Raw genomic sequence first — 72089 nt, 5'->3', positions numbered from 1 at the left:
TACATGGTAAGGTGACAAGGTATTTGCAGGTGACGTGTGCAGATTCCTACAGTACAAAACATGCTTACTGTAAGGGGGGTGGTTTAACCAGCAGTGGTCAAAACACTCCTACCTGTCACAGCTTCTGATAATATCAAATATAAAGCATCATAGCTGAGGTCCACAGTCTACATTTCACTACCCCATGTGCATCACTCAGGGTGCTTTTCTATAATATTACCAGGTGTGTTAGTGGGGCATATTAGCTGCTAATGAACTCTGGTGGACAAACTAATGTGCCATAGACCTAATTAAAACTGCCTAACACTGGTTGTACAGCTGCCCCTACACCATTATTGGTCACCAGTTGGACAGCACTTATCTAGATGATCAGTACTTCCCAGGAATGCTTGCCTATTCCACTGGAACGAATGGGCCACCTGCCATGCTGTACTGCGCTAAAACGTGAGCAAGTGAAGGCATAAGTAGACCTCACTCTGAACTCCTACCTGCCGGGACCATTAGTTACCCAAGGAGGTTAAAACAAACATCATAAAACTAATAACACTAGGGGGTACTAGCCCCTTCTTCACTATGGCAAGCATTCCCCCCCAACAACCCTCAAGCTGTGACTTAGCCCTTTGGGTCTGGGTAGCACATAATGCGCAGAGAACAGCACCTGCAGTTGAATTTTTTCCACTAATCGCTACCCACAGATGATGATGGTATGATTCCTGGCCAGGATAGTTCCTATCCATTGTGGTATTAAATATAACTTTTAACATATGAATATCTGAATATGTCTGATTTGCTTATAATGCTGTTTTTTTTTACAGAATCACTTGCTCTTGATATTTAAAAAGAATAGATAAATCCCTTTTGTAGAAAAAATCTTTTGAGTTACCTTTTACTTTTGAAGATTCTTGAGCAATATTTTGGATATATTCCTAATTATAATTTGTGTGATCTTTATACTTGAAATAAATACATTTTTATATGTCTGCTTTTTTCTCCTTTGAAATCAATTTGAGTTTTGTATATGGTTCTCACTAACTTTTAATCTTTTTTCTTATCTCTGGGTTACTAGCAGCACTTAAGAAAAGATAATATACTACTTTCTGTGCTTAGTGATGTCACCAGTTATAATCGAGGCTTAGTGATGTAATTTCTGTCGCATGACTCACTGAAACTTGTGTATTAAAATAAATAATGTACTCCCTGTTGTAAAATTTGAGGCGATTATAAGTCACCTAGGAGTACTATGACCTGTATAAAAGCACTCAGCCTTAAGCCTCCTCATGCGTTTATATTCCTTGTGACTTATACTATCAAGAGGGGGTTATTTTACATTATTTACTATATTATACTATGTTAAAAAATAATGATTGTAACTGTAAGGGTCTCCTCATTTCAACTATAATCAAATGGAATAACATTTAAAATGACATACTGCCCACCAGAAACAAGTGGTCATTGCAAGGGGCTCCAATTCATCTTAATTCCAGATTGCTTAATTGAAAAAAAATGTCTAAGAAGTTAAAAGGCCTAAACAGATTGTATTTGTAGGGGATTAAATTATCAGGAAAGTGGAGAGGGTAATCTGTAATCTGGATCGCTACGACCAAACAGCTTGTTGTCATCTTGCAAGGGTTCATCATGTGTTTGAACAGGTAGACAAATTATTGGGTGGGCCTGGGCATGACCCAGCTGTCTTAGTGCATAATGGTACTAATGACAAAATAAATTGTATATGGAGGACCTTAAAGGGATTCTGTCGTACATTTTTATGGCTTACTTTTTATTTCTAAACTACACTGTTCACATTGCAACAAAATTTTATTCTTGAACCAACAAATGTATTTTTTTTTCGAATTTGTAATATTGGTATGGAGGCAGCCATCTCAGTACATCGTGTCTGATTCTGAGCTTTGAAAAGGAGCCAGCACTTCAGGATTGAACTGCTTTGAGACAGCTGTTGTTTCTTCCCTTCCCATTGAAGTATACAGTGACAAATCCTTCAGCAGAGGTGTCAGATAGCTGCTATCTGGTGAGCTGCCCATTGTTCTGTGTAAGTGAGTGAGTAAGTTGAACACTAAATTTTAGATATGCAACTTTGCTAGTATAAAGGGCATCTCTGCAACATATTAACTGGGAAAGGCTTTTCACAGGGTTAAATATAGAACAAAAATTGGATGTCTTTAAAATGCTGCTTAATAAATACTGTATACATGTCAATATATTCCCCTTGTAAGCAAGGACTATTGCAAAACAAAACCTTTGTAGTTTGATTGAAGTGTTGGTGTTGATGTGGGTAAAAAAAGATGTGCTTTTAAGATATTCAAGTTAGCTGGGATAGCCAAAACATCTATCAAGCTAAATGAAAAAGGGTACTGCGTCAAGGAGTAAAAAGAATCCAAAATTATTTTAAATTTGTAAATAACAAAAAAATTCAGCAGGAAGGGATGTGACCCTTAATATTAGAGGAGGGTCAGTTGATTTATGAGAACAGAGAAAAAGCAGAGGTTCTGAACTGTTATTTTTTGTCTGTCTACACAAATAAGGAACCAGCTAAGGAAGGTTTAGTGCCAATTCTAGTAATTGAACTAATGATGCATGGTTCACACACAAGGAAATTAAAAAGAGAATAGAACATGAAAGATAAGCAAAGGTCCAGTACCGGATTTCATTCATCCCAAGGTACTAGACAAGATTAGCCCTGTGATTGCCAAACCACTTTACTTAATTTTTCAAGATCCATTGATGTCTGGCATAGTGCTAAGAGACTAGTGAATTTCTAATGTGGTGCCACTATTCAAAAAGGCATCCCATTCTCAGTCTCAAAACAATAAGTCAGTTAGTCTGTCGTCAATGATAGGAAAGCTTTTTGAAGGGTTAATAAGGCATAAGATACTTGACTTGCAAATAATAATACTATGAGAAAGATTTATCAAGAGTTTTTAGGGTCAAAACTGTCAAATTATACTAGGGAGTTATTCAAATTTGATTAGAGTTTTTCAAAAAGTTTGAATTAGATTTGCAAGATTTATCATACTCTGGCCCTTTAAGAACTCAAATGGGACTATTTTCCACCTTAAAGCTGCCAAATTGCTGTTTAAGTCAATGGGAGATGTCCAGGGATCAATTTGGAGTTGTTTGCAACCATCTTGACATTCTCAAATCAAGTTTTTAAAATTTGAATCAAATTCAATTTAAATTTGTTCACAGTTTGCGGGTTCTTCTTATTTACCTGAGTTTAAAACATTCGATTTTTATAATAAATTTCAAGTGGTTGAATTTTGACTTCATGGGAGTTTATTGGAATTTATGGGAGTTCTAAAAAACTCACATGAATTCGAAATTCAACCTTTGATAAATGTGCCTCTATGAGTTTATGCCAGAATGGTTTTATGCTTAACAGATTTACCAGACTAATTTAATTTATTTTTATAAGAAGGTGAGCAGAGACTTGGACTCTGGGATGGCAGTGGATATAACCTACTTTGCTAAAAGCATTTGATACACTACCACAGGTTACTGGTTAAATTAAGGAGTGTTGGCCTGCAACATAGTATTTGTACTTGGATAAAGAACTGATTAAAAGATAAAGTACAGCAAGTGGTGGTATATGGAACATTTTCTAGTTGGACCAGTGTTGTAAGTGGAGTACCATAGGGGTCTATATTTGGTTCTTTGCTTTTCATCTTGTTTATTAATATCATGCAAAGGGGCATTGAATGTACATCCCACTCACTCATGCATAATGCCGCTCACTCATGCATAATCCCACTCACTCATGCATAATCCCACTCACTCCTGCATAATCCCGCTCACTCATGCATAATCCCACTCACTCATGTATAATCTGTCATAATACTGCTCACTCATGCATAATCCAGCTCACTCGTGCATAATCCTGCTCACTCATATGCATAATACCACTCATACATGTAATCCCACTCACTCATACATAATCCCAATCACTCACATGCATAATCCCACTCATATGCATAATCCCACTCATACATGTATGAGTGAGTGGGATTACATGTATGAGTGAGTGGGATTCCAGGTATTAGTGGGATTATGCATATGAGTGAGTGGGATTATGAGTATAAGTGGGATTATGCATATGAGTGAGTGGGATTACATGTACAGATGAGTGGGATTACAAGTATGAGTGGGATTATGCATATACATGATCAGGATTATGCATGAGTGAGTGGGATTACATGTAGGAGTGAGTAGGATTACACATACTTGCTAATAAAGTTACATTACCAAAAAAAACTTCTGAGCAAGGTCATCAGGCGTAGTTGGATATGCAAATATAAATGAGGATGTAGCCGAAATGGCCTCCTGGTTGAGGCACATCTTGAATTCAGGAATGACAATTCCTATCCAGAGCAGTAAATGAAGGGGGGATTTCACTGCATACAGTCAGGATTCTTATAAAAACGGTACACATTTTGTAATTAAAGTATATTGGAGATAAGTTTCTTTTTCATTAAAGAAAGTAAAAATGGGATTTTATTTTTTTGCCTTTCCTTGTCCTTTAATTGAGAAGGCTCTAGGGTTTTTTGTAGATAACAAATTGTCTAAGGCAATGTCATTCTGTGTCTATTAAAGCAAATGAAGTATTATCTTGCATAAAAAAGGCTAAAGACTCAAGGGATGAAAACATAATTTTGTCTCTTTACAGGTCCCTGGTAAGGCCTCACTTGGAGTATACAGTGCATTTTTGGACTCCAGTCCTTAAGGGGAAATAAATGATCTAGAGAGAGTGCAGAAACGTGCAACTAAACTGGTTAGAGGGTGGAAGATTTAAATTAGACTCTCAAGGTTGGGGTTGTTTTCGCTGGAAAAAAGGCACTTGTGAGAGGACATTTTAGACAAATCGCAGGGGAACTTTTTCCTAAATTGAGGATCACCGTACCAGAGGCCATCCCTTAAGACAAGAGGAAAAGAACTTTCATTTGAAGTAGAGTAGGTTGTTCTTTACAGTGAGGATACTGAGGTTGTGGAATGCAGATGATGTTGTGATGGATGATTCTGTTAATGCTTTTAAAATCATTGCTATATCATAAATCACCAAAAATCCCAAAAAGGGTTCTAAAATCCTAATGTTTCAATTGTACCATAACATAAGTTTGTAAACCCTTGCGTGTAGGGCCCTCTAATCTTATTGTGACCTGTAAATACTTGTTTGTTATTCACCATTCATTCCTGTTTGTTATGACTAAGGTTAAGCAATGCATAACTTGTCGTCGCTATATAAATAAATGATGATGATGATGAAGAGGGACTTGGAGGTCTTCTTGGACAAGCAAAATATCCAAGGCTATAGTGATACTAAAATCTACAATTAGTATAGATATTGGTATATATATATAGTTTATGTGAGTGTATGGAGGGGTTGGTGTGATTGTGTGTATGTATGGATGCTGGGTTTCATTTGGAGGGACTTGATGGACTTTGTTCTTTTTTCAATCTAATTTAACCATGTAACTATGTAAATATATAACGGAAAGTTCTCCTGATTTTATGGCCAACAGTCTACTGGTAACAAGTAAATCTTTGTTGTATGGTATTTGATTTAAAGAAACTTAAAAGTAGTTGTCATTGTTAAAAATATATGACTGCTGAAGCAATATATATATGCAAAGAACACATTTTTTCAAAACGACTGACTACAATTATGGCAGACTCTGTGCCATACACTGTATATGTCATCAAAGTAAGTAAAATTCACAAGCGTGGTAGGAGGCAAACTGAGAATATACAGTTTAGAAAATCTGAGGTCTTTATAGTCAAACCACACAGAACAAAGCATGTCAAAGAAAGTAAATAAAATAAACTTTAAATGAAAGTCTAAGGCAGAGAATATAAAAATGGTCAATTTGTTCTATGAAAAGAAACATTTATCCTCAATGAAATTTATTTACTGCACATATATTTAGGCACTCAAGGGTGGCCTTGTTTAACAGCTGTAAATTTAAGAGTGTCATGAAACTTAGGTTTTAATATACAGAATCATTCATATGTTTTACAGAAGGGTGGTCACTGCAAAGTAAGTGTTACAGACTAAAATGGCACCTCAGTGATTAATGATGTTCCTATGTTCAAATAATAGTAAATGAGACTAATACAAATTGTGTACACTACATATTAAATCCTTTCTGGAAACTATAAAGTTCCTTTTTGTGTATTTTCTGCTCATTCTATGACAACTTGGAATTTTCATTGAAGTTGACATTTTTAAAAAAAAATACATTTTCAATACAAAAGCTAATATTCGAAACCTGTTTCGACAGTTGAATAGTTTTGGGGTCAGGCATTGATGAGTTTGTTGCTATGTTGTGCCGAAATTGTTCTATAAAAATGATGATTAAAGTCAAGACTAATCCCCCCCCATAAGAAAAGCCCTTACCTACTACCCTAGATAGTCCCCCCACCCTATTTCCCCACATAGTTCATCATTTTGCTGCTGATTAATTGAAAGAAATGCAAATAAATGTAGAACAATGCAAATCTCTATTATCTCTATTCACATCTTTCATCTCTCTACCTGCAGTACTTTTCTGTATGTGGTTAATCAAAATATTGATAATTGTTTGGAAAATATGTTTTGTGGATGTCAGAGGAATTGTATATTTTAATTTTCCTTAGAGTGAATACTGTTGTATTTAACTCAATGTTATCTGCAACAAGATCTGCCTCCCAAGGAGGCTCCCTTTTATGGTTAATTTCTTACAGGTTGTCTATATTGACCACACATCTAGGTGCCAAAGTGAGTGGTTGCGTAATATTTGTTGGGGAACCCCAGGCATCATGTGAGCTATATGTGTTTATGACATAGTTGCACATACTGTAGGACTTATGAATAAGACCACAACCCAGACTAAACTGCAAGAAGGGGTTTATTTACATGAATAGATTTTATATACATAAAGAACTTTCTTATCAGATCTTAGGTCATATGTAAATCTGAATCATGTTTTGTGTACTTTAAATAAACATACCTTTCAGTTTAATCTGTAGTTTGGTCTCACGATATATAAACCATTTGCCATAAGAAGGCGACACAAGAAAAGAGATGTTTCATTTAAATATTTTATCTCTGCAGTGAAACTGAAAACTATCTGAATTAGGTGACTTCAAACACCCAGTGAATTTAAAAAATCTGTAAAATAAAAAAAATCTAAATTTCACATAATATTCGTCTAAACTGATATGCCAATCATTTCTGTCTAGTAATGAGAAGTTTTTACTGTATTGTGCATTCTTATCTTCTTTCAATATAACTTTAAAATCATACACATTATGCCAGATTTTGATCTACAAATTTATATTAAAAGTTATCAAGATATCATTGCATGTAAACTCATATTTATAGAATGCTCATTTCTTCAGTTACTAGCTTGATAAAGATCTTACATTAATCTTACAGTAATTAGCTCTTTAAAGATTCACATTTTGAGATTTTTAATTCTCAGTTTTTAGTCCTTTCACAGTTCTTTTCAGCCATAAAACTGTAATGTTTCCCATCTGGCAGATCTACATTTTTCTCCTTGAAAGGCCACATAACATGGATTATATGAAAGGGCAGTTTAAAAAGATTAGAGTTAAATAAAAAGTAAAATTTTAGCAATTTAATGGGTCCACACCCTTCTTTTACCTGATTTATTTCATGTTACTCATTATATATGTAAGAATCATGCATAATTAGGATTGGCAACTGGCCGGTAAAAATTATGCTTGATGCCAATGTTATTAATAGGGAAAAACAATATAGGAAAACCCGTACTATTTTCCCGAAAAGGTGACAACCCTATATGGAGTATTGCTAAGGAAGTCATGGAAATGTAAGCAGAGACTCCTCCTGCTGCACCATCCATTATACATTTAGACCAGTGACACAAGGGAGCCAAGATTTAGTTACAAAAGGCAAAAGGTTAGAATAGCCCTACCTTCAAACCTGTCTCATATCCAATGAGGATGCTAAAAAAGCATGTCCTGCATGCAGGCATCTTCCATGTTAAACAATGCTGCTCTGCACTTAGAGTGGCCTTTTCTCCAATCTGCAATTATCTCCATTTGCATCTGGTAGCAGATCGGGCTCTCTCCGATAATCCCTGTATTATTCACTGTTTCTTTTGATACATAGTGTTCAGAGCTCATGTACAAAGTATGCTTCTCTGCCTTGAGTTAATTTTGCCTTTGGGTCAGTTCTGTTTGTATTAGTTAGCACTCTTGACTATATTTAAAGGCTTCAATAGAGGTGTGATTCTGATCTAATAGTTTTGCCAAAAAACGAGTGATCTGTTTTGGAAAACAACATTATAGGTTCAAGACATTCTTGAAACCAAAAACCCAGGCTCGAATCCCAGCACAGCCTTACAGTACCATGCCTACTTCTTTCACTAAAGGACCATTAATATGACTTTCACTGAAAAGGGTGCCTGTCAACCACAGTTGGCCCTATTACGCATACATGCTTGCAGGATTGCTGGAGATTATGAAGGTAATTTATGAGCAGTAGGACAGTGCAGTGCCAAGCCGGTTGAGCGCCGTAGGCAACCCGGCCAGCTTCATCCCCCCCTTCTCAAGTGCGTGCACATGCACGGAGGTGCGTGAGCCCACCATAGTTGCTGCCGGCGAGTCCAAGCACAGGTGCGCGTGCATATGTGCCGAATATGGACCCTTAAAACTTAAAGCCTCAACAATACGAGCATAAAATGGCAGCAAAAAGGAAAGTTGTGCTCACCAATCAACAACAATTTTAAACCATTAGGTGTGAGTACAATGAGGGTGTGACCACAAAATGCATACAGATAAACATAACAAATTCTCTGCACTCACCGGTTATCAATATATGTAGGACATTTTGTGCATTAAGCTACTAAAAAAAAACCCTTTTAGATAAAACATGGATTGTTCGTGCATATATTGCAATATATTCAATTTAGTCGACTATGTCAAAGTGACATAGCCAGTCTTACACTCATTTTAACCTGATTCATTAGGAATTGTACTATTTTAGTAGGCAATTTCTACTGGGATTTTGGTTCAGTGCTTTTAGACTATTGATGTAAAGGTAAATAGCCAATCTTGATTGCTTTGGACTTGCCTCCCAAGGTTCTAAAAATTGCAGATGGCAAAACACACTATATCGCCCCATGTGCCATTGCTCTAGCAGGGAAACAATAACTGTTGTGAGAGTCTCATTAAATGCAGTTATATAATGGCCTGAATCTTGTAGGATGAATCTGAAGGAACCTACTTTATAGAAAAAGACTGCAACTTTACAACTAGCCCCTAGGGGTCATTGTAACTTTACAACCCTGAGTAAGTGTTGACACAAAATGAAATGGACAGCTGTTAAAGGTGTTTTGAACTAGGCATATGGATATTGTTCCTTTAAAGTAGAAAATCATTAAACAACAACTTCGACTGACACAATGCCTGTTAGTGCAGACATAGAAGTGAACTGAGTGGATTGGTTGTTTATTGGCCTCCATAGAAAGACACAGCTCCTCATGACCATAGTTTCAAATCTGCTAAAACAGATGGAGTGTGTAAGAAATATTTTCATAAGTGGTCCTCTGTCTGGAGTTGTACTGTGTATGGGTTACTGAAGTGTGCAGTGTTACTAGGGGCACAAATATTTGAATTAAAAAGGAACTATAATGCTTTAACTATAATACTGTTTTAAATTACATTAAAATGTCTTACCAGGTTAATTACTAGAAATGACAATGAAGCATGCATGCAAAAAAATGAGCCCAGAACACGTACAAGCTAAGTGGCATCACACTTTCACATTTTCCTAAAATAGTAGTGAGTTTTGGTCTGCTGAAAATATAATAACTCTTGCTCCAAATGCATGCTAATAAAAGTATAATTGCGTAATAACGCTAATTAGCCTAATAATCTAATTGCCACTTGCATGTGTTTATCCATTTGTAATATTTTTGCCCAACAAATACTTTCAAGCATTACTTTCATGTAAGGCTCAATTAAATAAACTAGTAATCATGTTCATTATAGTATGGGTACCTGGTGTGGCAAAGTTTAGCCAACATGTAATTAAGCTGATTAGTTTAAATGTGCATAGAAAGTATGCTTGTAAAGCAGAGTAGGAGATTGATTTTACCACCATGGAAGCAAAAATCTGCTCCCAATTTGCGGGAGGCAGTCTATAAGCAAATAAAATTATCAAAGGCAGGGTTGGTAAGATGTGAGGAAGATACAAGGCTTTACATTTTCCTTTGCATGTGTTATGCTTTCATATATTTATTTTTGTAGGAATAGGTGTAAAAAAAAAAAAATCACACTTTAATCTGGCCAAGGTGGAACTGCCAATAAACAAAGTAAAATGTTACAGAAAGAGATCAATTTTAAAGCAAGTTCATAGTATGAAAAATGTATTTCTGTACAATATATGAACATTTTTCCTATTCATCATTGTTTGGTAACACATCATTCTATCTCTGAGTGCCCTGCAAGTATGGCAAATACATGGGTTTACCCATGTTTAACTATGAATGAATACCTGTGAATAGCTCTAATATTTCAGCATATTAGACAGAACTGTACAGTTAAGGATATGAGTGTAGGTTGCAGGTTACAACCTACTATTACAGACACTGATCAAATTTGGTATCAATTAGTGATGAGAGAATCTGTCCCATTTTGCTGTACTGAATAATTTGTGAAACCACAGGAAAATTCATAAAACACATTTAAGTTAATGGATGTAGGTGGAAAGGACAGCCCTGTATCTATAAACACTGGGGCTGCCTGACAAGGGATCAGAATGACCAGTGGCCACACTCAACTGATCTTGGTTAGAGATGGGTAGAATAACATGTAACTTTGTTTAAGTGAGAAGGAATGAGTTAAAGGAGAATGAAACCCCCTCGGCGCAAAACCCCTCTCCCGTGTTGTCCCCCCCTCCTCCCCCCTGGCCTAACTGTCCCCCTGGGCAAATGCCCCTAACTTGTTACTCACCCCCAGGGCTGGATTTATATAGTGGGCGCCCCTAGGCCCACTGCCGTTTGTCGCCCACCCCGTCCCCTTTTTTCGTGCAAATTTTCATCATCTGGACCAATGTGGGTGTGGCTGGGCAGCATGCCGCCCCCCTAAAATTCTGCCGCCCTAGGCCCGGGCCTAGGTGGCCTTTCCACAAATCCGGGCCTGCTCACCCCTCTGCACAGGTCCTGTCCACGGAGTTCACAGTCGCCATCTTCTCCCACGCATATCTTCTTCCTGCTTTGACCGGTGTCTTCTGGCGCATGTGCAGTAGGAACAGTTACCGGTACGGATCTACTGCGCATGCGCCAAATGTTACGAAGTGAAATCAGAAAACTTTGTGACATTCGGCGCATGCGCAGTAGATCCGTACCAGTAACTGTTCCTACTGCGCATGCGCCAGAAGACGCTGGTCAAAGCAGGAAGAAGACACGCGTGGGAGAAGATGGCAACTGTGAACTCTGTGGACAGGACCTGCGCAGAGGGGTGAGTAACAAGTTAGGGGCATTTTCCCAGGGGGACAGGTAGGCCAGGGGGAAGGAGGGAGGGGGGGCAACAAGGGAGAGGGGGGAGGGGTTTTGCGCCCAGGGGGTTTCCTTCTCCTTTAAGGCAGATTGCCGGGCCCAGGGCGGAGAAAGAGAGGGACGTGATGTGAGGGGAAGAAGCTGTTCACTTTCTTATCGTCTGAGCAGGTAGAAACATCCCACCCATCCTCATCATTTTGCATATTTTGCAAATTATCAGGAGTTGTTTTCCTTATGTTTACATTTTATCTATAAATAACGGAATATGGATGTTTTCCTGAATGCGCTGTTATATTGTGGTTTCTGTATCTTTATACAGTATAAACGTATAAAGTCTGCATTGTATTCATTTATGTTAAATGAATGTCAGTTGCTTGATCCAGGGAATATTTCTGATTGGGGTCAGGAAGGAATTTTTTACCTCTTGAAGTACAATTGGCATTGGCTTCAAGCTGGGTTTATTGCTTTTCTCTGGATCAAAACAGTGCACATATGACATTATATTTTAAGTTTTATTTGTCATAGCAGTGGTAGGACCTTGCCAGAGTACTGCACGGGTAAGTTTAGAAAAGGGAAAAAGGAGGTTCTCTCTTGTGACTGCACAGTGGGTTGATTGATACAGATGCTACTACTTGTGCTAGGTGACAACCTGCTTGGATTTCCTATCATCTACACACTACAGATGCAGGTCCGGCAGCAGGGCTGTTGAACTTCTCTCATGTTGGTGGCACAACATAGTAGAAATCTCTTCTGGCTTTAGAATATTGCCTCCAGTTAGGCTGGCAAGGTCCTATTTATTTGATAAAATGTGAATAAATTCTGTGGCCATTTTATCCTATCTCTGTCTCCTGATTTCATTAAGGTATATAATAATGGGGTTCAGTTGGATAGCTCAAGGCGAAGGGTCGAATCGAGGAGTCCCCTTGTCATGCATATTAATGCTTTACATCTGCATTAGACACTTGCCTGCACCACAGTGCATACTATTACATAGGAAATGCAGGCCTGATTTTCTTTCTGCACTGCCCTGCACTGGAAATCATGATAGATCCAGCACAGGGAAATGCAGTTAATAAAGCTCATCTGTCATAGGGCTTCTGTTGTTTGCCAGACAGAAAATAGAAATAGTCACTAGTGGTGAGCTAAACTTGAATGTTTGCTCTGCTGAAAAATGTACAGCAAAAATCATGAAATTGTATTGGAGCTAACAGGAAGTCATCTGAGGTTTTTCTGTGATTTTTTTCCCTACATTATTTGAATTAAACCACAAAATCCTCAAGCGTGCTCGTCCCCATTAGTCACTGATACCAGGGAATGGATTAATTAGTGCAAGCATAAAAAGTGATAGTAACTTTTTCAGTAGCAAAATACAACATATTTTACCATGCTGCATTGCTTACTGCACTGTATTTTATATTCTAAGTAGAAGTTATTCTGACTAAAGTCTAAAGTCTGACTAAAGTTCCCTTTTATTGTAAGTAGCGTAGGTTTCACTGCAAAAAAAATAAAAAACGCTCATAGACGTTAGCTAGTAACACAAAATACACATTGTGACATGCCACTGGCCTGCACATGCACTTTTAAGGGGGAATTAGCATTTGGTAGGCAGGTAGCATAGGATTTTTGAGCTAAGAGACAGGGACAACAAGGCTTCAGACAAAAAACACAGGTTTATTAAGCACTGGGCATTCCCAACGAAAAGGCAACAGAAAAAATGTTCAGGTTACAGTGCAACAACTTCACTGTAGAACATGCAGGGAACAGTTCAGCAAATACATTCAGGGTTTTCCCCCCTCTGGTCGCTCACCATCAAGGGAAACTCTCACCCTCTTGCACTTTGAAGTATTTGGGCTTCACACTCCGCCCTGCTGGCTTACCCTCCTGGGACTCAGACTCACTAGCCTCTGCCAGTCCTTTCCTCTTTCTTTCCCCACAAGGGATTTAGGCTACAAGCTCTGGAACTCTCTTGCTGGCAGCAAAGCTCCTTCTTCCCAGCTCTGTCTCTCACAGCCCCTCACTTCACTAGAGAGCCCTGAGCTGTACTCACACAGCCCTTTTTCATTTCCAGGTAGATCCTCTCTCAGCTGCCACTTAATTACCTGGCTAAGAGGGAATATTAACCCTACCTGAGCCAAATATTCCTTTGCAGCACATACAATGCAGTTTAAATGCACTCTTTTATGTGTCTTTTGCTCTAAGACAGTGGTGTTTCCCAAACACCCTGTCACAACATTTACTGGAATTAACACAAATCAAGAAGTGTAAACGGGAAGACTTGTGTCTTTTTTTTTTCAACCTCAATAAATATGTTCAGTTGGTGCAATTTGTTATAATTGGCAGTTGGGCTACTGCATATCTATTGTACATCTGCTACTGATTCCTCTCATAGTTCACTTATTGATGCCAGATTTCTCACCCATTTGATTAAACAATTAATCCCGCAGACCTGCTACATCTCAAACATTACTATTTGCTGTGAGCACAAGCAACAAACACAAACGTCATTTACAAAAAAAATAATACTGATGAAAGGCAACTTCCAGTTCCTATTGATAAACCAGTTTAGACATACCTGATTTATGTCATTTTCAAAATTTAGATGTGGGCCTAAGTGCAACTGTGTTTGGCTCTGGTGCTGCCCTAGGCAAATATTTACAGAGGCAATTTTTGCTATTTTTGATTAAAAAGAAACATGAACATGTTATATTTAACATTGTTTTTATTCCAGTGCTGCGCAAACTTGTTCAAATAATTGCAATATGCATCAAATCAACAATTCAGAGGGTTGTTAGAGCTCAGTGCTCACCACACACAGCAGAGTGCTGTTCAATAGTGCAAAGCTTGGGACACTTTTGCTTAATTGACATCTACTTTGATATATGTGAGAATGTGTGCAAATATTGTTAAAGTGCTACACTTAGAGGCACATTTATGAAATTTCAAATTTCCAATGTGAGTTTTTTTTAAACTCCTTTAAATTTGAATATAATCGAGATTCGATTGGGTGTTTGTTTGATAAAAAAAATTAATATCTAAAAACAGCACACATTTTACAGACTCGAAAACTTAAATTGACTTCGACTGAACTTGAACTGAACCTGAAATTTCAGGAAGGCTACTAACATGACCAAATTGGTCACTGGACCTCTCCCATTGACTTGTACATGAAATCAGCAGGTTTAAGGTGGCAAATAGTCGAATTTCAGTTCTTAAAGGCTCAGAGTATGATAAATCTCAAATTCCAATTTGAATTCTAATTAAAACTAGAATCGTGTTTGGATTATTTACAATTAGAATTTGAGAGTTTTGACTATAATTTTTTTTTTTTGAAAATTCGAATTTTCAATTCGACCCTTAATAAATCTGACCCTTAATCTGTAAAAATGATTCAGTCTGAATTTTAGTAACCTGCCCAGTTTATAGTTTTGGTACCTCTATTTAACCACATTTCTGCCCACTTTATTTTATCCATTTAAGCTGTTTCTATGTTTATACTGTATGTCACACAAGTAACCAGCATTTGATGTAGACATTCCTTTAAACAGAAAATATTTAGTTTCTGTCATTTCTACAAAGAATATATAACAAACCCCTGTATCTAATTGTAGGGGAGCTATGTACACTAGTCTTTCCTCTGTGTTGTTCTGTGCAAGTAGGGGGAGGAGTCCTCAACCCTGTGAGCTGACAGGAAGGAAGTGCTGCACGGGAGGTGTGGGGAGAGAAAAGCAACAGAGTGAAAGCAATGTGCTGCAAGGTCCCAGGTATCTCTGTGTGTTAAAAGTCAGTTGGGAACCCCAATGGCAGAAAAGTACACACCGTTTAGGGTGGGAAATTAAGAGGGTCCTTGTTAGGGTTCTGAAGAGCACGATGTGATGTTCTCAGCTCACGGAAAGCCAAAAGAACGCTGAAGAAACTGCCATATAAGTGGGAATCCCTAGAAGCTCAGAGTGAAATATTATGTAAAGTTGTTCCTGACTGGCAGGCTGTATCTATCACGGTTATTTAAAGATACAATGTCCTGCAAATAAACCCATTAACATTTCCTCTGTGTGTATGTGTGTGATTGCGGATCAGGGAAGTTCCCAGGGAGGCGTAATACAGCTCAGTCTGTCCTGAGTCTGGATGGAGGCACACCAAATAATACTGTACCTGCCCCCTGTAGCGCCAAAAGGCAGAAAATCTGTGCCAGATATCCTGCGGTAGCAGAATAGGGCTACATAGTTACATAGTTAGTTAAATTGGGTTGAAAAAAGACAAAGTCCATCAAGTTCAACCCCTCCAAATGAAAACCCAGCATCCATACACACACCCCTCCCTACTTTTAATTAAATTCTAAATACCCATACCTATACTAACTATAGAGTTTAGTATCACAATAGCCTTTGATACTATGTCTGTCCAAAAAATCATCCAAGCCATTCTTAAAGGCATTAACTGAATCAGCCATTACAACATCACCCGGCAGTGCATTCCACAACCTCACTGTCCTGACTGTGAAGAACCCTCTACGTTGCTTCAAATGAAAGTTCTTTTCTTTTAGTCTAAAGGGGTGGCCTCTGGTACGGTGATCCACTTTATGGGTAAAAAGGTCCCCTGCCATTTGTCTATAATGTCCTCTAATGTACTTGTAAAGTGTAATCATGTCCCCTTTCCAGAGAAAACAACCCCAACCTTGACAGTCTACCCTCATAATTTAAGTCTTCCGTCCCTCTAACCAATTTAGTTGCACTCTGCACTCTCTCCAGCTCATTTATATCCCTCTTAAGGACTGGAGTCCAAAACTGAACTGCATACTCCAGATGAGGCCTTACCAGGGACCTATAAAGAGGCATAATTATGTTTTTATCCCTTGAGTTAATGCCCTTTTTTATGCAAGACAGAACTTTATTTGCTTTAGTAGCCACAGAATGACACTGCCCAGAATTAGACAACGTGTTATCTACAAAGACCCCTAGATCCTTTTCATTTAAGGAAACTCCCAACACATTGCCATTTAGTGTATAACTTGCATTTATATTATTTTTGCCAAAGTGCATAACCTTGCATTTATCAACATTGAACCTCATTTTCCAGTTTGCTGCCCAGTTTTCCAGTTTAGACAAATCACTTTGCAAAGTGGCAGCATCCTGCATGGAACCTATAGTTCTGCACAATTTAGTATCATCTGCAAAAATAGAAACAGTACTTTCAATGCCCACCTCCAGGTCATTAATAAACAAGTTGAAAAGCAAGGGACCTAGTACAGAGCCCTGCGGTACTCCACTAACAACACTGGTCCAATTAGAAAATGTTCCATTTACCACCACTCTTTGTAGTCTATCTTTTAGCCAGTTCTCTATCCAGGTACAAATACTATGTTCCAGGCCAACATTCCTTAATTTAACCAGTAACCTTTTGTGTGGCACTGTATCAAATGCTTTAGCAAAGTAAATCACATCCACTGCCATCCCAGAATCGAGGTCTCTACTTACATTCTCGTAAAAAGAAATTAAGTTAGTCTGGCAAGATCTATTACGCATAAAACCATGCTGGCACAAACTCATAGTATTATGATTTGCTATGAAGTCCAGTATCTTATCCTTTATTAACCCTTTGAAAAGCTTTCCTACCACTGACGTCAGACTAACTGGCCTATAGTTTTGAGGCTGAGAACGGGATCCTTTTTTGAATAGAGGCACCACATTAGCAATTCGCCAGTCTCTCGGCACTATGCCAGATCTCAATGAATCCTGAAAAATTAAGTAAAGAGGTTTGGCAATCACAGAGTTAAGCTCGTTAATTACCCTGGGATGAATACCATCTGGCCCTGGACCTTTGTTAATCTTAACATGTTCAAGTCTCTTTTGAATTTCTTCATGTGTGAACCATGCATCATTAGTTGTATTACTAGAATTGGGACTGTTAAGAAGGAAACCTTCACTTACTGGTTCCTCATTTGTGTAGACAGATGAAAAATATGAGTTCAGAATCTGCGCTTTTATTTTGTTTTCATCAACCAGCTGACCCCCCTCTGATAGTAAGGGTCCCACCCCTTCCTGCTTCATTTTTTTACTATTAACATATTTAAAAAATAATTTTGGATTTTTTTTACTGCTTGCTGCAATATCCTTTTCTATAGCAATTTTAGCTTGCCTTATAGCTTCTTTGCATGATTTATTGGCCTCCTTGTACCTTATAAATGTTTCGGCTGTACCAGCTAACTTGAAAGCCTTAAAAGCACGTCTTTTCTTACCCACCTCAACACCAACGCTTCTATTGAACCAAAAAGGTTTTGCTTTGCAACGACGTTCCTTGCTTACAAGTGGAATATACTGACAAGTATATTTATTAAGCAGCATTTTAAAGACTTCCCATTTTTGTTCTGTGTTTAACCCTGGAAGAGTCTATGTTTACAGAGGTGCATTAATGCATAGCAACCAATTTGCTTTTAAACATGTGACAATACTTTGTCTGAGTGACAAAACCTGTAACTTGTAACTTTGCCCCATAAGCTACACTGCTTAGACTCATCACAATAGGCCCCATTGTGCTGGAATGCTCTTTTTTTCTTCATTTATGGGTAACTGTGTTAGGTTGTATTTAGGGGTGTAACTACAGAGCAATAATACCCTACAGTTGCAGGGGGTGGCAGGAGTATAGGGGTACCAGTAAGACCCTAATTAAAGAACTATTTCAATATCTTAGTAGAATAGGTCAACCTACCAATGTTTTGGGGCCCTAAATTAAGTTTATTTAGGTGTATCATCTAGTTATGCCACTGGTTTTATTGCTCACCACCCATCATTGTCCCTCAAATAAAGTACATTTTAACTGTATGTATGCAACTATTTATCTTATATGTTGCTAATTCAAGTGGTGTATGTGGTCTTTTATTTCATTATTGCATTATGGGTCTGCACACTTTTTATAGAACAATATATGCCTATATAATGTGTTTTTTCCCCATTTTCCTTTATTTCTTTAAAAACCTATAGATGAGCTTGTTTTCTCTTTATCTTACATAAATCTGGATCAAATCAAAGTTCTAAAGGCAAGCATAATAAATAAAGCAATAAAGTGATTGTTAACAGGTTTACACTTCCATGAATTATTGTCAGATTTAGTCACCCTTAATGCATATACACTAGGATAACCATTACAGTATATCCTTAAATCTGTTTTTGTATATAAGCAGGAAAGATAAATTGGTTTACTGCAAGGGTAATTTAACATTTGAAAGTGTTTGGCTCAGTACAATCTGTGGATATTACTCTGTGTCCCATGATTCATGTATTTCCTATCTTTTCATAGAGGTGGGAAACAATGAAGAATTGTAATGCTTAGCTATATAAAAAAGATAAAAGAAATTGAGTAAATTTATACTTACCGTAATTTACTTTTCCCTTAGTCCTTACGGCAGCAACCATGACATTTATTCTTTGCAACCTGCTATGTAGGACAATGAAGAGAAAAGGTTAATTAACCCCACCCATAAATAGGCACTCCCCCTAGAGATCACCCGTGAATAATGAGTAACACCTATAATGCTTAATATCTTTTATTATTTGGGAGGGAGGTTCTTGCTGCCGTAAGGACTAAGGGAAAAGTAAATTACGGAAAGTAAAAATTTACTCATTCACTTACATCCTTGTATGGCAGCAACCATGAGAGCTAGCGAGCAATAAGGGTGGGTTTCAAGGTTACATCACCCTCTGGAGAATCTTACTGCCAAAGAAAGCTTCCTGAGTGGCTAAGATGTCCACCCTGTAGTGCTGCACAAAAGTGTTTGGGTTACTCCATGTCGCTGCTTTGCAGATATTATCCATAAATACTCCTGTGATTTCTGCCCATGACGTGGACATTTTTTACGTGGAATAAGCTGCAATCTGAAACGGAGGAAGAAGATCTTCTTTGATATATGCCACCTGAATGGTTTCTTTAATCTACCTTGCCAAAGATGGTTTAGAAGCTTTTAGACCTTTATTCTTCTTTGGTGCGATTCACATAGATTTTTAGGCTTCTTCCCACATCAAGAAACTGAAGCTGATCATCCTTTTCTTGAACTTCTTGGTTAACATAAGGTAGTATAATCTCTTGGTTAATATTGGATAAAGAGGCCACTTTAGGTCTGAAGAACGGAAGAGGTTTCAAAACTACACGACCTTGAAGAAAAACCAAGTATGGTTCTTTGGATGACAAAGCTTCTAATTCTCCAATATGTTTGGCTGAAGTTATGGCCACTAAGAGGCTAAACATTTTATTGAGCAATTATCTAATGGCTTGTAAGGAGAATCACATAGTTTCCTAAGGACAAGCGCCAAATCCCAGAAAGGAAGGGGTTGAAAAATCTTAGGTCGAATCTTAGATATGGCCTTCAACAAACCTCTTAATAAGTGGAATAGAAGTAAGGGATTTACTCAAAATCTGTACTTTGATGGTATTAACCACTAATCCTTTGTCCAAACCTTCCTGAAGAAATTTTAGCAAGTTAGGAATTAAAAGCTGTCACTTGCAATCTTTTTCCCGCAACACCAGGCTCTAAACACTTTCCAGATTCTGCCATAAATCTTATTTGTAGAATCTCTTCTAGACTGTACAAGGATATCGATCACTTCAGAGGAAATATCCTGTGACTCTAGAATGGACCTATCAGATTCCAGGCCGTTAACCAAAGTCTGGGAAGGTCGTGGCAGACAATTGGTCCTTGAGTCAGAAGTTCCGGAACTTGAGGAAGGACCCAATATTCCTTCCTGGCCATCCTCATCAACAGCGAGAACCAGACTCTCCTTGGCCAGAAAGGGGTTATCAAGATGGTCTTCACCTGTTCCTTCCTGATCTTCTGAATGACTCTGGGGATCATGGAAAATGGTGGGAATACATAGACTTGGTGAAAATTCCACCTGATTGACATCAAAGAAATCCGGGTGATCTTGCCTGTTGAGGGAACAGAACTTTCTCAGCTTGCGATTCTTCCTGGTCGCCATTAAATCTACAGCTTGAAGTCCCCAACGTCTCTTAATTTTCAAGTATTTATTGATTAAGAGACCACTCCCCTGAATGCATTGCTGCTTAGATGATCTGTCAACGTGTTGTTCTCTCCCTTTATGTGCACTGCCATAATACTGGGCACATTGCTCTCTATGCCCACTCCATGATCTTCCATATCTCCTTGCTCAGTAAGGGAGCTTTGGTTCCACCATGCTTGTTTATATAAGTCACTGTGGTGGAATTGTCTGACATGATTTTCAGATGTCTTCCTCTCAGATGCTATTCTAACGCCAAGATTGCCTTGAAGACTGCCCTCATCTCCCTGAAGTTTGAGGACATAGTCCTTTCCATTGGAGTCCAGACACCTTGCACTGTTAATTGGTTCAGATGAGAAGCACCTGTTGTCAGAACCAGCCAATTCATCTGCTGGAAGGACAATCCCTTGATCTTGAAGCCACCACTGAAGCCGGTGTCTTGTCTCACTGCTGAGAAAAATCTTTTTTTCCAAGGAAGAAAACTGGCAATCCCATCTGAGGCATACCTCCGCTTGAAGAGGCCTCATGTGAAATTTCGCCCATGGTACAGCATCTATAGTTGCTGTCATCAGACCTAGCACCGTCATCAATTATCTGAGAAAGGAGTGAGGTCTGGCAATGATCTGTTGCACTGATTGTTTTAGCCTGAGAACTTTCTCTGGTGGTAAATAAACTTTCATCTTGGATGAATTGATTTCCATCCCCAGGAAGTTTATCACCCTGGATGGAAGTAATGATTTCTCCCAATTTATTATCCAACCTAGCTGTTGAAGAAAGACAATCACTCTGTCCAAATGTTTCTGAAGCAGTGACGCTGATATTACTGTGACCAGCCAATTTTCCAGCTAGGGGATTATTGTAATCCCTTCTTCCCTCTGCCATTGCTGCTACAATTTTGGTGAACACCCGGGGAGCCGTTGTTATACTGAAAGACAGGAGTCGGAATTGAAAATGACGAAGCTCCCCTCCCATGTACAGAGCTATTAGAAGAAATCTTCTGTGGTCCTTGAAAAGTGGTACATGAAGGTAGGCGTCTTTGAGGTCTAAAGAAGCCATATAGTCTCCATGATCTAAGACCTTTATAGTCGATCTGATATTTTCCATACAGAATGCCAACTTCCGGATGAACTGGTTGATAAACTTCAAATCTATTATTGTGCGGAAACTTCCATTTGGTTTTGGTACCAAAAAAACCCTTCAGTAGGTGCCTTGAAAAATTTGGGATAGAGGCACTGGCTTGAAAACCTTGGCGGTGAGGAATTCTGCTATCGCCTTCTCTAAAGATTCTTGTTTTAGTGGTGATGTAATGGGCGTTATGAGAATTCTGTGTGGAGGAAAACAAAGAAATTCTACTTTGTATCCTTCTTGTATCAACTTCAGGATCCAAACATCTGAAATTCTTTCTTCCCATTGGTAAAAGGCCTTCAATCTTCCTCCCACAGGAAGACAACTTCTGGCGTCAGAAGGATGTTTTCTTTTTCTGCCCTGCAGACTTATTCTCTTCTTTTTATCTGTTGACTCTGTCTCTGAAGGGACGAAAAGAACTTATTTCTATTTTCTTTCTATCCCTCTGTAAAGAATCTCTTCTCTGTGAGGAGTGTCTATTCCGAAAAAAATAGTTTTTCTTTCTTCTATTCAAGTTCTCTTGAGGCAAACGTTTACCTTTGGCTCCTGACAGTGACTCTAGAAGTTTGTCTAGCTCTGACCTAAAAAGATGGCCCAGCTCAAAAGCCATAGCACAGAGACTATTCTTTGAAGTGACATCTGCCGGCCATGTTCTCAGCCATAGAGCCCGTCTGGCTGCAGTTGATAATGCCATAGCCTTGGCTGCTAATTTTATCCCTTCAATAGAAGCATCACGCAGAAAATCCACTACTGTAGAAATTTTAGATAGAGATTCAAGTAATTCCTCTCTAGGAACTTTAATACTTATGTCTTCATTGAACTGTCTTAGCCAAAATCTCGAGGAGCGAGCTACCCCTGAGGCTGCTAAAGCTGGCTTACAAGAAGCTGCTGCTGCTATATAAGAGCGTTTAAGCAAACTTTCCACTTTCCGATCCATAGGATCTTTTAGACCAGGCCCATCTTCCACTGGAATGACAGTTTTCTTTGATAGCCTTGCTACCGCAATACCCACTTTTGATGGAGATTCTTGGATAGGAAATTTGTGCCTCTTTGTAATAGATGGAGCTCACTCAGGATTTTTCCACTCTCTTTCCATAAGTTCCTTCATGACAGGATGAACAGGGAAAGATTTTGATCTTTCAGCTGAAGAAGAAGACTGAGGATCTTTCTAATCAGCGATATCCATAGTAGCCTTTACTTTCTTAATTAATTTTGCCGTATTCTCAGCAGAGAAAAGGGCTAGTTCATCTTCCTCTGATGAGGATGAAGCCTCCTCTGTATCCCCCAAAAGCCACTGATTGGTTAGGGGAGAAGATGCTTCAGCAATAACACCACACTGTGTATTCGGATCAACCTGCATCTGGACTAAAATCTCTTGCAGAGAGGTCTTAATAATGTCCTTAATCCAATCTGTAGAGGGAGTAGTGGCAGCTGTAACCTCCTTCTGAGCAGAATCTCCTGTCACATCCATCAGGAAGAGGATTATCACAAGCTCTACACTGAATGTGTTTTGATTTCCTCTGCTTCTTAGCAACAGGAATCTCTTGCTGAGGAGGGGTGGACATCTGAAAAACAATAATTAGCAGACAGTGAATAACTTAATGCTCCCTGGGAACACACCCAGTACACTCCCTCCAGTCTCAGCAACTACCTTACAACCTGCCCAAGAGGCTGCAGCCTAGGCAGGGGAGACAGCTCACAAGTACAACCAGCACGAATACAGATCTTGTCTGAACTGCGCTGAAAACACCACTGCATACCTGTAAAAGTAGCCTCAGCTTCTGTCCGGTAATTGGCGCACCCTGTGACGTCATTGCGCCCGCACGTACGTTTTTTGACGTGCACGCGCTTTGATGTACCCTGTGACGTCATTGCGCCCGCACGTACGTTTTTTGACGTGCACGCGCTTTGACGTACTCACGTCTTGACGCAGTGGGAATAATCACCTCCATGTTAGAGAAGGCAAACCCTCGGCTGCACAAGATTTCTCAGGCAGGCAACAACCAAAAGGCTCCTCCACAGCCTCTGGATTTTCTACCCCTAGGGTAGTTCAATCCCATGGTCATCAAGTCTCCTGGAGACCTGGAACTTGACAGCCCTAGAAAAAAAGGAAAGAAAAGGAATAGTACCAGACAACAAATCCTCAATCTTCTACGCAGGTAGGACAGAAAACACTGGTGATCTCTAGGGGGAGTGCCATTTATGGGTGGGGTTAATTAACATTTTCTCTTCATTGTCGTACATAGCAGGTTGCAAATAGGGATGTAGCGAACGTCGGAAAAAAAGTTCGCGAACATATTGGCGAACTTGCGCAAAAATGCGAGCGGTTCGCGAACGGTTCGCGAACCCCATAGACTTCAATGGGAAGGCGAACTTTAACATCTAGAAAAGACATTTCTGGCCAGAAAAATGATTTTAAAGTTGTTTAAAGGGTGCAACGACCTGGACAGTGGCATGCCAGAGGGGGATCAAGGGCAAAAATGTATCTGAAAAATCTGCCTGTGTGTGCTTGGAAGAGATAGTGTAGGGGGAGAGCTGTTAGTGATTTCAGGGACAGATGATAGTAAGCTTGCTGGCTAGTAATCTGCTTGATACTGCTCTGTATTGGAGGGACAGAAGTCTGCAGGGATTTGAGGGACATTTTAGCTTAGGTAGCTTTGCTGGCTAGTAATCTACTGTTCTCTTTAAACAACTGCCATACGTTGACCTTGTAGGCATTGTTTGCCCAGTTTTTTTGGACGCAGCCACTGAAGCACAGTTGCCAGAAAAAATATGCCATATAAATGCTGAAAATAGTAATTTTTTTGGTCGCAGCCACTGAAGCACAGTTGCCAGAAAAATTATGCCATATAAATGCTGAAAATATAAATTTTTTTGGTTGCAGCCACTGAAGCACAGAGGCCAGAAAAATTATGCCATATAAATGCTGAAAATATAAATTTTTTTGGTTGCAGCCACTGAAGCACAGAGGCCAGAAAAATTATGCCATATAAATGCAGAAAATATGCATTTTTTTGGTCGCAGCCACTGAAGCACAGTTGCCAGAAAAATTATGCCATATAAATGCAGAAAATATGCATTTTTTTGGACGCAGCCACTGAAGCACAGTTGCCAGAAAAAATATGCCATATAAATGCTGAAAATAGTCATTTTTTGCCATACGTTGACCTTGTAGACATTGTTTGCCCAGTTTTTTTGGTTGCAGCCACTGAAGCACAGAGGCCAGAAAAAATTAAACCAGTAGGGTTTGCACCCTAGTTTGTAACGGTGGCGGAGGGAGGAGGAGGACGCTAAAGGACAGCTGTGTGTGGAGTCATGAGGCTTGAAGAGAAGGACAGCTGCATAGAAGTCAGAACAAGTCTTCCGGCGTGCAGTAACCCTCCGAGATCCACCCCTCATTCATTTTAATAAAGGTCAGGTAATCGACACTTTTGTGACCTAGGCGAGTTCTCTTCTCAGTTACAATCCCTCCTGCTGCACTGAAGGTCCTTTCTGAGAGCACACTTGAGGCTGGGCAAGACAAGAGGTTCATGGCAAATTGTGACAGCTCTGGCCACAGATCAAGCCTGCGCACCCAGTAGTCCAGGGGTTCATCGCTCCTCAGAGTGTCGATATCTGCAGTTAATGCCAGGTAGTCCGCTACCTGCCGGTCGAGGCGTTCTTTGAGGGTGGATCCAGAAGGGTTGTGGCGCTGCCTTGGACAGAAAAACATTTGCATGTCTGACGTTACAGACTGGCCAAAGGGCTTTGTCCTTGCAGGTGTGCTCGTGGCAGGATTACTGGCACCTCTGCCCCTGGAATGTTGATGAGTTCCTGAAGTGACATCACCCTTAAAAGCATTGTACAACATGTTTTGCAGGCTGGTTTGTAAATGCCGCATCTTTTCGGACTTGTGGTATGTTGGTAACATTTCTGACACTTTATGCTTGTACCGAGGGTCTAGTAGCGTTGCGACCCAGTACAGGTCCTTCTCCTTAAGCCTCTTGATACGGGGGTCCTTCAACAGGCATGACAGCATGAAAGACCCCATTCTCACAAGGTTGGATGCAGAGCTATCCATCTCCGCTTCCTCATTATCAAGGACTGCATCATCCACGGTCTCCTCCCCCAGCCACGTACAAGACCAGGGGTCCCCAAAAGGTCACCACTAGCCCCCTGGGAAGCCTGCTCCTGTTGGTCCTCCTCCTCCTCCTCCACAAAGCCACCTTCCTCCTCTGACTCCACTTCTGGCACCTCTCCCTGCGTTGCAGCAGGTGCCTGGGTTCGTTCTGGTGATTCCGACCAGAAATCGTGCGCTTCCAGCTCCTCGTCACGCTGGTCTACAGCCTCATCTGTCACTCGTCGCACGGCACGCTCCAGGAAGAAAGCGAAGGGTATTAGGTCGCTGATGGTGCCTTCGGTGCGACTGACCATATTTGTCACCTCTTCAAAAGGTCGCATGAGCCTGCAGGCATCGCGCATAAGCACCCAGTAACGTGGGAAAAAAATCCCCAGCTGTGCAGATCCAGTCCTACCACCCAGTTCAAAAAGGTACTCGTTGACGGCCCTTTGTTGTTGCAGCAGACGTTCCAACATAAGGAGCGTTGAATTCCAGCGAGTCTGGCTGTCAGAAATCAAACGCCTGACTGGCATGTTGTAGCGCTGCTGAATGTCAGCAAGGCGTGCCATGGCTGTGTAGGAACGTCTGAAATGGGCCGACACCTTTCTGGACTGGGTGAGAACGTCCTGGAATCCTGGGTACTTGGAGACAAAACGTTGGACTATTAAATTTAACACATGTGCCATGCAGGGCACATGTGTTAAATTGCCTAGTCTCAACGCTGCCAACAGATTGCTTCCATTGTCACACACCACTTTTCCGATCTGCAGTTGGTGTGGGGTCAGCCACCGATCGGCCTGTGACTGCAGAGATGACAGGAGTACAGATCCGGTATGGTTTTTGCTTTCCAGGCACGTCATCCCCAAGACAGCGTGACAACGGCGTACCTGGCACGTCGAATAGCCTAGGGGGAGCTGGGGGTGCACAGGTGTGGAGGAGGAGAAGGAGGACCCAGCAGCAGAGTAAGAAGAAGAAGAAGACGAGGTAGAGAGCGATGGAGGAGTAGAGGTGGTGGCAGAACCGCGTGCAATCCGTGGCGGTGACACCAACTCCACTGTTGTTGTTGAGCTACCCATTCCCTGCTTCCCAGCCATTACCAAGTTCACCCAGTGGGCAGTGTAGGTGACATACCTGCCCTGACCATGCTTGGAGGACCATGCGTCAGTAGTCATATGGACCTTTGGCCCAACACTAAGTGACAGAGATGCGGTAACTTGGCTCTGCACATGTTGGTACAGGTGTGGTATTCCCTTTTTAGAAAAAAAATTGCGGCTGGGTACCTTCCACTGCGGTGTCCCAATTGCTACAAATTTGCGGAAGGCCTCAGAGTCCACCAGCTGGTATGGTAAAAGCTGGCGGGCTAAGAGTGCAGACAAGCCAGCTGTCAGACGCCGGGCAAGGGGGTGACAGTCAGACATTGGCTTCTTACGCTCAAACATGGCCTTCACAGAAACTTGGCTGGTGGCAGATGACTGGGAATGGGAACAGGTGGTCAAGGTGGAAGGCGGAGTGGAGGGTGGTTCAGACGGGTCAAGGAGAGCAGAGGTAGAGCAGTAAGATGCTGGACCAGAAGGAGTGTGGCTTTTAGTTTGCCTGTTGCCTTTGAGGTGTTGCTCCCAAAGTGCTTTGTGCTTGCCGCTCATGTGCCTTCGCATAGAAGTTGTACCTATGTGGCTGTTGGGCTTACCAAGGCTCAGTTTCTGACTGCACTCATTGCAAATTACAATGCTTTTGTCAGAGGCACACACATTAAAAAAATCCCACACTGCTGACTTTTTGGAAGTGTGCGATCTGGCGGTAACAGTAGAAGTTGGCGGAGTTGGCGGTATTGGCGGCAATGGCGGGTGCGTTGGCCGGCTGAACACAGGTGCCGATACATGTTGTTGCCCTGCTGATCCCTGCGGGCTGTCCTCCCTGCTTCTTCTAAGTCTTATTCTCCTACTGCCTCTCTGACTCTCCGTCTCTCCATCTGAACTACCCTCCTCTTGCTCTCTTCTACTAGGCACCCACAAAACATCAATCTCCTCATCATCATTCTCCTCAGATGCATCAATTTCTTCTGACACATCACAGAAGGAAGCAGCAGCGGGGACCTCCTCCTCATCACTCATTATGTCCATCTCTATCGTGTTCTCTGCCAGAATTAAATCTGGTGTAAGGTCCTCATCTCCTTCATCTTCTTCTGGCAATAATGGTTGCGCATTACTCAGTTCAAGAAACTCATTGGAAAATAACTCCTCTGACCCCAGTGAAGAAGGGGCACCGGTGGTGGAGGAAGTGTTACGTGGGGTGGCCATAGCAGTGGAGGATGAGGAGGATGTTGTGGTAAAGTTAGAAACGGTAGAGGATGGGGTGTGCTGTGTAAGCCAGTCAACTACCTCTTCAGCATTTTGGGAGTTCAGGGTCATTGGCTTTTTAAAACTGGGAAATTTGCTAGGGCCACAGGATTGCATAGCAGCACGGCCCCTAGCACGGCCTCTGCGTGGCGGCCTGCCTTTGCCTGGCATTATTTTTAAAAAAACAACAACAACAACAAAAACTCAGTTGGTTTTTCTGGAAACGATAATACACACAGCTAGATGGCGGGTTGAAGAAAACACTGTGCAAATAATGCCTACAAAGTCAACGTATACACTACTACAGCGGTGGATACGGATTACGTAAAATATATGAATGCTGCTTGAAAAAAAGTAACTCAAGTGGTTTTTCTAGAGACGATAATATTATCAATATTTAGACAAAATGTGAACAAGGTCACACAGCTCGATGGCGGGTTGAAGAAAACAGTGTGCAAATAATGCCTACAAGGTCAACGTATACACTACTACAGCGGTGGATACGGATTACGTAAAATATATGAATGCTGCTTGAAAAAAAGTAACTCAAGTGGTTTTTCTAGAGACGATAATATTATCAATATTTAGACAAAATGTGAACAAGGTCACACAGCTCGATGGCGGGTTGAAGAAAACAGTGTGCAAATAATGCCTACAAGGTCAACGTATACACTACTACAGCGGTGGATACGGATTACGTAAAATATATGAATGCTGCTTGAAAAAAAGTAACTCAAGTGGTTTTTCTAGAGACGATAATATTATCAATATTTAGACAAAATGTGAACAAGCTCACACAGCTCGATGGCGGGTTGAAGAAAACAGTGTGCAAATAATGCCTACAAGGTCAACGTATACACTACTACAGCGGTGGATACGGATTACGTAAAATATATGAATGCTGCTTGAAAAAAAGTAACTCAAGTGGTTTTTCTAGAGACGATAATATTATCAATATTTAGACAAAATGTGAACAAGCTCACACAGCTCGATGGCGGGTTGAAGAAAACACTGTGCAAATAATGCCTACAAGGTCAACGTATACACTACTACAGCGGTGGATACGGATTACGTAAAATATATGAATGCTGCTTGAAAAAAAGTAACTCAAGTGGTTTTTCTAGAGACGATAATATTATCAATATTTAGACAAAATGTGAACAAGCTCACACAGCTCGATGGCGGGTTGAAGAAAACAGTGTGCAAATAATGCCTACAAGGTCAACGTATACACTACTACAGCGGTGGATACGGATTACGTAAAATATATGAATGCTGCTTGAAAAAAAGTAACTCAAGTGGTTTTTCTAGAGACGATAATATTATCAATATTTAGACAAAATGTGAACAAGCTCACACAGCTCGATGGCGGGTTGAAGAAAACAGTGTGCAAATAATGCCTACAAGGTCAACGTATACACTACTACAGCGGTGGATACGGATTACGTAAAATATATGAATGCTGCTTGAAAAAAAGTAACTCAAGTGGTTTTTCTAGAGACGATAATATTATCAATATTTAGACAAAATGTGAACAAGCTCACACAGCTCGATGGCGGGTTGAAGAAAACACTGTGCAAATAATGCCTACAAGGCCAACGTATACACTACTACAGCGGTGGATACGGATTACGTAAAATATATGAATGCTGCTTGAAAAAAGTGACTCCGGTGTTTTTTCTGGAGACGGTAATATTATGGATATTTAGACAGAATGGGAACAAGGTCACACAGCTCGATGGCGGGTTGAAGAAAACAGTGTGCAAATAATGCCTACAAGGCCAACGTATACACTACTACAGCGGTGGATACGGATTACGTAAAATATATGAATGCTGCTTGAAAAAAGTGACTCCGGTGTTTTTTCTGGAGACGGTAATATTATGGATATTTAGACAGAATGGGAACAAGGTCACACAGCTCGATGGCGGGTTGAAGAAAACAGTGTGCAAATAATGCCTACAAGGCCAACGTATACACTACTACAGCGGTGGATACGGATTACGTAAAATATATGAATGCTGCTTGAAAAAAGTGACTCCGGTGTTTTTTCTGGAGACGGTAATATTATGGATATTTAGACAGAATGGGAACAAGGTCACACAGCTCGATGGCGGGTTGAAGAAAACAGTGTGCAAATAATGCCTACAAGGCCAACGTATACACTACTACAGCGGTGGATACGGATTACGTAAAATATATTATGGCTGCTTGAAAAAAGTGACTCCGGTGTTTTTTCTGGAGACGGTAATATTATGGATATTTAGACAGAATGTGAACAAGGTCACACAGCTCGATGGCGGGTTGAAGAAAACAGTGTGCAAATAATGCCTACAGGGCAAATAATGCCTAAAAGGTCAACTTATACACTACTACAGCGGTAGTAAAATAAAAAAAAGTAAAATAAAAAAAAATGAATATTAAAAAAAAAAATTAAAGTTGGTGCTGCTGAACTACTAGGAGCAGCAGATTAGCACACCAGTCCCACTCCCCAACACTGCTAGACTAATAGCACTGGGCTCTTATAGTAGTAGTAGTAGTAGTAGTAGTAAAACAACAAAAAAATAAATAAAAGCAGTCCTTACAAGGACTACTGTTATTGCAGCAGTCAGCAGATGAGATCAGAAGCAGGACAGCTGCCCACTGCAGCTACATACAGAGCACTGCAGTAGAAGGTAGATTACTAGCCAGCAAAGCTACCTAAGCTTAAATGTCCCTCAAACCCCTGCAGACTTCTGTCCCTCCAATAACAGAGCAGTATCAAAACGATTACTAGCCAGCAAACTTTCAACTGTCCCTGAAATCACTAACAGGCAGCAGCTCTCTCCCTACACTATCTCTTCAGCACACACAGGCAGAGTGAAAAAACGCTGCAGGGCTTCGGTTTTTATAGGGAAGGGGAGTGGTCCAGGGGAGAGCTTCCTGATTGGCTGCCATGTACCTGCTGGTCTGGGGTGAGAGGGCAAAAAAAAGCGCCAACAATGGCGAACCCAAAATGGCGAACGTCGCGCGACGTTCGCGAACTTCCGGCGAGCGCGAACACCCGATGTTCGCGCGAACAAGTTCGCCGGCGAACAGTTTGCGACATCTCTAGTTGCAAAGAATAAATCTCATGGTTGCTGCCATACAAGGACGTAAGGGAACATGTTTATTCAACCAACCCTATAAGGAAACGTCAGACATCACATTTTTATTATTGCAGGTGTGGGACCTGTTATCCAGAATGCTGGGGTTTTCCGGATAATGGATCTTTACATAATTTGGATCTTTATACCTTGTCTACTAGAAAATTATGTGAACATTAAATAAACCCAATAGGCTGGTTTTGCTTCCAATAAGGATTAATTATATCTTAGTTGGAATCAAGTACAAGGTACTGCTTTAATATTACAGAGAAAATGGAAATCATTTTTAAAAATGTGGATTATTTGGATAAAATGGAGTCTATGGGAGACTCCCTTTTCCCCAGAACTTCAATGTAAAAGTTGCATCTGTCAGAATTGTTATTGATGCACCAATACATGCATTAATGAGTGTGAGTGTTTCATTGTGTGCAAGTAGCAAAAAATATTTTCACAGTGGCAATGGGCATAGTGTTAATGCAGCTTCAGACAGTGGATCCCCAACCCCCAAGCCCCCTGTCTCAGCCGCAACCCCAGGGCCGGATTTACATAGTGGGCGCCCCTAGGCCCACTGCTGTTCGTCGACCCTGTCACCTTCCCTTTATTCGTGCAAATTTTCATCATCTGGACTGGATGAGGAATGGCGCATGGGAAATTTAAAAAATGATTGTATCTCCAGCGCATCACCTGTGTTTTTGAACCAAAGTGGGTATGGTTGGGCAGCATGCCGCCCCCTAAAATCCTGCCACCCTAGGCCCGGGCCTAGGTGGCCTTTCCACAAATCCGGACCTGCGCAACCCCCTGGCTTCAGTTAGGGGTTTAGATGCATTTAAGTTTATCTGCAGTGTTAAACGCATTATTATATCTGCTATTGAAATAATATGATCTTGAACATAAGAACAGACTGTGTTTTATTGCTGCTTTAAAATACAGCCAATTTCATTCCAGGTTTCATGTTTGTTTTTTCTATTGTAAATGTATAAGGAATATATAGTGGTAATGTATGTTAACATGAGTTTTATAAATCTAATTCTGTTTTTTCTCTTTTACTTACTTATTTGACTGTATACAATATTATTTTTATGTTGGAACAACTTGCCTTTTAGAATTCTATATTCACATATCACAGTTTTTTTATTGCCGTATTGTATTTCTCTCCTACATGTTAAATGCTGTTCTTTTGCCCATAGCAACACATTATATTAGCACTTTGTCATCACTGGGCAGTGACTAAGCACATCTGCTGATGCACAAACTGATGAGACAAGTTATTGGTTATACATTCCAGATGTTGGTCACTGCAGTGATGTTAGTAGGTCCCTACTGATACCAGTGCATAATAAAAAAAGGATTTAGAGAATCTATATTTATTGCACAAAATTTACATTCAGCACTAACTACAACAAATGCATCAAATAGAAAGCTACAGTAACTCCATCACAGATATAAACTTATAAGAATAAGAAGTATATAAGACTTTTTTTCAATTCAATCAAAACTATGGGTTTAACTAGGGATGTAGCGAACTGCCGATTTGGTGTTCGCGAACGCCGTTCGCGAACACCGGCAAAAAATGCGAACGTTCGCGAACAGTTCGCGAACTTCGAACACCCGCTAAAATCGTTCGAATCGAACGATCGAAGGATTTTAATCGTTCGATCGAACGATTTTCATTCGAATCGAACAATCGAAGCATTCGATCGAATGCTTTTCATTCATTCGAATGCTTACAATCGTTCGAACGAATGGAAATCGTTCGATTTTTAGCGGTCGAAGGAATTCGAATGTTCGAATGGTCGAACGATTTGTATTCGAATCGAACGCGAACTCAAAATGCGAACGTCGCGCGACGTTCGCGAACATTCGGCGGACACGAACGGTCGAAGTTCGCGCGAACAAGTTCGCCGGCGAACAGTTCGCTACATCCCTAGGTTTAACTACAGAGGGGGCAGGGGGTAACTGTCACAACAGCTTCCCTGGGCCTGAAGAGGCTTCATTTCATTTTTGCATGATCCCAAAAAAAGAGTTTTGAATAATTTCAACTAAACTAAAATTGAGGGTTTTTTGTGATCACATTTTTTCCCAACAGTCATGAATTCTTTCCCACAATTTTCATATTTAAGAAAAATCTTGAATGGCTTAACTGAGAATGAAAACACCAATGTGAGGTGAAAAACGATTGTAAAAAAACTAGGGGGTAAAAATAAAAAAAAACAATCATTTGTTTAAAAGCTAAAGATATACTTCTCCTTGTCCTCTATGGTGAAATTTTAAATTATTTTTGTAATTGCAGTTTGATTTATAAATATGCCCCAAGAACTTTTTACAGGAGAAGAGGAAACAAAATAATGTATATAAGGACCACATACAGTCTCGCATATAGTAGTTTTAGAAGGATGGAGGGACTACATTTAAATTAAATTATAGTGATTGAGACACAAGAGTTTGGTGCTCACAAGGAGGGATTCCATGGACCAAATATAGCCCAATGGTTCGCTAGACTTACAACTGAACATAATGCCATGTACACAATTTTACAAATCAAGAACACCACTAAAGCACCATAATATATTCACATCTCCTGCATAATTCTGTTTCTTACAGAGTAAGGGAAGCTTGTGATGACATAATGTTGTGGTATTTCTCTCTGCACATGCTATAAGCAAATTTAGTTTGTTTAAGTTCTACAACTATGCCTGTATAATTCTATTTTCTGTACTAGTCTCCCGATGACAGATTATGCCACCTCATGCACTAGACGACCTCATCCCTTGTTTGCTACTTGTAAGGGGATTGTGACATAACTGGAAGGCTATGGAAGGTGATAACGTCTATTGCCTTATGTGGTTTCTTGCAACACAATACTTTGAAATGCATCCAACTGCTCTAAGCCTTCCCATGTATCCATGACAGCTTCTCCCAAGTTATTGCTAGTTACATTGGATAAGGCAAACCTCCTCCCCCTCAATGGCCCAATCCTTACAGAAGTTTAGGGTTTTTTTGTAAAACCAAGGGGAAACAGTACAGCATATTGTACATATGTGGGATCTTTAATAAATGAAAGTGAACTGAGCAAGTTACCAACAACTGAGCCTAATGTGTTAGAACTTGGTTATTTTCCTACACATACTGCCTCATGGAGCCCTATAAAGCAAAATGATTTAGTGAATCTCTTACCCCCATATGTATTAAAAGGCACCAGTTTGCCCAGGAGCAGTATCCCATAGCAACAAATAAGATGTATGCTTATTGCTCCTGGCCAAGCTAATTAGAGCAGTTTTATTAAGCGTTGAGTTGTGTTTTCCACAAAAATTGAGTTTGAGGGTATTTTTGAGTAACAAATCAAATTTTAGGTTAAAATTTTTTTTCTCGAGATTTATCATACCCCGACCATGGGAATAGCTCAATTCTGTAAATACACCATCTAAAACTAGTTAAGATCATGTAGAAGTCAATGGCAGAGGTCCCTTGAACCATTTGAAGATGTTAGCCTTCATGATGTTCCAAGTTTTTTTTTGGAGGGTTTCACTTAAAAACTCAATCAATTTGAGCGATTCAATTTTTTTTCACTGAAAACTTAATTCATTTTTAGTTTTCAGGTCATTAATCACAAACTCGTTGATTTAAGATTTTTCCATTCAAGTTTTTTCTTGAATTAGAAACCATTCGAGTTCATTCGAGGTCTAAAAAAAAGCTCACATATCTCTAAAATTTGATCTTAATGATACATAACCTCCTTAGTGTCTTTTAGTACATAACCCCCTTCTTGTATTTACATAAAAATGTTTTGTACTTAAAAAAAAGTTGTAAACCAATCTGATATACATGGAATTGTTATTCTATAAAAGTGTGTGAGTCCTTACAGTCCATGAATATTCTGTAAAATATATGCTTCCAAAAGATGCGTAGTGATGTACTTTATGTCACATGACTAAAATAATGAACGCCTGACAAAAAATTCGAGACAATACAAATGTACAGTGCTGAATATAATGATATACATGCTTACATGCATGCCATACACTATTCAGGTGCTGACTATTCTATAGGGCCCAGACACAAATTCCATTCTGATGTGATTTATTTAAGGTCTTTTTGGCATTTTATAGAGCAAAATCATGAAGCATTTATCACTGCGGCAGTTGAGCAGACTAATATAGTGTTCTGGAATAAAATGGAAAGGGTTAAAAACACTCTCAGACCCATGAAATATTATTCTATAACTTTCTCCACCCAAGGCAAATTTCTCCAGATTTCACGCATAGCTCTTACTCATTTCCTATCCATCTTCTGCAGTAGAGTGATTCATACATTTTACGCGTTTCCTTTCTACCCTTCAAAAACTGTCTCAGTCTAACAATGCAGTAAGAATGACTTCCAGGAAATCATACATTACACATTGCTCTTCCATTATCGTATCTGCTTGCTCATTCCTTCAGGGTCAGAGCCTGAACAAGTTCCAACAGTTGTTAAAGAAAGCTCACTTTTAGAATCATCAGTAATATCATGATATTAAATACAAGAACCAAGGGGCTAGATTATTAAATATCAAAGTCTAAAAATTACATTTATGAATGATTTTCTATGAATCACAAAATAAGATTTGATCTATAAGTATGTTTGTGGTTACATTTGTTTCCACATTTTGATGTATAATATGACATAAATGTTCTGGGGAAGGGCATCATATATAGCCTGCAACACCATCAATACATTTATTTGTAATATCAGTAATTGTGCAGTGTGTGATTTATTTCAAGTGGGGTATTTATTAAAATCCAAATTTACTGTATCTCATATTTTATAAAAAAAACAAAAACAAAACCAAAATCCCATGCCTGATTTTAGCTTATTTATTAATGAAAAAAACAATTTAATTAGATTGCGAAAAAACTTGATAAAATTGTGTGGAAATTGAATCACACAAATTGTTCACGCTTTTTTCAGAAATCAGGCTAAACCCAGCGCAGGTGGGATAGGCACCTTTACAATTGACTTATAGAGGACCTCAACGGGTCTGAGATGGTGGATTTTCATATTCTGGGTTTCTGCAAAAAATGTAAGTTTTTTTTCTACTAAAAATGTTATTTTTTGGCAAAAAAAAGCTCAATCAAAAAAATTTGAGGTTTTGTAAATAACCCCAGGGGGCACATTTACTTAGCTCGAGTGAAGGATAAGAATGAAAAATACTTTGAATTTCAAAGTATTTTTTTGGCTACTTCGATCATCGAATTGGATACTTCGACCTTAGACTACTACTTCAACTTCGAATCGAACGATTCAAACTAAAAATCGTTCGACTATTTGACCATTCGATAGTCGAAGTACTATCTCTTTAAAAAAAACTTCGCCCACCTACTTCGCCACCTAAAACCTACCGAGCACCAATGTAAGCCTATGGGGAATTCTGATCGAAGGAAAATCGTTCGATTGAACATTTTTTCCTTCGATCGTTCGATCCAACGAAATGCGGTAAATCCTTCGACTTAACTACGATGGTCGAATTAATTAACCCTCGATAATCCGATCCATAGTAAATGTGCCCCCTAATTGTTTCAAATAGCTCTTTGGGCATCTAAGAGGAGTTTTTTCCACAATGTTTGAAAAATTCAGACTCCTTACAGATTCATGCTTTCTGTACTATCAAAACAACGTAGAAAGTGAACACTGGCATCTAACATCTGCCAAGGTTTTACAAAAGTCAATGGGAGTTGTATTTACAATAATTAAGCTATTTTTCTTTTTGAGATTTTTTTGAAAGTACATGTTTCAGAAGTGAATGGAACAATGCTATTTTCTGCAAATTAACACAATCGAGTTCTTCATTAACAAAAACATGCAACTTTTCTTATGCACCCGCATTAAGTTATTTAAGAAAAAAAGTTTAAATCAATTTGTTTCACTCATTTTTAGTGAAGCTGCAAATCTCAAATATTTTAATAAACTGGCAAATTTATCTTTGGCTACATTCATGCCTCCTGCATTTCAATCACACACAAGACAATTGTCCAAACGAAAGGGAAAATACTAGGGATAGCTCCCTAGAAGGCAATGGTTTTAACTTTAACGTTGCACCTTTTATTATATAACTTATAGAACCCCCCATTGTGTATTATAGGACAACTATACCCCCAAAATGAATACTTGAGCAACAGAAAGTTTATATAAAAGTTTAAGTGGAATATTAAAGAATCTTATCAAACTAAAATATATATTTAAGTAAATTTTGTCCTTTTACATCTTACCTTGAACCACCATTTTGTGATGGTCTGTGTACTGCCTCAGAGATCACCTGGCCAGAAATACTGCAGCTGTAACAGGAAGAAGTGTGGAAGCAAAACACAGAACTCTCTGAGTCATGTGACCTAACATGTATGGTTTATTTGGTATGTTTGTGAACATCATGAATCATACGATCCCAGGGGGTGGCCCTTGTTTTTTAAAATTTTCTATTTATGATTACCCAATGGCACATACTACTAAAAAGTATATTATGAAAATGGTTTATTTACATAAAGCTGGGTTTTACATAATAGCTGTTTTATGCAATTTATTTTTTAGAGACCTACAATGTTTGAGGGGTATAGTTTTCCTTAAAACGAAGTTTGTCCAGGTGCAGCGACTGTTAGCAACCAATACCATGCTTGCTTTTAAACAGGTGACCAGAAAAAGCTTTTTATACTTTATTTTTTATTAAATGTTTTATTCAACATATAAAGGCATGGGTTACTGTGCCTGGCCAGATGTTTGTCTTTTATTACATAACCCTATAAGCAACGGAGCAGCCAGCCCCATTAGGTCTTTAAAAGCTGAGATATATTGAAGCTTGTATTCGAATCAGTCTGAGATAAAGGAAGCAAAAGGAATACCATTACTTAATAATGTTTTAATAAGACAAACGAAAATGGGAAAATGATGAGAATAGTCAATTGAAAGTGACTGAGCAGGGAAAATAATAAAATACAACAATGCACATGACAACTACATAAACATTTTAGTTTAAAAGATATCTGCCTTGCAAAACTGTGGGGTTGAGTTTGATTCCAACCTGGGCAGTTTAATTTGCTCATGAAAAATGAATTCCCTATCACATTTATGCAGCACATTAGAAGCAAAGATTGTACTGTTGACTAATATGAACGAGGAACAATCACTGTAAAGTGCTGTGTAAATGCCTCATCTCTATACCAATAAAGATTTAATTACAGTAAATCTATAATTCTACATATCATATTGTAGAAACCACATACAAAATATTGTTTTTAAGGAGATACTTATCTTCTACAGTGATTTGCATGATTCATTCAGTTCAAGCTGAAGAATGTTCTTTTCAAAATGGTGATAAAACATTCTTGCACTAACTAAATCCAGCTTTCCCTTTGTCTTGGAATAGTACAGGGAAAGTGCATTCAGAAAATCTATAAAGTTGTTAGTCACTTAAAATACTGATTCACCCAAATTCTTATAAGTGAGTAAATGGAGGCACAGCAAGAATCTTTTGAAAAATAAAAATTGGATTGCAAATATCTCTGCACCTTTGATGTTGATAATGCTTCATTTTATTCTACTTTAATATAGCACGACAAAAGAACCATATTGGTTAGGGTGAGAAGATATTGGTTAATATAGCCTGGCATCATTCTCTATTCCTGCACGATTCAAATTTTGTTAAATAGCAAGAAATATTTCAACCTGCAGATTATTTGATCAAAAACTTTTATAGGAAATTTTGTGAAAAAAAATGTAAGTAGGTCTTGGAGCAAAAAATGCATTTGCTCTGTTTATTGTCTATCAAGCAATTTTACATGGTGAATTGTAATTTAGATCACACTTTTGACTTTTGTTTTATCCATCCATGCATTTAACTGTATAAATGATGTACAAAACATGAAGGTGTTGTAGACTGACTGTCAATCAATTATTTGGGGTATAAAGTGAAGCTTTCAGAGATTGCCAATGCAGGTGGTCTGGAATTCTGGCCATTAGACTCATTCCTACTCTCTTGGGAACAGCAGCTAATCACTAGCAAAACAAACCGACAGGTCTATATATACAAGTGAAAAAAACAAAAACAAATTAGCAGGTAATAGTTGGAAGACATCAGCATTTAGTCGTTTTTTTTTACAGTACACGTTTGTTACTGACTTTCTTTCCAACAGATGATGTTCATGCAGTCAAGAATAGAGATGATGGGTGTAGCTGCTTCATAGCTCTAGGATCTTGAGTTCGATATGGAACTGGACACTATTTTGTATGCATGAGGTCAATAGGAAAACCTAATGTAGGGATTGTTAAGGTCTTATGCAACTACCTCACAAATTTCCTGTTTTTTTTTTTTAAATGGTGTTTCAAATTTGTCACCAGAATGTTAACCTTTTACACAGTATTCGGTCTGTCTGAATTACCATGGATATAGCAAAAGACTACTGCTGAAGTGAATACAGTTATACAATCTATTATCCAGAATGCTCGGGACTAGGGATGTAGCGAACTGTTCTGCTGCGAACTAGTTCGCGCGAACTTCGACCGTTCGCGTCCGCCGAATGTTCGCGAACGTTTGGGAACGTTCGCATTTTGAGTTCGCGTTCGATCGTTCGACCATTCGACCATTCGAATTTCTTCGACCGCTAAAAATCGAACGATTTCCATTCGTTCGAACGATTGTAAGCATTCGATCGAATGAAAAGCATTTGATTGAATGGCTTCGATCGTTCGATTCGAATGAAAATCCTTCGATCGAATGATTAAAATCCTTCGATCGTTCGAATCGAACGATTTTAGCGGGTGTTCGAAGTTCGCGAACTGTCCGCGAACGTTCGCATTTTTTGCCGGTGTTCGCGAACGGCGTTCGCGAACACCAAATTGGCAGTTCGCTACATCCCTACTCGGGACCATGCTTTTTCAGGATAAGGCATCTTTCCATAATTTGGATCTCCAAACCTTGATTTTTAATACTGATGTCCTTCATCTCTGTAGTAATAAAACAGGACCTTGGTCTTGATCCCAACTAAGCTGCATGAATCCATATTGGTGGGAAAACAATCCTATAGGGTTTAATTAATATTTAAATGATATTTAGCAGATGTAACGCATGGTGATCCCTTTTCCAGGAAATCCCTGGTCCCAAGCATCCTGGATTACAGTTCCTATACCTGTACTGCATATTATTACTCCAAATCCTACTAATCAGCTCAAAAAATAAACTATGTTCAGTGAAAATATAGTTTACTATTTGCCACATTAACACTAGAAAAAATATGAAGAATTTAAGTGCTTGTTCACATATTTGAATAACAGCTTAGTACACAGGTTATCAACATCCTTTTTCCGAAATCAGCAACTTTTTAAAGCACGAGTACATGGAAGTGTCTAACAATAGGAACAACCTAATCAAAATGACCTTCTGCCATTATCTGAGGATTATAAAAAGATTCTGGGAACATACACACACGCAGGCCATTTGGATTCATTACTCAATCAATGCAATTAGTCAATTGTCTCAACAGAACTAAATATTTATTTATTGCAATGTTAATCTCTACACTGCTTGACAAGAGAGTGGCTTGTTAGATCGACTCAAAGGATTCCAGTCAACTTTGACATACTTCATCCAGATAACCTCAGCAGGTTTAGTTTTAAGGGAGTTTTAAGGGAGCTATGTAAGACACACATATATTTTAATGATTCTAAGGGAAGCAACAGTCTTTATCTACAGTACATTATAAAATATCTTTAAATATTGCTTTGGAAAGAAAAAAACTGGTAAGAAGGCACTATTAGGTTGGGGGGCTTTTCCCAACCAATATTTAATTGTGTATATTGTGTGGTGGTTGTGAGCAAATTGCCACTTTGGAGGCTCAAGTTAGAGCACTAGAGCAACAAATTGCAACACTGCGGTCGATTGACAATCTTGAAAGGAGTCTTTTGCTCACTGAGCAGGACCTAGCGGGGTCAGATAGTTTGGGGGGAACAGAACAGCAGCAGGATGTTGAGGCAGCTAGCTGGGTGACAGTTAGAAAATCTAAGGTGGGCAAAAGGAAAATCGAGGCTGATCCGGAGATTATACATCGCAACAAATTTGCCAGATTGTGTGAAGATGATGGGAGTATGAACTCTGGATTGGCAATTCTAGATGGGGCTGATCTCTCTAACAGCCGGGAGACCAGTTTCTCTAGTAGTGGTGGGGGGGAGAGTAGAGTCAGGACTAAGCAGATTGTGGTTGTAGGGGACTCAATTATTAGGAAAGTGGATAGGGTAATTTGTCGTCCGGATCGCTACAACCGAACAGTTTGCTGTCTACCTGGTGCCAGGGTTCGGCATGTGGTTGATCGGATAGACAAATTATTGGGTGGGGCTGGGCACGACCCAGCTGTCTTAGTGCATATCGGTACTAATGACAAAATAAATGGTAGATGGAAGACTTTAAAGTATTATTTCAGGGATCTAGGCTCTAAGATCAAGGAAAGGTCTTCCAATGTAATTGGTTACACCCTTTTCAGGAGGGACAGAGGGATTAAAAAGGGTGGAGGAGTGTGTTTGTATGTAAAGCCTGAATTAAAGCCATGCGCTAAAGAAATCAAAATAGCTGGCACTGGTTAGGGTGTAGAATCACTCTGGGTAGAGATTTCGACTGGGCAAAAGGTATCAAAAAGAATTATCATTGGTGTATGCTATAAACCACCTCGTATAAGTGTCGAGTATGAAGCCCAGCTACTCTTGCAGATACAAGTGGCTTCACAGCTGGGTCAAGTTGTTGCTATGGGCGACTTCAATTATCCAGACATTGACTGGGGTAATGGGGTTGCTAAGACAGAAAAAGCTAGTAGGTTTGTAAATATGCTGAATGACAACTTTTTATTCCAGCTTGTTCAAGAACCTACTAGGAATAACTCTCTTTTGGACCTTGTAATAACTAACAATACTGAACTCATCTCTAACATTTGTGTGGGTGAGCATTTAGGGAATAGTGATCATAACATGGTCTCCTTTGAGATTCTGTTGCAGAAGCAATTCTATAAGGGAGTAACTAAAACACTAAATTTCAGACGTGCAAACTTTGACAGTAAAAGGGCATCTCTGCAACATATTAAGTGGGAAATGCTTTTCACAGGGTTAAACACAGAACAAAAATGGGAAGTCTTTAAAATGCTGCTTAATAAATATACTTGTCAGTATATTCCACTTGTAAGCAAGGAACGTCGTTGCAAAGCAAAACCTTTTTGGTTCAATAGAAGTGTTGGTGTTGAGGTGGTTAAGAAAAGACATGCTTTTAAGGCTTTCAAGTTAGCTGGTACAGCCGAAACATTTATAAGGTACAAGGAGGCCAATAAATCATGCAAAGAAGCTATAAGGCAAGCTAAAATTGCTATAGAAAAGGATATTGCAGCAAGCAGTAAAAAAAATCCAAAATTATTTTTTAAATATGTCAATAGTAAAAAAATGAAGCAGGAAGGGGTGGGACCCTTACTGTCAGAGGGGGGTCAGCTGGTTGATGAAAACAAAATAAAAGCGCAGATTCTGAACTCGTATTTTTCATCTGTCTACACAAATGAAGAACCAGTAAGTGAAGGTTTCCTTTTTAACACTCCCAATTCTAGTAATACAACTAGTGATGCATGGTTCACACATGAAGAAATTCAAAAGAGACTTGAACATGTTAAGATTAACAAAGGTCCAGGGCCAGATGGTATTCATCCCAGGGTAATTAGCGAGCTTAGCTCTGTGATTGCCAAACCTCTTTACTTAATTTTTCAGGATTCATTGAGATCTGGCATAGTGCCGAGAGACTGGCGAATTGCTAATGTGGTGCCTCTATTCAAAAAAGGATCCCGTTCTCAGCCTCAAAACTATAGGCCAGTTAGTCTGACGTCAGTATTAGGAAAGCTTTTCGAAGGGTTAATAAAGGATAAGATACTGGACTTCATAGCAAATCATAATACTATGAGTTTGTGCCAGCATGGTTTTATGCGTAATAGATCTTGCCAGACTAACTTAATTTCTTTTTACGAGAATGTAAGTAGAGACCTCGATTCTGGGATGGCAGTGGATGTGATTTACTTAGACTTTGCTAAAGCATTTGATACAGTGCCACACAAAAGGTTACTGGTTAAATTAAGGAATGTTGGCCTGGAACATAGTATTTGTACCTGGATAGAGAACTGGCTAAAAGATAGACTACAAAGAGTGGTGGTAAATGGAACATTTTCTAATTGGACCAGTGTTGTTAGTGGAGTACCGCAGGGCTCTGTACTAGGTCCCTTGCTTTTCAACTTGTTTATTAATGACCTGGAGGTGGGCATTGAAAGTACTGTTTCTATTTTTGCAGATGATACTAAATTGTGCAGAACTATAGGTTCCATGCAGGATGCTGCCACTTTGCAAAGTGATCTGTCTAAACTGGAAAACTGGGCAGCAAACTGGAAAATGAGGTTCAATGTTGATAAATGCAAGGTTATGCACTTTGGCAAAAATAATATAAATGCAAGTTATACACTAAATGGCAATGTGTTGGGAGTTTCCTTAAATGAAAAGGATCTAGGGGTCTTTGTAGATAACACGTTGTCTAATTCTGGGCAGTGTCATTCTGTGACTACTAAAGCAAATAAAGTTCTGTCTTGCATAAAAAAGGGCATTAACTCAAGGGATGAAAACATAATTATGCCTCTTTATAGGTCCCTGGTAAGGCCTCATCTGGAGTATGCAGTTCAGTTTTGGACTCCAGTCCTTAAGAGGGATATAAATGAGCTGGAGAGAGTGCAGAGACGTGCAACTAAATTGGTTAGAGGGACGGAAGACTTAAATTATGAGGGTAGACTGTCAAGGTAGGGGTTGTTTTCTCTGGAAAAAAGGCGCTTGCGAGGGGACATGATTACACTTTACAAGTACATTAGAGGACATTATAGACAAATGGCAGGGGACCTTTTTACCCATAAAGTGGATCACCGTACCAGAGGCCACCCCTTTAGACTAGAAGAAAAGAACTTTCATTTGAAGCAACGTAGAGGGTTCTTCACAGTCAGGACAGTGAGGTTGTGGAATGCACTGCCAGGTGATGTTGTGATGGCTGATTCAGTTAATGCCTTTAAGAATGGCTTGGATGATTTTTTGGACAGACATAATATCAAAGGCTATTGTGATACTAAACTCTATAGTTAGTATAGGTATGGGTATATAGAATTTTAATTAAAAGTAGGTAGGGGTGTGTGTATGGATGCTGGGTTTTCATTTGGAGGGGTTGCACTTGATGGACTTTGTCTTTTTTCAACCCAATTTAACTATGTAACTATGTAACTATATATTTGTGGCCTTCAGCACACCCTTGATATAGGGTTAAAACTTATATGCAGAAGACAAATTTGGTGCGCATGCTAAAATTGGACATTTTAAAACATCTGTCCTTGGCTTTTGGCTTCATATTAACATTATAGAGTTAGTTATCAAACTTCAATTTGTGTTCTGGCCCCAGCAGTTTTGTGCTTTACATATAAACTCTATATGACATATCCTAATAATTTGATGGAGAGAAACACATCACAAACAAGCATCTAACAACTGCTATTTATATCATTTAATAATGATGTTACCGCTTCCAGCTAGGTCCTTAAATGTGTGATATCATTTGCTGGCCATTTTATAGACTCAAGCAGTAAATTCTAGACTCTTGGGAGATGTGTTATTGTGTTGGAAATATAGTACTCAGATTCATGGCAAATACAAAAGAATATGTGAATCATCTTGGACTGGATACATATTATCATCATTTCACTTGGGATACTAATCAAAAGCTCTGATACTGTAATAAATATACCATTTGCATTAAAACACTCCTTGTAAACACATTTGAACAAATTTCCAGTTCTTCAGTGCTTCAGAAATATATATATATATATATATATATACAAAATTAGTGGTGAGCACAACTTTTCCTTGTTTTATATATATATATATATATATATATATATATATATATATATATATATATATATATTTATATATATATATATATGTAACTGAACACAGCAGTATTGATTAATCCTTAAATAATGTAAACCCTGTAGCTTAATCCAGTGGTAGTGGTTGATCAAGTTGAATGCAGATGGCATCTGTTGAGTAGCTGATGCGACTAGGTGATAACACTAGAACGTACATTTTTTAAAAGAGCATCTTAAAGGGGTGGTTCACTTTAAGTTAACTGTTAGTATGCTATAGAATGGCTAATTCTAAGAAACTTTTCAATTGGTGATTGTTTTTTTTTTCTTTTTTAGTTTTTGAGTTATTTTACTGCTTCTGACTCTTTGTAGCTTTCAAATGGAGGTCACTTAACCCATATAAAAAGAAAATGCTCTGCAAAACTACAAATGTATTTTTCCTTTTTATTACTCATCTTTCTAATTAGGCCCTCTCCTACTCATATTGCAGTCTCTTGTTCAAATCAATGCATGGTTGCTAGGGTAATATTGCTGAAATTGCAGACTGGACATCTGCTTAAAAAATAATAAATAACTCAAATAATAAAAAATGACTACCAATTGCAGATTGTCTCAGAATATCACTCTCTACATCATACTAAAAGTTGATTTAAAGGTGAACGACCCCTATAAGAGGATTTTAAATACCAAACACTTTTTAATGTATAGGTTAAAAAACAATGTTATGCATTGTTCATAATATTTAGGTACATCACAGTGACTGAGCAATAGGTAGTATGGGACATATTATCAGATTTGTAGTGTGCAGAAAATTAATAACTCACATTAGCGAGGCTGCAATGACAGATTATGAAAGTGGGAGTGAATCAGTAGAATTGGGAAAACGGGTCAGTTGGAGGTCTTGCATTACCACCAGCTTACTATATGACAGAAGCTAAGTGATCTTGCTCCTGCAGAGCGTTTGTTCTTGTTCTGTTTTATTGATTTCCTGGTGTGACCCCAGCTTGTTTTGACTCATTGATTCCTGTTGCTTGAACCAACCAGGCCCATCTTCTGATCATGAATCCTTGCTGCCTGACCTGAACTCAGACCGATCTCTGACCATGAACCAGTGCTGCCTGACCTGACCTTGGTCCATTTCTTGACTTTGAATTGTTTCCTTGGACCCACTCCTGATAGTTATTAGCACTCCTACCTATTCTCATAATTCTCCCCCTGTTCTTACTCCAGAGGTTAGCATTGTGGAATCTGAAGTTGTGGCCATAATAACTTCTAATTGGAGTCTACTATCCTGGTACATGATACACAAGCAAGTCATATTCTGCTGTAGTTTTTACAGAAGGACAAATTTTATAACACCGACAAAATTTTTTAAGAGACATAAAACCACCAATAAAGGGAGGGTACTGCAATCACATGGAAGTTTGTCCATTCTTCCTGCAGAATAATATAGAAATAAAAAACAAATCCACGGAGCTCACCACACTCCTGGCAATTCTTCCCATCCAGGTTGCTGCATTCTGGGCCACCATTGTGTGCCTGAATAAAGCTGGGTTTTTAGAAACTTTGTTCTTGGTGAGTCTGTGGCCTGTGCAATGTAAGGAGAACAGTGAGTGTTACTGCAGAATAATCCTGCTAAAGTACAAAAGACACACACAGGGGGTGGTGGAAGCACTCCAAGGCTAAGTAAAATAAAAGAAAAGTATAATATATACACTTTCTTTATCAAATGTTTTACCAGCAATACATTACCCTAATTCAAAAACTAGAATTCAGAAATTTAAAATATACAGTATAATACACTAGAACCATAAATGATATCCTTATAAACAGTGCCTGGTGATGTCATCAGTTATAATCTATGCTTAGTTTCAGTCACTCATTGAATCTTATAATAAATGTACCCCTGTTGTAAACTATGAGGATATTAGGAGTTCCATGACCTGTATAAAGGCCTTCGGCATTCAACCTTGTGCTTTTATATGGTCATGAAACTCCTTGACAATGGGTGAACATTATTCACTATACAAATTTTTGCATTTGTTTTTTTTTTATTGCTTTTCATGTTTTAAACCCCACTGTCATTGGAAAAGTACCATTGGAGATCGTTGCTTAATATCCAAATCATTTCATAAAGGATAATGAAAAACCATAATAGATGGTAGTTGGCTAAACGACAAAATGCAGGGATACATTACTACCCTGAGCAACAGAGCTAGACCAAGATAGATTGTGTCAAGTACCAAATAGCATTTACATTGTTGATGATGTTACCGTTTTTCTTTCTTCTTCTGAGGGTCAGCAGCATAGGAATTGCAATATCAGTCAGCTTTATTGCATCTTTAGGATTTGTCCTTTAAGAATAACATGAGCTATTTCCCTAATTGGGTGATATATTTACTAGGTAGATGGTTCTGTCACGGAAAGTAAAACCACATGTAGCTTGAGGTTTCATAACTTCACTGCATGTGCAGTATATTTCCACTGGAAAGAAAAACAGTCCACTAGTAAATCCCAGCTTCAGCAATATGTGCAAAAGGACTGAAAAATGTCATTGAGATAACTTGTTTAAAGTGTACGTCACTTCATATTCGAGAGAATTGTAAAAAAAATTCTGTGGCATGTAAGCACAAGAGGAAAGAGTTACTAATGAAATTATTCTGCAGCATATTAGTAAAAGGAATTTCTGAATAAATAATGATGATATTTGTCCTCACTATTCGGAAGGGATTGGAAGAATTGCAGAAACCACTGAGGTACCTCTGGTTACCCATCACCCACAATGGAATTCTGCTGGTCAGAGCGTAATGAAGTTGCCAAGTTTTCTTAAATGTTGACCTTAGAAGAGTAATTTCTGCTTTCTAACTCTGTATCTGGGTGCATCAGTACATTACTTAAAGAGAAACTATGGTAAATTACCATGAAAAGCAATGTTTTTCTAAGTAAAGTAAAAAATAAGTTAGCTTAATAAGCACCTTTAAGAGATTCTGTTGGCACATACTGAATGTTATTAAATGGGTACCAAGCTTACACATGGTTAAATATCTATGCTTTATGCGTCAAGTGAATGGGGAAAGCTACTCTGTTTTACATTCCTGAGTTACAGCTTCTTCAGTCCATGGAGTGTTGACCAGCTGTTGAGTAGCCCAAAAGAAAACAGTGTAACCAGCTGAATATCTGCATACATGATAAAATTCTGTCAAACCTATTAGAATGTTAATTGGGAACGGTCATTGAAAGAAACTTGCTTTAGCTTTTGAGCTTCCTCAACCCAATATTTCTGTAAACTTTTAAATCTTTGTGAAACTATTCATACCCACAGTGATGCCCCAAAACACAAAGCTGTTCATGATTAACTAGTACTATGTTATCCTGTGAAATAACATGGCATTCTGGTTAAAAAACAGTAGTTGTTACCTGGTGAAATGGAGAAAAATCTAAATTCATACAATGACACTAGGAACATACAGTAAGGACTCATTTACAACCTTGGGGGGCACCTGACTACAGACAGGAAGCAAGTACAGGGCCCCAACATGGGTTGCGCCTCCATACACTCCCTAACTTGCACATGCAAATAATGAGAGGAGAGGAAGCCTTTGTGCCTTCCCCTTCCCCACCCCTTTAAAATTGAGTGCCAGCCAATTGCAGGCTATTTGCACAATGCCCCATGCAAATGGAAAAGTGCACAAAAACGACTGCCTTTTTCTCAGACTTTGCACACTTCGTGGGGCATTGTAAATTTGTCCCATAATGTTTTCCCAGCCATCTCCATGGCAGCACACTAATAGGTATGTTTCCTGCTTACCAATGGATAGAAGGATCACACCCCCTCACTTAATTTAAGGAGTCTTGCCCCGTTTCCCAGTGTCTTTTTCCCTTCTGCTGGCCAGGGTAGTAGGATCCTGTGGAATGATTTTTCTTTTAGCCTAACCTGGGCCATTGTTGGTCCATCCGCTCAAGTTACCCCCTCTTGAAGTGTAAGGAGCCTCTCCAAGGGCTTTCCTGATCGTGGGATCCCTGTAGTAAACCAGGGTTTGCAGCACTTCTCAGCTTACACTGCAGTTTGTGGGCTGATCAGGGCAGTGGCCATATTGGATTTGGGAATTTCTATATTCTCTATGGAACAAGTTACCAGCAGCCATTTTGTTGTGGGAAAATGTGCAGTCAAGAAATTACATCAATTTAGTAGGACTCTGTGGAGTTTTCAAACAGCCTGCAATCAACTTTCAGCATCTGTCAGTAGTGATGGGCGAAAAAATTCGCCTATGGTGAATTCACGGCGAATTTGCGTGTTTCGCCATAGGCTAATTTTTTTGCGAGTGCGTCGCGCGCGTCGAGTTCACCGCGCGACAAACGGACAAGCAGCCAATCAGATTTGAGCCGTCCCACTGTCTATATAAGGAGGTGTAGAGGCGTCCATTACTCAGTGCGTTTTTGGTAGGTTAGAGAGAGCAGGTTTGAGAGAGAGATTGGTGTTCGATTTAGCTAGTTGAGTTCGTTTAGAGAGCTTTTTTTTTTCTGAGTCAGTGCAAGTGGAGGTTGTGGATTTCAGTTTACTGTTTTCCCTCTTCTGCTTGCCTGCTCACCCCACAATAGCCCTTTTTAGGGCTAACTATCTGTGATTGTCTGTGTGTGTATCCCTTGTGGGTACACTTGTGCTGAGGGGATTTAGTTGAGGGTTTTTATTGTTTTCTCCTTTCCTTCCCCGAAGTATCCACACCCCCCCTTATTTTATTTTTTTTAAGTTTAGTTTGCCCAATATGACGGGCCGTGGGAGAGGGGGGAGGGGTCTGGGTGGTGGGATAGGGAGGGGAGGCAGAGGAAGAGGCCGTGGTGCTGGCTGTGGGCATCCAACCCCACAACAGTCTAGCCCACGTACTATGCCCAGTCCGGGCACTGTAAAGCAGCAACAGCTGCTGCCAACGCAGCCGCAGCCGCAGCAGCAGCAGCTTCTGCCACAGCAGCAGGTGGCTGTGGGTCGCAGCAGCGGCACAACTGGTCCACGTAGGACTGTGCCCGATTTTTTTGCTGCTGCTTCGCGACCCATACGCTTGCAGCAGGCAGAGGCGGTGGTAGACTGGCTGACCCAGGCTACCTCGTCTGAAGCGGGCACCAGTGAGCAGCAGGAAGTGGCATCACCTGCTAGCTCAGAACTGGGGGACACTCCATCCCTCCTATTTGATCCTGAGGTGGACTTGGGCCCAGACACCCAGGATCTTTTTGAGGATCAGGCAGGAATGGGGGGGGGCATTCATGTCTGATGAGGAGGAGGAGGTGGTCATGGCACAGCCCACATCACCAGTAGGGGATATTGGGCAGGGTCCCCTAATGGCAGGGCAGCAGGCTGCTGGTGTGGGGTCAGACACCAGCATGCTTGATGTGGGACTTGATGCCATGTATGAGGCAGGGTCTGGTCTGGGGGAGGATGATGACAGGGACGGACCCTGGGAGCTGGCTCAGGAGGATAACAGCAGCAGTTCAGGGGGGGAACTGTGTGTTGTTGATGATGAGGAGGATGTAGAGCCGGCTCTACCAACCTCTGCTAGGGGGGGCAGGCAACAGGGCAGCACTGCACCTCGGTCCAAAGCCTCTGGGCGTATGGGTGGGGACCATCCCCAACCCTCCACAGCAGGCAAGGCAGTGGCCCGCACTTCAGCAGTGTGGGCATTTTTTACGTGCCAGGCAGAGGACCAGACGGTAGCAGTGTGCCAGCTCTGCCGGCAGAAGGTTCGAAGGGGGCAGGCAGGGTCACATATGGGAACATCGGCTTTAAGTTCCCATATGAAACGTCATCACAGGATGACGTGGGAGCAGCACCAAAGTGGCAGGGCACCAGGGGGCAGTGGTGCTTCCCGTCCACCTCCTTCCATTCCTCAGGGAAGAGGTGCTAGCTCCCCAGACCCTGCCGCAAGGGAAGAGGATTCTGAGGCTCACAGTCGGAGGCGGCCACTGTGTAGCTCAGCCTCTTCTGCAGCCTCCTCAATGCGGCCCCTGTCACGCCAGGTTTCCCTCCCTCAGTTCCTCGGCCGGAAGACGCCTCTCTCCCCCAGCCACCCCCAAGTGCAGAGGCTCAATGGCTGCCTGGCAAAACTTCTGGCAGTGCAGCTGCTGCCCTATCAGTTAGTTGAAGCAGCCCCCTTTCGACAGCTGATGGCTTGCGCTGCCCCTAACTGGCGGATCCCCAGCCGCCATTATTTTGCCAGGAAGGCCGTCCCTGCTCTCCACCAGCAGGTGGTGGAGAATGTGTCCCTGTCGCTGGATCATGCTGTCGGCGGCAGGGTGCACTGCACCACTGACACGTGGACCAGCAGGCATGGGCAGGGGAGGTACATTTCTTACACTGCGCACTGGGTCACCCTGATGAGTGCTGGGGAGGGTGCAAGCAGGGGCGCTCCCCTCGTGCTACAGGTGCTTCTCCGTGGGGTTCAGGGCAAACCCCACATGCCCACTTCCTCCTCCTCCTCCTCTGCGGCTATGGATGAGCCACCCCTGAAGCGTACCCGTAGTTGCGCTTCAGTGCAGCACAAGCGATGTCAGGCTGTGCTGCAACTCCTCTCCCTGGGCGAGAGGAGTCATACTGCACCTGAGCTCATGGCCGCCTTCCAGACTCAGGTGCAGAGGTGGTTCACTCCCCGCAAGCTCCAAGCAGGGAACATTGTTTGCGACAATGGTCGCAACCTGCTGGCCGCCATCCGCCTAGGCCACCTGACCCACGTGCCTTGCTTTGCACATGTCCTCAACCTTGTGGTACAGCGCTTCCTCAAGAGCTACCAAGGGTTGGGTGACATGCTTGAGAAGGTACGTAGGGTATGTGGCCATTTTCGCAGGTCCCCCACCGCCAGCGCGTCTTTGGCACGGATGCAGCGGCAGCATAATCTGCCACCCCACCGGCTCATCTGTGACCTGCCGACGCGCTGGAATTCGACCCTGCACATGGTGGAGCGCCTCGTGGAGCAGCGCTGGGCGGTCAGCAATTACCTGCTGGAGCATAGTGCCAGGGGTACTCAGGGGGCAGATTTAGGCAGAGCAGTGGCAGCAGATTTAGGCAGAGCAGTGGCAGCAGATGAGGCAGCTCTGCCGAGTACTTGCCCCCTTTGAGCAGGCCACACGCTTTGTTAGCAGGGACAATGCGTGTGTCAGCGATGTCATACCCCTGGTGTTCCTCCTCAAGCGCACGTTGGATGGCCTGCTAGAGGAGGGTGACGTGCCTGAGGAGGAGGAGGAGGAGAGTAGGCCCCGTAGGCAGGCAGATGGGGCTGGGTGGCAGGATGTGGAGGAGATGGTGCCCGCTGAGGAGGATGAGGGAGAGGAGGACTGGGTGCCTGCACAGCATGGGGAGCAGGGCACGCGCCACCCAACCACCCCAGCTATTGTCCGCGGCTGGGAGGGTATAGAGCAGGGGCAGGTCGAGCCAGATGACCTGCTGCATCTGGAGGGCAGTCAAGAAGAGGTTGGTCGGGGGCACCTCTTTTACATGGCTGCCCATATGCAGACTTGCCTCCGGAGCGATCCCCGGGTCTGTTCCATCAAAGACCGGGATGATTAATGGGTGGCCACTTTGCTTGACCCACGGTACAAGGGAAAGTTGGGGGAGTTCCTTGTACCCAGCCACAGAGAGAGGAGGGTGGGTCAATTGAGGAGGGCTCTGTGCTCAAAACTAGTGGAGGCCTTCCCCCAGTCTGACACATCTCAGGCCTCCACTACTCCACACACCAAGCAGAGACGGGTTGCTAGCAGCAGCAGCAGCAAAGGCGGAGATCTCTTTGGTGTGTGGAAGAGCTTTTTCGAGCCTCAACAGGCAGCAGCAGGCCCGGTTAATACCCAAAGCCACCACCACCAGCGGGTGGAGCATATGGTGGCTGACTACATGGGGTCAGTCAGTGTGCAGGACGCCATTCGCCCTGATGATGACCCCATGCAGTTTTGGGTATTGAGGCTCGACCAGTGGCCAGAACTGGCACAGTACGCTCTGGAGGTGCTGGCTTGCCTCCCTGCCAGTGTCCTGTCAGAGCGTGTCTTCAGTGCCGCAGGTGGGGTGGTCACTGAGAAGCGGACACGGCTATCCACTGGCAGCGTGGATATGCTGTCATTTATAAAAATGAATGAGGCCTGGATAGGCGGGGATATCCAAGTGCCCATAGCAGACAGCAGAGACTAGCCTCATCTCCTCCTCCTCTTCCTCCTCCTAGCCTCCTCTCTCCATTGCTGCCTATACTCTCCTCCTCCGTAGTACTGCCTATCCCATCTGTCTGCACCTGCTGCCCTTGCTGCTGCCCTTGCTGCTGCTGCTGCTGCAGCCTACTACTAGCCTTAGTAGAACTGCTGCTGTGCTGCATTGTCGGCAAATGTTTAATCTGGTGGGGGTCTATCATCATGGCTCCTACTGCTACTGCAGATACTACTGCTGCATTGTCGGCAAATGTTATATCTGGTGGGGGTCTATCATCAAGGCTCCTACTGCTACTGCAGATACTACTGCTGCATTGTCAGCAAATTTTTAATCTGGTGGGGGTCTATCATCAAGGCTCCTACGACTACTGCAGATACTACTGCTGCATTGTCGGTAAATGTTATATCTGGTGGGGGTCTATCATCATGTCTCCTACTGCTACTGCAGATACTACTGCTGCATTGTCGGCAAATGTTATATCTGGTGGGAGTCTATCATCATGGCTCCTACTGCTACTGCAGATACTACTGCTGCATTGTCGGCAAATGTTATATCTGGTGGGAGTCTATCATCATGTCTCCTACTGCTACTGCAGATACTACTGCTGCATTGTCGGCAAATGTTATATCTGGTGGGAGTCTATCATCAAGGCTCCTACTGCTACTGCAGATACTACTGCTGCATTGTCGGCAAATGTTATATCTAGTGGGGGTCTATCATCAAGGCTCCTACTGCTACTGCAGATACTACTGCTGCATTGTTGGCAAATGTTATATCTGGTGGGGGTCTATCATCAAGGCTCCTACTGCTACTGCAGATACTACTGCTGCATTGTCGGCAAATGTTATATCTGGTGGGGGTCTATCATCATGGCTCCTACTGCTACTGCAGATACTACTGCTGCATTGTCGGCAAATGTTATATCTGGTGGGAGTCTATCATCATGTCTCCTACTGCTACTGCAGATACTACTGCTGCATTGTCGGCAAATGTTATATTTGGTGGGAGTCTATCATCAAGGCTCCTACTGCTACTGCAGATACTACTGCTGCATTGTCTGTAAATGTTATATCTGGTGGGGGTCTATCATCATGGCTCCTACTGCTACTGAAGATACTACTGCTGCATTGTCGGCAAATTTTTCAGTTGTTGAGGTCTAACATGGCTTACAAAGAATTTTGTTTCTAATATTGCCTTAGTTGGCTAATTTCTTATGGTTGAGGCCTAATATGGCTATATCTTTATCAAACGTGTTGTGTTTGAGGCCTGCCTCATGTCAATACTGCAGGTCCTAATACAGTAAAATTCTGTTGCTACCACTGCCTCATCCTTTATCAAACGTGTTGTGTTTCAGGTAAATGTCATTGTCATCTGGTTGAGGCCTACCTCTTCTAATTTTCATTCTAATAATGTGTTCATTCCAATGCTACCACATAGTTGGCAAATGCCTTCTGGTTGAGGCCTACCTATACCGTCATGCGATTTAAAATATTGAGTATTATTCCAGTACTGCTGCTGCTGCTGCTACTACTACTACTATTGCCACATGCTTGGCAAATGTCATTATCTTTTGGTTGAAGCCTACCTTTTCTAATTTTAATTCTAATAATGTTGTTTCTATGTAAGGAGATGACCTGGTGGTCTAGTGGGGGGACAGCAGGGATTCCCACCATGATCCCTGTGCACCTCCTCTTCTGCCGTCCGGTCTTTTAGTGTGAGTGCGCACCCACTTCCGGGTTCTTAAAGGCGCATGCAATGGCGCGAAATTCAAAAGTTTAAAAGGCCAGCTCGGCCTTCTGCAAGCTGCCCGTGATAGGATTTTTTCCTGGTGCCTTTTGAGCTTTAAGCGTCTGAATCTGTTCGTCTTTGATCTTCTGTTGTGACCCTGCCTGTTCCTGACTACTCTGATATCCGAAATACACCCTAGTCTGTATCTCGACTACTCCTTCTGCCTAATCCACTTCTGACTGATTACCCGGTGTTGATCTTTGCCTGCTAGACTTCTCCGATATCCACCTGCCTCGACCCAGCCTGTCTGACCACGAACTTGCTTCAGCCTATTTGTACTGTGACCTTCGGCCTAACAGACTCTTTCAACAGTCATGCCCCTTTGCTTGCCAGAACTCCTCTCTCCTCTCGTAAAGTCCAGGTGGCATCTGAGTAGCTGAGGGCTACTCCCGAAGCCAAAGGTGGTCACATTAACTGGTGAAGCCGAGCCGAGACCAGGGAGCTTGGCATCTGTTCTGGTTTAGGGTGCTGACCGTGAAATTCTAATAGTGTCACATAGCTAGCAAATGTCATCTGGTTGGGGTCTGCCAAGGCTCCTAATAACAATGTTGCTTCTAATGCTGCCTGATAGTTGGAAAATTTCTTTTGGTTGAGGCCTACCTATATCGTCATCTAATTTTTATTCTAATAATGTGTTCATTCCAATACTGCTACATAGTTGATATAAATGTATTCTGGTTGAGGCCTACCTCCTAACTTTCTAATAATGTTACTTCTAATAGTGATGCATGGTTCTCAAATATAGTGACAATGATAATAAAATTAACAGAAAATCATAATGTATTAGAGTTACAGTACTAGTCATTAGCCAATTTGGCGCTTGCGCGTCAAGTACGGCGCTTGCGCGTCAAGTACGGCGCTTGCGCGTCAAGTACGGCGCTTACACGTCAAGTTCCTGTGCGTGCGTGCGCGCATCACGTGGTGCGCGCGTCACGTGGTGCGCGCGTCAACATGGGCGTTGCCAATATATAAATACCCTATTCCCTGCCCACTTGTAGAGAGAGATTGCCTGCCTGAGATGTCTGGACCAGGAGGTATGCGTGAGGAGGAAGTGAGGGACCTCATAAGGTTCCTCCACCTGCAGGGATATGACACCATCCCTCCCGGCACTCCTGGTATCCAGGCACTCAGGCGGCGTATAATGATGAGCCTCAGGCGCAGGCTGAGACATAGATATGCGCTGAGGCACGGGGTGCGCGTGCTCCAAAGGATTTGGAGCGATTTGAAGAGGCGCCACCCCGTGCTTGTGGACGAGGTGCAGCAGGAAGTGGAAGGTAGTTATTTAAATAGAAAACATAAACTGCTCTTGTTAATTACAATAATGTCCAGACTTATAGTATATTATAATGATTTGCTATTTTAGAGCAAAAATGTATTTCAGTGAATATTTCAATTAGGATTGAAACAGTTGAGTGTCATTTAATTGCAGACAAGTTAGATAACAAGTAAATGAGCTATCAAATGGAGATTATCTTCTGCAAAAAACTCTCTTAATGGTTTTGCTCGGCCCCATACTTGCCATCCATATCAATGATAGGTTTTTTTGTAGTTACACATCACCTCCGCCTGTATAATTTGTACTGTACAAATGCAAGTGCTGTATTACTCAAAATGGAATTCTTTGATTGCCAGCGGAGTGGATGCCTGCTGGAGAGCCCGCTGCAGCACCGGAAGAGGCAGGAGGGGCTGCGGAAGAGGCAGGAGGGGTTGCGGAAGAGGCAGGAGGGGCTGCGGAAGACGCAGGAGGGGCTGCGGAAGACGCAGGAGGGGCTGCATCTCCTCCCCCCACTACACCACCATCTCCTCCAGCAGGCCTTATAGAGGGGCCAGAGGCAGCAGCACCACCAGCACCACCAGCACCACCAGCAGCAGCAGCAGATGGTGGGGAACTCACTGAACTTATTAGAGGCCTAGTCCAGCAGGTGTCTCAACTTCAACAGGAAGTGAGAGAGATCAGGCACCTGCTGGACAATATGAGTCCGCCTCCTCCTCCTCCTCCTCCAGTTTAATGTTTTTATTTATTTTAATAGCACTGTTGTGCTGGTTTTTCTTTTTTTTTTCTTTTTAATTTATATAAAGTTTTTTCAAACTTATATATTTGGAGTTTATTTTTCATTTAATTAGGACTCGCATGGTACTTGAAGTTGTTTGGATAATATAACACAAGTATCATTACTTACATTTTCACATAAATATATGGTTCACTGACATAAACATATGGTTTATTGATGTGGGATACACCCAGACATTATGTGTTCATATTATTATTAGCCGAGCCTGTGTTAGTAAGCTATTAGTAAAATATATATAGATGGTACTTTTTGGTTTAATAGCAATATAGACTGAGAGACAGAGTAGTAGTAGATACCATGACCAGTCGACCAGAGCTAATGTAAAAAATTACAGATTTTTTTTATAAGAAACTGGCAAAATGTGACACTTTCTTTGAAAAAGAGCCTCTAACAATGTATATGGGCAGGACGTGTGTGTAGCAGTTACTGAGAGAAACATAACTGTCAAATGTTCTTCCCATTGACTCTAAAGCAAAACATGCCATACTGTATGCCGTATTCGTTTATCACAGTGTAGCTTGAAATTGGGTAAAACTTTTAATGGGAGCATCAAAGATACATCTGGTTTGGGAGGCAAAACAGGCCCTGGGCCCCTGGCATTCAAAGTAATGAGAGTCCCAAACAGGCCCATCAGCCAACTAAATAATGACTTTCTATGGCACCTGATAGCAGCCCCTCTGGTACTTGTCAGAAGCTACAGATTGTCAGTCCAGGCCTGTCCAAAGCAGAAAAAAGGTGACACAAACAAAGCCATTGGGACAGATTTATAAAGGGGGTTAGTGGCTACTGTTAGTGACAGTTCACTAGACTTGCCTTCAGCTCTGACCTGCATAGTGCATAAAACATCCTCATTCTTCAGTTACTTACATTATCATTTTTAAGTGGAATATCATCTAAGTACTAAATGCTGCCGTCTTTTCCGTTTTTCACGCTGATAGGCTGCAAAAGTGTTTAAATTTTTTTCTGTAACTGATTTCCACCATACATTTTATAACATATGGGACCATTATTTTACACCAAACTTTTGGTGAATTTTCACCCTATAGTAGATGTGCCCCATAAAATGTAGACAAATCCAGCAGATACGTGTGCTTCGAACTCGACGCCCGTCAACGTCGAACTCGACGCCCATCAACTTCGAACTCGACGCGCGTCAACTTCAAACTTGACGCGCGACAAGATCGTTGCGCGTCAAAACGAGTCGCGCTGCAGCAGTTTCGCGAATTTTTCGCCGTTTCGCGAATTTTGCTAGAAATTCGCGAAAAATTCGGCGAAGCGAATCGTCACAGATTCGCCCATCACTGTCTGTCAGTCCTGGAAGTAGCTGCTATGCTCAACATTTCATTATTTGCTTTGCCCCAGCTGCCCCATAATGTCAGATCTGCCCACTAAAGGCTGTTCACATCATAGCTAAGGCTGTATTTTGTATTTTTATTTGAATTTTTTTGTTTTAGTGGAGAAATATTTTAAAAGGGGAAGAGAATGCTTAAACAGTATTCTTGGCTTACAGGCGATCCTCAAACCAATAGGAGTGTCTCCTTCTGAGCCCAATGCCCACAATAGAAAGTGGATGAGTAATTTAGCTGGGAATACAGCGACATTTTAGAGGAGGACAGTACTTCAGATGACGAATCTCTGGATATGTCCTTTGATGCAAAGCTTGTAAATCCACTGATTAAGTCAGTAGAGTCAGCTCTTAGTTTAGATGACAAGGAGTATTTACCTTCATTAACTAAGAAGAAAGCATATTTTCCTTTTTTAGATGAAATTAAAAAATTAATTTCAAACAGAATGTGTAAAATTGGAGAAGAGAGTGGCCTTGCAAGTTAGGATTAACAAGATTTACCCCTTAAGGAGGAGGATTGTGCTCAGTGTCAGACTGGGCTGGCCTAGATTCGCACCCTGCGCCTCACCCTCTCTTCCCTGTGCCTCTTCCTTTCTTTGCTGGTCATGGCAAAAACAGTGTGCATGCATAAGTGGGTGGGCGGGCCCATCAGTCCGACCCTGATTGCGCTAATTGGAAAAAGGCACCAAAAAGTAGGGGTAGCTATAGTACATATAGCAAGAAACACAACACTACCGGTAGATGATGCAGCCACTTTTAAAGAGGTTATGAATAGGAGAATGGAGAATGACCTAAAAATGTGTATTCTATACTTAAAGTAGCATTGAAATCTGCTGTAGCCCTGACTTCCACTACAAAGGCAATGTCAATATGGTTGGGAGACATAGAGCAAGCATTGAGAGAAGAGATAAAGAGAGAAGATAATTCTAGCTTTGGAATAATTAGGTTGGTTGCAGAGTTTGTGGCGGAATCATCTGTAGATTCGGTTTGACGACTGGCAAAAGCAATGGGTTTATCAGTTATAGCGAGAAAGGCCTTATGGTTGAGGCCATGGGCAGCTAACAACTCTGAATAACGCAAGAATCATCTTTGTGTTTCCATTTTTGGTGACAAATAAGATGAAACAAAAAATAAGATTTAATCTGGGAAGAGTATGGTTTTTGCCCCAGGAGAAGAAGGACAGATCATGTTAAGCCCCAGTCACAGAGAGACTATCAAAAACAGTTGATAGCGTCCAGAAAGAAAGTCTGGAAGAGGTACATCGTTGAAAGGTGGTCAGTGAAGTTCCCTTTGAGAGGGTCAAGATCTTGAGGTGGATCCTTGGGAAGAGGAGTCACTAAAGATGTATGAGCTAAAATTCTCAAGATTGGAGGATTGGTTGTGTCTTTTTTCAGGAATTTGGGCTGCCTCGATCAAGGATCAGTGGATTCTGTTAGTCATTCTCATGGGGTATTCTCAGGAGATTCATCAATTACACGAAAAAAGATTATTTTGTTCCATCACAGCTGCTATCCAGTCAAGAAAAAGGCAGGCCTTAAGGGATTATGTTTTGGAGCTACAACTCTTGGGAACAATTTGCAGAGTACCACAGCAGCGAAAGGGCTTTTATTCCCATTGATGGCCAGCACATCTTTCTCGGAACTCTTCAAACTACAGAGTGTTAAGAGCAGCCAGAGGCATTGGTAGCTTTGGCACCGAAGATCTGTGGCATTGGTACAGATCAGAAAACTCTGATAAAGAGACACTGGGAAAGGGGGCAGGACTCCTTAAATTAAGTGAGGGGTGTGATCCTTCTATCCATTGGTAAGCAGGAAATATACCCATTAGTGTGCAGCCATGGAGGATAGCTGAGAAAAGAAAATTACGGTAAGTATGATAGGGAATTTTCCCTACTTTATAACAGACACATTTTATTATGTACACTTTAATTTGTATAACCCTGGAAGTTTATTATTTGCGTGATTTCCATACACTATTATAATTTAGGTATGGAAGTGTCAAAATGTTATCCCTATATAAATTATTGGACCAATGTTCCTTAACAGTATAAGTTAAGCTTCAGTGTCCCACCAGTGAACAATTGCCAAATTGCAGAAGGTTTCCAGTCTGTGTCCCAGGTACTTGCTGAGAAGTAGGATTCAGCAACAATGAGCTTCAGATACATCCCTTGCCTTGCTATTAATTATATTTCTTTCCATAAAAATTAGGTACATATGTGCTGAACATCAAAATAATTATACTAAAATCTGTTAACTCAGATGCAAAGTATGTTAAAAGCATATCACTTGCCTGAGTTGGATGAAAACAACACTTTTCAAAGCTTATATTTCTCATGCAATGTGAGTGGGAGGTTTTTAATGTGATGTTAGGCTTCCTGACTATATGTATCTGTATTAGTATCTATATAAGTATGGCTAAAACTGCACATGAAAAGTATGGGACTTTGTTATTCATAAACCCTAATGCATATCCCACGTTTTCTAAGTATGCACTACTTTGATTTGACCACCGTATGACTTTACCAGTTGGCTTGACTTTAAAAAAAACCCCATAACAACGATTACCTCATTCGTTTTAGCCCCAGCAAAGGTCATCCTTTATTTTAATGCTGCTTTAAATGAAAAAGGATTTTCTCATGCAATTATTATGTAAATAATCTCTACATACTGTCCAAAGTTAAGTAAACAGAAATGTTCTTGTTCTAGAGACTCCACATTATCTCAGATTTACAACATGTGATTCTAGGCAAAGAATTAAATAAACTCCAGCAGGGTAGTAATCAGACCAATATTAGTGTGGCTAGATACGTATTCTCATCCTCCTCTAGTGTACGTTTAAACCATAACAACATAATCAGATCAGTATTTAAATGCTAGGACCCTAATTTGCATTTTAAAAGACAAGGGAAAAAATTTATTTTGCATGACATGTTAACCAAAAACTGTCTCTTTAAATTGCACTAGAAGATAGGGATTAGTCCAAATTAGTCCAGATTAGTCCAAATCCAGATCCTACTTTCTTTAACATTGTCACATGATATTAATTAGTAAAAAACTACTTTCATACTGTGTGCATTTTCTTTATCCTTGTTTGTTTAAAATGTATTGATTTTAGTTGTCATTCACCCTACAGTATACGCTGCACTAGCTAGAGACCCTTGGGAAATGAAATATGGATTTAACCCTATAGTGTTTTACAATGCATAATCTATTGCACCCACATAAAAAGACAATAGTCCCTGTGCCATAAAATCAGCAATTTAGGACAGAATTTTGATTAACATTGTTTAACACTTGGCATAGATCAAAGAGGCAAGCACCATTTTGTGAAGGGTCCTAAAGGCTCCTAAAGGGTGCAGTATTGTGATAGGCAGCCAGCTATTGAACCTCTGTATTACACACTACACTACACTTAATTAGCAAACGCTAGCGCAACTTCGCTTCACTTGGCGCAGTAACGCTGGCGCAACTTCGCCAGCATTCGGCGCCCTGGATGCAATTATTGAGTTTAGTGAATTAGTGTTGTACTGGCGAATCTACGACTGGCAAAGTGTTGCGCTGTGAGCGAAGCCATCGCTGGCGAATTTTATGAGGATAGTAAATTTGCTCCTAAAGATGTGTCAATATCAACACAAATGGGACATTCATGTGCTTGCTAACTCAAACTAAGCCGCTGAAATTGAACAATACCTACAATCTGACCAGCCTGAGGTCTCTGCCGAGAAACACATCCGTTACTGTATTTTGAATCAGTAGTATTTTCTTACAAGGCAAACAAAAATCTACATTTGTTTGATGTTCTTTCATTTTGTATGAACAGCAGCTGAACTTCAAACAGACAACACTTACATATTTAGCAGAGTTTGCATTAAGTTATTCTATCATGCTGTTGGGATCACAGACTCATACCTCCTCCTGCTGCTTTGAAAAAGACTGCAATTAATAGCACTTTAGGGTAAGGCCACACGAGGAGATTCGGGGAGATTTTGCCGCCTGGCAACTAATCGCCTCGTCTTTTGAGCAACTATCTCCCCGGCTACAATGAAAAGTCACCTGCGCTAATGCACACGTGGCAATGCATTTTCTATAGTCGCCCGAAGTTGCCTCACTACAGCCCAGAGCATCAGCTGTGCATCAGCAGAGAAGAAGATAAACTAAATAGCATGGTAACCTTGGGCTGGTACATAAAGGATAAAAATAAATAATAAATGCATAGATATCCGCAATAAAAAATAGCCAGGGGGCCCTGAGGGGGTGCGGGCACTGGCCAGCTCGCACCCCCTGCTCCCCCGGTAGTTCCGCCACTGAGATTCGGGGAGATTTTGTTGCCTGGCGACTAATCGCCTCGTCTTTTGAGCGACTACCTCCCCGAACTGCCTCAGCGTTTTTGCTCATAGGCTACAATGAAAAGTCGCCTGCGCTAATGCACACGCTGAGGCAGTTCGGGGAGATAGTTGCTCAAAAGACAAAGAAAACATGCAGAGAGAAAGAGTGACTGAAGTTTATCAGAGCACAAGTCACATGGTTGATGGCATCTGGGAAGCTAGCAATATGTTTAGCCACATGCCAGATTACAAAATTAAATATAAAAAAAATCTGTTTGTTCTTTTGAAAAACAGATTTCAATGCAGGATTCTGCTGGAGGAGCACTATGAATTGTGTAAAAAATGTGTTTTCCCATGACAAAATCCTTTTAATATGTACATTATAAAGCAATTCAGAAACCAGTTGATTTCAGAATCTGAATTTATTACTCAGCCTTGTAGCACCAGCTCTTATCAAAGCTGAAGCTCATTTTCTTCTTGATGATTTCTGACAACCCTTAAGCTAAGCTTATCAGCAGCAGCCAAGATCACATTGAGCATGTGCAGTGTCATTGACATTCAAAATATGGCCTAGCAAGATCCAAAATGGGGAGCTTCTGTGGACAACTTTGAAGGCCTGGATCATTACTGTTATAGGATTGCTGAAACTCTGGGCTGACAGTAAGTTCAGTATATAAAATACAACAGTCATATTTATTTAGGTTTTAGTAAGCTAGCTAATCTTTCTATACCCTCTCTTCTCTTATTTTTTTAAAATGTTTCCATATTTCCTTGCATAACCATCCATTATTTTATAGTATAGGCTATTTCATACAGTGACATCCTACAAATTTGTTGGTCTCAGAAATGAACCTCTGCTTTCAAAATCAGAAGCACTGTTATTTTTTACTTCTATAATAGAACCCCACTTTTACATTTCCCAAGGAACCATGCAAAATTAATTTATAATCCAGGAGGAAATAAATGGAGCATGCAAGTGTGGGACTACAAATAATCAGGAAATAATCTGGGAAAACATAAAATCTGGGGACGTAAAATCAGGGTTCTACCGTACTGGCTCATTCTGAAAGCACATGACCAGGCAAAATGACCTGAGATGGCTGCCAACACACAAATATTACAACTTAAAAAAATACACTTGATAGTTCAGGAATTAAATTTTATATTGTAGAGTGAATTGTTTGCAGTGTAAACAGTGTAATTTAGAAAAAAAAATACATCATAAAACCATGACAGAATCCCTTTAACTAATTTGCAAGCACAACAATAGTTGTACAGTATCCATTAATAGAACTCATAAGCACTTATTCTCAAATAGGTGCCATCCTGTTTACAGGAGAAAGAAGTCGACATTTCAGGAAAAGGTTTGAGTGGTTTTATAAAAATAACACCTTTCCAATATGATATTTCCAAAATAAATGATTCCTAGATAAAATCTGACACGTTCTCACCATTTTTCTCTCCAGGGAAAGGAAGAGAAGAGTCAGGGAGTATCTCTCTCTGACGTACAGGATGTTGTAGTATAACCATACTTGATAACTTTAACTTGAACTTCTGTGACTTTGTTCTTGTGATTTATGAAACAGAATGACAGAACTCTGCTAATTCATTTGTTTTTATATCAACACCTTCACTTCCAGGGTGGATTTCCTAACTTACAAAGTGTCAGGTCAGTTTTCAATACATTTATTAAAGAAAACATAAAGTTATGAATAAAGTAAATAATTTTTTTTTTAATTGAAACAGGTTAGCAGCCATGCAGAAATGATCCCAACCCAATTTTGAATATGATGATGTTCATGCAAGGTAAATAGACTTCAAACATAGCTTTTCCTCTTTATAATTATGAGGTATTGTATAATATAAATAGAATATAAATATATTTGACTTTTCTTATACATCCTGCAAATATTCAACCCATAAGGCTTCAGCCCTCTCACTGTATTCTCCATTTCCTTGCTAATTTAAAGCCTGAACTTCAACTAAACATACAAGCTAACACCTCTTTTATTTCTGCTCAGCCTTTCTCTTCCACAACCATCAAGTCAACTGTCATATTCCTTCTGTACAATAGGGTGCATATGTGGAGAAGAATGTGGATTAATTATGGATAATAAACATGACTGTAACAAACAATGCCAGTTGGTTGCAATGGCAACCAAGGTTTTAAGATGTATTAAAACGGGTATAAATTCACAGAAAGAGGCAGCCATTCTTCCCTTTCCAGTGCTTTACAAATTGCTGGTAGGGTCTCTATCTAGAATATCCAAAGAATAAGGGCAAATAGTATGGATAGTATGGATAGTCTCAGTTATGAGGAAAGGCTGGTCATGAATATTTACACTGGAGAAGAGTAGCTTTAGAGGGGCTATGATAATTGTATAATTATATAAGTGAACCATACAGTGGACTCTCCAATGGTTTATTACCAATAGATCATTCCAGCAGATGTGAGGGTACCCACTGAGATTAGAAGAAAAGAGGTTCCATCTTAATATTTAAAATATTTTTTACAGTGAGAGTTGTGAAGTTGTGGAATTCTCCCCCTGAAGTGGTTAGCAGATACATTAGATAGTTTGGGTGGCTTTTTAATGAGAGAAAAATACAGGGCTTCCTTTTGTGACTAATTGGGTCAAATAGCAGTTTATTTAAGTTTATTTTTGTTTAGACAGGTTTATTTAGACCAAACGTTTGGACTATATCGAAAAGATTAGAAAAAGGAAATAAGAGTAGCCTTTTAAATATGCACCACCCCATTCATCAATCTAGCCATGAAATATATGGTCCCATGTAAAGTATAACTTTTATTGTGCATGCTAAATTAAATTAAAATCTAAGGTGGGAGCAGGGATCCCTTTCAGAACAATGTCAGAACCGGGGTGTCCATTTTTGTGTGACTGCAACTGTGGCCAACGGAGGACCAACACCACCATTGCAGTGTTGGTGAATTATAGGAGTGCGGTGCAAAAATTTCATTTTACCTACCCTGTACTGCCACATGCCAAACCCGAATACCATGTAGATTGAATTTTGGTTAGGGTAATAGCATACTCTATCAACCTGCCTCTCTTTTCTCATTTATCTTCCTCCCTTTATCTATATTTAACTAGGAGAGAGAGAGAATGAACAGCTTTCAATGATAGCAGAAGTATTTTTTTCTCGGGGAGGATTCTATAAAAAAGGTGCAGATGCTGAAGAACAGAGTTTGCAGCAGCCTTTGCAAGGATCTTTGAGCTCTGGATAATGTACTGCAGGTTGGAGTAATTAAAATGAAAGATGAGTATGGCATTAATTACCAGTTTAGCTGTGAAGAATGAAAGAGATGGTTTTAGCTTAGTAATGTTATAAAGTATAGCTGGAGTTGGTGACCGTGGAGGCTGTGTTCTGACAACACACAAGATGAAGACTGAAGTTATGGCAACTTTAGTTGTTTTAATCTTGAGATTGATTCTTATAAGCATGACTAGGGGAGATTGCAATTTTCTGTCCCCTAAATCAAACTCTCCCACATTTTACACCAAACAGACACAGTAAAAAAAAAATTTGTGGAAGGATCACAGCTCAATTTTTTAACACTACACACAAATAATTTTGGCCAACTTTGATATCAATACACTTTGCACAATGAGATATAGGAACATTTTTGCATAACATTCAGCTGCTGGAGGCTGCATTACATTTAAAAACTTACAATAATGTAACCTTAACTTAACATTAATCATTTGAAGAACCCAGTACCAAGCCTGTGAATAAGCATCCGCCTCATAATTTCATGCCTCCTGGAGCTACTGTGGTTGTTTGCCCCCAAAGCCTTGCCCCAGGCCTGCCCTTCCATAAACACCTTTAGCTTAATCTATTTACCCTTTTTTCAGGCTCCACACTAGGGGAGCCCTATCATGCCCAAAGCTGCAAAATTGTACTTTAATAAGTAAGGAGTATTGGGGAGCACCTCCCATCAAATAGAAAACAACCGATGATGGGCAAGGTCAAATAATTAAACCAATATAGAAAAGAAAAATAATTGACCTATTACTTTGCACCTTCCCATCCCTCTTAGTCCAAAAACACAGTCATATGTCTACCCCATAACATGTGTTAAAAAAGGTGCAAAGCAATAAGTCAATTCTTTTTCTTTTTCTTTTCAAAATTGTACTTTACCCCATTGCTCAACCTCTCATTCCTCTACCCCAGGGAGGGAGAAATGTTGTCTTCACTCAGCTGTCCATGAGGCAATGCTATTCTACTTTCTGCTTGCTCTTTATAACCTGCACTTCCTACTCCCACCTACTGCTCCCCTAAAACTACAATTTCCCTCAGCCAAAACACCACATTTTCCTTATGTATATAGTCATCCCACTGTCATAGCCCCTGCCGCTCTACCTGTCCCAAAATCACTCTTCTAGACTACTGGAATATATTTGCTTGCAATATCCTTTTATATCTACCATAGGTACAGTATGCCATTTGAAATACAGCTCAAAATACATAAACATATTGGTCAAATGAATTCTGATAATTCTTGTTATAGCCTTTCAATATGGTTAGGATTTTATTAAGACTTAGGGTTTATTAAGAGCTAAGCCCAGGTTCAGAAGTAAATAGTTAACATTTATAAATTCCCAAGGGCAAGATGGTTTAGACACCAGAAACAATATCAATTGTTTTATTGGGAGCTAAAACAAATAATCTGGTTATATGGAAAGTATGTTTGGGGCTTGAGAAAAGACCGTGAAAGGTCTGAAACGTTGCCGGGTGTTTGGGGTCAGAGCCTATGTCCCAATAAAGGCATTTTAAGACAACAAATCAATGATTGGTGCCGTCTATTACTGCAATTTGGGTCAGGAGTCATGACATGCCATCAATGTCATTAAAAACAATAATTTGTTAAACTATGTTAGGATTTAAGAAAGCATGTTGCTTTCTTAAAATTGTTTCCAAGTTTCCCATAACATCTCATTTTAAAAAATGCAATTTTAATGATTTTATTAAAAAGCAAATTAAAAGTCAAAGGTTACTTGCCGTCAGACGTTAATTTCCTGTTACAGTGGCAATCAGTGTCTATGAAGAACAATAGGGCATTATTCATCAACTCAATTTTTGTTTCCAGAATGACTAGCAAAATTAAGGTTTTTTGTCATTCTATCGGGTAAAACCCTACAAAACATCTTACATATGACAAAGAAACATAGCCATAACATAGCACTTCTAAGGGGACCTGTAGAGGTACAGGTACCCCAAGTCAATCAACAGTATATTATGAGCATCTAAAGCTTTCTTACTTAACTTTATTATTTTAAATCCACTCATAGTCAAAATGTTACATCACATCACCATATGCTCATTCAGTGGTGAGGGACAATTCCTTTAGGAAAAAAACGAGGGACTGTAAATAAACAGTCATGGTTCAAAAACGTTCTTACTTAAAATTTGTACTAATATGCTAGTTATAATCTCTTTCCCAATTTTAATCCAATTGGTATTTCCTACTTGTGTAAATTAGGACATATAGGGGATAGCCACAATCTATAGTCCACCAATGATACCCCTGATATTTTGCTTCTTCTTTGGCTTCATCAAGGGGTGGGTGTCAACATTTGAACGGATTAAATAATTTAGCATTATGGTCTTCCTGTTTCTGTTTTTACAGTAATAATATTAATCTTATTGAGTCTTATTGATGGCATCTGAAAATTTGTTGGTAAATATGGGTAGAACTTGTGCTCAGGTCATTACATGTGATGGCCAGCCAGTGATTGAAAGCAAGATTAAGGATCTATTTAACACTTGAAGTGCTGCCACGTGAAAGCATATACAGTATGCAGAGTGCTATAAATATCCAAAAGGAGTTCTATTAATATCTTTTTCTGGCAAATATTTCCACCGACAACCCATCTTGTGCTTCTTAACTAACTTTCTATAAGGGGTCTAATGGAATAAATCCCATCAACCTTGGGAGGGAGGGGGAAATCACCTACTCTAGGCAATCTTCCAATTATTTATTTTAACCTGCTGAATCCATTAAATCTGTACCACTAGTCACTAATTTATTCTATTCATTTTATGTTTTGTAAGCTGTAATGCAGATCTACACATAACTAGATTTCCATCATTGTTTATGTTAAAAGCAGACTGTCTCTATTATTTTAGTGAATCTTGTAAAACCTATTTTAGACATAAAATGTGGAGTTTCTTTTAAGAATTTTGAGAAATATTAATAATCCTTCCTGGCGCCAACATTTCCTGAGAAGCTTTTGCTTCACGAATAATATCGAGAATTTCTATCTAATTACAGCACAAGTTTCAGTCTCTGAAATTACGTGCATGTAGGATAGAAGAATATGCATGGTACAGTGGTTTATATATTTGATCAAACTGATATAAGTTTGACTATTTGTTACTTTACCATACCACTCTTCATGGCTGTACAGATGCAATATGATATGATAACCTATACTGTGTGAAATCTGTAACATTTGTGAAATCTGTGACACTTCTGGCCTCTTTTTTGCTCATTCGATTGTCTATATTGAGCACCTGGATTACACGCAGATTCTTTAAACTCAGGTTGGGCTTCTACAGTACAGTAGAGTGTGATGCAATTTACCTTAAAGGAAATACTATTTTGCTGTCATTGGTTCTAAAACAAACATGGAAAAGTTTGGCAACATATACCAAAGCAAACACTGATCTATCAATAAACCCAGTACAGGTATTGGAACTGTTATCCAGAATGCTCGGGACCTGGGGTTTTCCAGATTAATAATAATTCTCTAATATGCAGTGCTTCGTCCTGGGCACGGAACGCTGGCGACTTATCACTAGCGTTACTTTGGCAGTCCGAGCATTTTAAAGTGAAGATGCGTTAGCATTTATTTCTGCCTAGCAAAGATTCACTAGTATTCTTGCTCTCAGGGCAATTTGCAAATACAAAAAAAAACACATGTCTAGGGAAGCTTAATAAAGACAATAGAGTTATAATAATGCCCTACACATGAGCCCACTGTAAAACGAATGTTCCATATGTTAAGAAATGTCTGGAAAAAAAAGGTTCCCCAAAAAAAGTTTGTTAAACTTTTGCAGGCAATTACACTGAAGAAAGGAAAAGAAGCCAGCGTTTTTTGAGCTTTGATGCATTTTCAGCTCGCAGGATATGATGTAAATGACAGAAGATTGAGGCAGATCTAGCTTCTTTATAGCACCTGCCTGGTCTGAGGTGGCGAAGGCAACTCTAGCGAAAGAGGTAACATTCAGTAAAATCCGCATTATAGTGAATTTGCTGAGTAACGTCCGTTTGCCAGAGTGAAAATTCGCCTGGCGATAGAATGTCTGTTAGTAAATTAGTAATGTCCCAGCGGGTGGCAACTCTGGCGAAAAGTCGATATCTTTAGCTACTTCGCTCTTTAGTAAATCTGCCCCTATGGGAGGCGGCCATAATCAGGAGCTTTCTGTATAACAGATTTCTGGATGATGGATCCCATTCTTAAAGTTGTTGGTACCATATCCCTCTAAATAACTTGTTTTGGTTGCTATCAGGGGATTTCACACCCTACCCTGCCTCTTGGACACTTTAGGGGAATTCTTTTACTATATCACTACCACCTTTGTGTCTGCATATTGGTAGATACCAATGATATAGTATCTGCAGAATGCCTTATAAAAGCTTTAACTGCTTAATTTTAGAATTTATAACTTTGCAAAATTATAACATATGGAGATCTCCCTAGCACATACATGTTCATCCCATAGCTTATTTATTGTTGGATGCCATATAAATTGTGTTAATGTCAGTTTTGTCAGGTAGTGTCAATGTTATAGGTTTATAGGCTATCATTGTGTGTAATAATAATTTGTGACAAGCAGAACTCCCATGCAATATTTGTTTTGCAATGTAAACTGTGTTGCTACTGATTCACAGATTCATGTAAATAAATGTACATACAGTACATATTGACTGGGTAAACAGGAAATCATGGGCCCCCATACAACTACTCTTTTGGGGGGCATGGACCCCGTCCACCTGGCCCCTAAGCCCCGCCCCAGATCCCACCCACTCCACATCTCAGTTAAAAGACCACACAGACAGCGTAAAAAAAAGTAACCCTCCCCCACACAAAAGTTATAAAAAGCTATTGGGGACCTGGGCCCCCCTATAAGTTGAAAAATAATATTGGCGCCAGCACCCCCCATTAAAAGTTTTTTTAAAAAAAGCATTGGTGCCACGGCCCTCTTACAAGTTAATAAAATTGGGGCCCAAAGAACATTTTTTTAAAAAACATTGCAGCCAGGGCCTCCTTACAAGTTAGAACAAAATTGGGGCCCCAAAGAATATTTTTTTAAAAAAAAAAACATTGGTGGCAGGGGCATGTAGAGTATTAAAATAATACATTGGTGGCCAGGGGATTAAAAAAACACACACACATTGGTGTTCAGAGGAATTGAACTTGTGGCTTCAGAACCTCAACTTCGCCTCCTTTCGTGACTTTGGATCTTTTCGGCGCCTCAGGACTTCAATTTCAGCTGTTTTCATGGCTACGGGTCTTTTTGCTGCTTCGGGACTTCGGCTGTTCGGATTTTCTGGCATTTACGCATTTCAGCTGTTCGGGACTTCGGAAGGAGGCGGCACGGCTTTGGCGCTATGAAGGGGGGCCCTGCTCTTTGGAAAAGTTCAGCACTGCTGGGCCCCCCTTTAGGTCTGGGCCCGGTACACTTGTGCCTCCCTGAGGGCAGCCCTGTGGGTAAATAATGCCTTGATGGATCAAATATACTCTTAAATGAGTATTTCTCCTCTTGTTTCAAAAACATTTTAAATGCTCAAGATCAATAATAAAGTGCAATTATTCAGCAAACATTAAAATTGAGTGTGCAATCCCTTTTATTTAAAAGCATTCCTTTTTTGGATTCATAATGAATCCTCTCTATTATGACTCTTTCATGTAAGCAGAGTGTCAAAAGGTTTTACCTCAGTAGATGCTCAAAAAGACTAAGCTTTTGAGCTTTTTGTATTTTAGTCTCAAAATATATACAAGTTCCAGATGTTTCCTATCATTCGGTCTTTGGTGAAATAAACATAAAATGCTGTAACCTTCGCCTGTCAACATTACCTGCTGAGAAACTGCAACCATAAAAAGTGTATGTTTGCACAAGTAGTCTTTTAACTACCTAGCAGGTCAAAGTTTACCTTTAAAAATAACTAAAAATGAAAGAATAAAAAACTATCACTTGGTTACAGTACTACAGGTGA

Source organism: Xenopus laevis, chromosome 4L (assembly GCF_017654675.1).
Source record: "Xenopus laevis strain J_2021 chromosome 4L, Xenopus_laevis_v10.1, whole genome shotgun sequence".
Lineage (NCBI taxonomy): Eukaryota > Metazoa > Chordata > Amphibia > Anura > Pipidae > Xenopus > Xenopus laevis.
Note: the sequence above shows the minus strand (reverse complement) of the source record.